General features: G+C 44.7%; 3 long non-coding RNA genes across 4 annotated transcripts; 2 read left to right on the plus strand and 1 right to left on the minus strand.

The window, feature by feature from the left end:
• Positions 1 to 31,045: 31,045 nt before the first annotated feature.
• On the plus strand, positions 31,046 to 31,635 carry LOC124707989. The gene is made up of 3 exons (XR_007005031.1): positions 31,046 to 31,173; positions 31,269 to 31,427; positions 31,566 to 31,635. It is a non-coding gene; the product is annotated as an uncharacterized LOC124707989 (long non-coding RNA).
• A 241-nt stretch (positions 31,636 to 31,876) lies between these two features.
• LOC124705573 lies at positions 31,877 to 33,691 on the plus strand. The gene is made up of 3 exons (XR_007004066.1): positions 31,877 to 31,978; positions 33,017 to 33,062; positions 33,408 to 33,691. It is a non-coding gene; the product is annotated as an uncharacterized LOC124705573 (long non-coding RNA).
• Positions 33,692 to 34,137: 446 nt separating this feature from the next.
• Positions 34,138 to 36,956, minus strand: LOC124646414. 2 transcript variants are annotated; one of them, XR_006986328.1, is made up of 4 exons: positions 36,760 to 36,956; positions 36,620 to 36,667; positions 35,715 to 36,427; positions 34,138 to 34,640 (listed from the first exon to the last, which is right to left on the minus strand). It is a non-coding gene; the product is annotated as an uncharacterized LOC124646414 (long non-coding RNA). The 2 variants fall into 2 exon arrangements; XR_006986327.1 differs by having other exon boundaries at positions 35,715 to 36,466.
• Between the last annotated feature and the right edge of the window lie 35,133 nt (positions 36,957 to 72,089).

A 72,089-nucleotide genomic window follows, 5' to 3' on the forward strand; every position in this document is an offset into this window, starting at 1 on the left:
TAACAAGATTAAGTAAAGCAGGTTTAATTTCAAAGAATTCCGCTGTAGTAGCAGGTGGAGCAATAGGTGTGCATAGGAAATCATTATTATTTGTGGTTGTGAAGTCACACAACTTAGTATTTTCAGGGGTGGCCATTTTAGCAGTAGTAAATAAAACAAACTAGATAAAGTAAATGCAAGTAACTAATTTTTTTGTGTTTTTGATATAGCAAACAAGACAGTAAATAAAGTAAAACTAGCAACTAATTTTTTTGTGTTTTGATATAATGCAGCAAACAAAGTAGTAAATAAAATAAAGCAAGACAAAAACAAAGTAAAGAGATTGAGAAGTGGAGACTCCCCTTGCGGCGTGTCTTGATCTCCCCGGCAACGGCGCCGACAAAAGAGCTTGATGGCGTGTAACTCACACGTTCGTTGGGAACCCCAAGAGGAAGGTATGATGCGCACAGCAGCAAGTTTTCCCTCAGAAAGAAACCAAGGTTTATCGAACCAGGAGGAGCCCAGAAGCATGTTGAAGGTTGATGGCGGCGGGATGTAGTGCGGCGCAACACCAGGGATTCCGGCGCCAATGTGGAACCTGCACAACACAATCCAAAGTACTTTGCCCCAACGAAACGAGTGAGGTTGTCAATCTCACCGGCTTGCTGTAACAAAGGATTAACCGTATTATGTGGAAGATGATTGTTTGCAGAGAAAACGGTAGAAACAAGTATTGCAGCAGATTTGTATTTCAGTATTAAAGAATGGACCGGGGTCCACGAGTTCACTAGAGGTGTCTCTCCCATAAGATAAAAGCATGTTGGGTGAACAAATTACAGTCGGACAATTGACAAATAGAGAGAGCATAACAATGCACATACATGTCATGATAAGTACGAGTGAGATTTAATTGGGCATTACGACAAAGTACATAGACCGCCATCCAAGCGCATCTATGCCTAAAAAGTCCACCTTCAGGTTATCATCCGAACCCCTTCCGGTATTAAGTTGCAAAGCAACGAGACAATTGCATTAAGTATGGTGCGTAATGTAATCAATAACTACATCCTCGGACATAGCATCAATGTTTTATCCCTAGTGGCAACAACACAACACAACCTTAGAACTTTACGTCACTTGTCCTGGTGTCAATGCGGGCATGAACCCACTATCGAGCATAAATACTCCCTCTTGGAGTTAAGAGCAAAAACTTGGCCAGAGCCTCTACTAATAACGGAGAGCATGCAAGATCATAAACAACACATATGTAATAACTTGATAATTAACATAACATGGTATTCTCTATCCATCGGATCCCGACAAACACAACATAGAGTATTACGGATAGATGATCTTGATCATGTTAGGCAGCTCACAAGATCCAACAATGAAGCACAATGAGGAGAAGACAACCATCTAGCTACTGCTATGGACCCATAGTCCAGGGGTGAACTACTCACTCATCACTCTGGAGGCGACCATGGTGGTGTAGAGTCCTCCGGGAGATGAATCCCCTCTCCGGCAGGGTGCCGGAGGAGATCTCCAGAATCCCCCGAGATCGGATTGGCGGCGGCGGCGTCTCTGGAAGGTTTTCCGTATCGTGGTTCTTCGCATCAGGGGTTTCGCGACGGAGGCTTTAAGTAGGCGGAAGGGCAACGTGGGGGGCCACACGGGGGCCCCACACTACAGGTCGGCACGGCCAAGGGCTGGGCCGCGCCGCCCTATAGTGGCGGCCCCTCGTGGCCCCACTGCGACTCCTCTTCGGTCTTCTGGAAGCTTCGTGGCAAAATAGGACCCTGGGTCTTGATTTCGTCCAATTCCGAGAATATTTCGTTACTAGGATTTCTGAAACCAAAAACAGCAGAAAACAGCAACTGGCTCTTCGGCATCTTGTTAATAGGTTAGTTCCAGAAAATGCATGAATATGACATAAAGTGTGCATAAAACATGTAGATATCATCAATAATGTGGCATGGAACATAAGAAATTATCGATACGTTGGAGACGTATCAGTGCATGATTCCCCAATAATCATGAAACATGCAAAATAGATGAAATAACATAAGTATCATCTCTAAATATGGAAAGATATCAATGAATAACAGTAAATTATGATATAAAATAGTGATGCAAAATGGACGTATCAACTCCCCCCAAGCTTAGACTTCGCTTGTCCCCAAGCGAAACTGAACTCGGTAAACAAGACCACATGTTTATGGAGTGAAGAGTCGATAAATAAAATACGGACAAGAAGCATCATATTAATTCACACAAGACATTCTAGTAGACAACTTCCTCATATAATTCAACTTGAAACAAGTAGAAGGTAATCACAAATAAAGGTGCATAAGAAATCATAATTGGTGATGGCAAACTTCGTTCTTGCTCAGAGAACAGTTAACAGATTATACTTATCTATTGAGCAGCGCTCTCATATTAAAGCTTATAATAAACTTGCATACTCAATCATAATAATCTCCTCATAATCATTGATAACTTTCAAAGCTATATTCATTCAGATAAAACTTGTACTTAAACAAGGAAGAATAAAAGGCATGATTAAGTAGATCACAATATAGATGGTTGGATCACAACAACTCAATTTCTTGCTTAAGATGGAGGGAAATAGGTTTACTGACTCAACATAAAGTAAAGGATAGGCCCTTCGCAGAGGGAAGCAGGGATTACATCATGTGCTAGAGCTTTTTTAATTTTGAAATCATATAGAGAGCATAAAAGTAAAGTTTTGAGAGGTGTTTGTTGTTGTCAACGAATGGTAGTGGGTACTCTAACCCCCTTGCGAAACAGACTTCCAAAGAGCGGCTCCCATGAAGGACGTCATCTCCACCAGCAAGGCAGATCATCCCTCTTCTCTTTTGTTTACACATGTACTTTAGCTTATTTAAGGATGACACTCCTCCCAACCTTTGCTTACACAAGCCATGGCTAACCGAATCCTCGGGTGCCTTCCAACAATCTCATACCATGAAGGAGTGTCTATTGCAAAATTAAGTTGCTTATTGATGAATCAGGGCAAAACATGTGAAGAGAGTTATTAATGAAAGTTGATTAATTTGGGGCTGGGAACCCCGTTGCCAGCTCTTTTGCAAAATTATAGGATAAGTGGATGAAGCCACTAGTCCATTAGTGGAAGCTGCCCAACAAGATTGAAAGATAAAACACCACATACTTCCCCATGAGCTATAAAACATTGACACAAATAAGAGGTAATGACTTTTGAATTGTTTAAAGGTAGCACATGAAGTATTTACTTGGAATGGCAGGAAAATACCACATAGTGGGTAGTTATGGTGGACACTGATGGCATAGGTTTGGTTTAAGGGTTTGGATGCACGAGAAGTATTCCCTCTCAGTACAGGTTTTTGGCTAGCAAGGTTGATTAGCAAGCATAAGAGTTGAGGGAAACAAACAAATATACATGTGATAGAAACAATCATGCATCTTACTTGTAAGCACAAACAATTTTAACTTCAGAATACTAAGCTAGGAACTAACAAGAAAGATAATAACATATCTACATGTATTTCCTCTTCTCTACTTAAAACTCAAAGTGTTGTTGCTATTGACCAAAGCTAAGTTTGCCAAAACAAAATAGATTTACTCAATGCTCCCAATGTGATACCAATACTAACAACAAGATCAATCACATAACAGAGATTGCAAACTAAAATAAGATGTGCAATATGTAAATGATAAGACTTCTCATTAATATTCGATAACGATAACTCACACCAAGGGATACATGGATAACCAACTAAAGAGAGATACTTCCATACCGCAACACATCTTATATGATAACTTCCCTACTCATGATATGACACTACTTGATAGTAAAAAGGTAAAAGATAGTGATGATGTGATACCGCGGCACTCCCCCAAGCTCGGAGCAAACCAAGGGGGTGCCAATACCGATGATGAATTACTCCTCCGGCGGTGGTAGTGGTGGCCCGTTCCTGCGATTCTTAAAGATCTCCTTCAGCTTCAGCATCTCAGTTTGGCAATTATGCACTAAGACTCGAAGAGATTCATTGTTATCCAAAGATGGCGGTTGTGGCCTCGTGATGGGAATTGAGTGATATTCCAGCATTCAGTGAAGTCGGTTGTTCTCCTCCTGAAGTATCTCCACTTCCCTTCTCAGAACACGGTATTGATCACAAAACTCATCGGTAACCCATAGTGCTTCCTCCACAGCAGGGAAAGAGCCGAGGCTAAGAGCATGCGGTAGAGGTCCCTGCAAGTTATGAGAAAAAGAACGTCCAGTGTTAACCGATCCCACCAAGATTGGCTTACTCCCCACAGTTTGCCGCTTTCTTTTTGTTGATGATATCCCCTTCACTTCCCCCTTGAATTCTTCTTGCAACTCGGGATCTTGAATATCTTCATCCGAAAGCTCCTTGCCCTTGTTGTTGGAGACCATGGTGCTTCTAGATCAAAGACAGATCCTGGCAGAAACAGCTCGAAACAAAACACGTCGAGAAAACGATATACGGACCTCCAGGGGTCCGGGGGATTATATAGCAGAAATTTTCACGACAAAAGGAAAGCACCAGGTCGAACCAGAGTCGGAGAGGGGCAGCGAGGAGCTGTCCTCATAGGGCGGCGCGGCCAGGCTGGGGCCCGCGCCGGCCTATGGGGGCACGCCCTCGTGTGTCTCCTCCACTCCGTTTCGATCTCGTAATTTTTCATATTTTCCAAAAGTAGCAAAAACATTGTTCGGAAAGTTAAACGCAGACTTTTTCTTACCAGTACTGTTACCTATTCAAAGTCGAACTCTGCAGGACTGTCAATTTGACCTTTGATGAAGGCCTCCGGAGTTACCACTCGAATAACATCGACATCTTCATTATAAGAATCACCGGAGATATAATGCTTGAGTCTTTGTCCATTTACCACTTGTGTGGCATTACCTTGCAGAGAGCTAATTTTAGTTGCTCCTGAAAGATACACCTCATCAATGACATATGGTCCTTCCCATTTTGAGAGTAATTTCCCTGCAAAAAATCTGAGACAAGACCGATACAATAGGACTTTATCCCCAACATTAAATTCTCTTTTGACAATTCTTCTATCATGCCATTTCTTAACTTTCTCTTTAAAGAGTTTAGCATTTTCATAAGCTTCACTTCTCCATTCATCTAGAGAACTCAATTGTAGCAATCTTTTCTTACCGGCAAGTTTAGGATCTTTATTTAGTTCTCTCACAGCCCAATAAGCTTTGTGCTCTAGTTCTAAAGGTAAATGACAAGCTTTCCCATAAACCATTTTATACGGTGACATAACCATGGGATTTTTATAAGCAGTTCTATAAGCCCATAGCGCTTCCTTCAATTTAATAGCCCAATTCTTTCTAGATTTATTAACCGTCTTTTGCAAGATAGATTTAATCTCTCTATTTGATAATTCTACTTGCCCACTAGTTTGAGGATGATAAGCGGAAGCAATTCTATGATTAATACCATATTTAGGAAGAGTTTTTCTAAAACCACCATGAATAAAATGAGAACCTCCATCAGTCATAAGATATCTAGGAACTCCAAATCTAGGAAAAATAATATCTAAAAGCATTCTTAAAGAGGTCTCACCGTCAGGACTTTTTGTGGGTATGGCTTCCACCCATTTAGTAACATAATCAACAACGACAAGAATATGAGTGTTACCTTCTGAAGAAGGGAAAGGACCCATGAAGTCAAATCCCCAACAATCGAATGGTTCAATAACAAGAGTATAATTCATAGGCATTTCATTGCGTCTGGAGATATTACCAACCCTTTGACATTCATCACAAGATAAAATAAACTTTCTTGCATCCTTGAAGAGAGTTGGCCAATAGAAACCTGATTGTAGAACCTTTTGTGCGGTTCTATCTCCGGCGTGACGTACTCCATAAACACTACCATGACACTTACTCAATATCTCTTGTTGTTCATATTCGGGAACACATCTTCGCAGAATACCATCCACTCCTTCTTTATATAAGTGTGGGTCATCCCAAAAATAATGCCTCAAGTCATAAAAGAATTTCCTCCTTTGCTTGAGCTGAAAAGGTTGGAGGCAAGTACTTGGAAACAATAAAGTTAGCATAATCAGCGTACCAAGGACTATCTCGCGAGCTCACCTTTATTACAGCCAATTGTTCATTTGGAAAACTATCATTAACAGGAACAGGATCATAAGCAATATTTTCCAATCTAGACAAATTATCAGCAACAAGATTATCAGCACCTTTTCTATCTATAATATGTAAATCAAATTCTTGCAAAAGAAGCACCCATCTAATAAGCCTTGGATTAGCATCTTTCTTTGCCATAAGGTATCTAATGGCAGCATGATCAGTATGAATTGTAACTTTTGAATCAACGATATAGGGTCTAAACTTGTCACAAGCAAAGACTACAGCTCTTAATTCTTTTTCAGTTGTAGCATAATTTCTTTGAGCAGCATCAAGAGTTTTGCTAGCATAATGAATAACATTCAATTTTTTATCTACTCGCTGTCCAAGAGCAGCGCCTACAGCAAAATCACTACCATCACACATAATTTCAAAAGGCAAATTCCAATCAGGAGGTTCAACTACAGGAGCAGTTGTTAAGGCTTTCTTTAGAGTTTCAAAAGCTTCCTTACAATCATCATCAAAAACAAAAGGTACATCTTTTTGAAGAAGATTAGTAAGAGGCTTTGAAATCTTGGAGAAATCTTTAATAAATCTCCTATAAAACCCAACATGACCAAGAACACTACGAATACCTTTAACATCCCTCGGATAGGGCATCTTCTCAATTGCTTCAACTTTAGCTCTATCAACTTCAATACCTCTCTCGGAAATTTTATGTCCCAATACAATTCCTTCATTAACCATAAAGTGGCATTTCTCCCAATTAAGAACAAGGTTAGTTTCTTCACATCTCTGCAAAACTTTATCAAGGTTTCGCAAGCAATTATCAAAAGAATTCCCATAGACAGAAAATCATCCATGAATACCTCTACAATATTCTCACAAAAGCCATGAAAAATAGCAGACATGCATCTTTGAAAAGTAGCAGGAGAATTACATAAAAAAAGGCATACGCCTATAAGCATAAGTTCCATAGGGACAAGTGAAAGTGGTTTTCTCTTGATCTTTAGTTTTAACGACAATTTGTGAAAACCCGGAATAACCATCAAGAAAGCAAAAATGAGTATTTTTAGACAACCTTTCTAACATTTGATCAATAAAAGGTAAAGGGTAATGATCTTTCTTAGTAACCTTATTAACTTTTCGATAATCAATGCACATTCTATACCCTACAACTACTCTTTGAGGGATGAGCTCATCATTATCATTTGGCACAACAGTCATTCCTCCTTTCTTAGGAACACAATGCACAGGACTAACCCATCTACTATCATCAATAGGATATATAATACCAGCTTCAAGAAGTTTTAATACCTCATTCCTTACCACATCCTTCATCTTAGGAATTAGACGATGCTGATGTTCAACAACAGGCTTTGCATCATCTTCCATATTGATAGCATGTTGGCAAATAGACGGAGAAATCCCCTTCAAGTCATCAAGAGTGTAGCCAATAGCTCCTCGGTGTTTCTTCAATATTTCCAATAACCTTTCTTCCTCAAAATCTGAAAGCTTAGAACTAATAATAACAGGATATATTTTCTTATCATCAATATGAGCATATTTAAGATTATCAGGCAACGGTTTTAAATCAAAAACAGGATCTTCCTTTGGCGATGGTGTTGTACCTAAATCTTCAACCGGCAAGTCATATTTAAGAATAGGTTGACGAAGGAAAATTTCATCAAGCTCATTCCTTTCTTCCCTAAATACTTCACTCTCACTATCCTCCAAATGTTGCTGCAAAGGATTATTAGGAGCAAGAGAAATAGATGCACACTGTTCAACTCTAAAATCATTATTAGGCAAATCAGCTTTATAAGGAATTTTGGCAAATTTAGAGAAATTAAACTCATAAGATTCACCAGCAAATTTAGTCACAATTTTTTCCTTCTTGCAATCTATAATAGCTCCACAAGTATTTAGAAAAGGTCTACCAAAAATAATAGGACAAAACTTACTTGCAGCGAGAACCAAGTACCGAGAAAGTCGGCGAGGATATTTAATCTTACCACATAGAACTTCCACATCTCGAACAATACCAATAGGAGAGATAGTTTCTCTATTAGCTAGCCGAATAACCACATCAATATCTTCAAGTTCACAAGAACCAATTTCATGCATGATCTCCGTATAAAGCTCATAAGGAATGGCGCTAATACTTGCACCAATGTCACATAAACCATAATAACAATGATCACCAATTCTAATAGAGAGCATAGGAACACTGGCTTTCCTAGACTTATTAGGATGCGAAACAATATTAGAAGCATCTTCACAGAAAATAATATGACCATCTTCTACATTTTCAGTCACAAGATCTTTAAATATTGCAATAGTAGGTTCAACCTTTATTTGTTCTTCAGGTTGTATAGGTTTCTTTGCACTTTTATTAACCGCACTAGTTATAACAGAATACTCCTTCATTTTAGCAGGGAAATGAGTTTTTTCAATATAAGCTTCAGGAAGAATATGATCAACAGTTTCAATTATAGCACATTTATTTATAGATGAATCAATTTTATCTTTATAAGGTTCATGATACTTATCAAAATTCTTCCTAGGCAATTCAAAGTGAGAGGCAAAAGCTTTATAAAAATTTGCAACGACTTGAGAATCAAGACCATAAGTAGCACTCATATTACGAAATTTATCGGTATCCATAAAAACTTCAATGCATTTATAATCATAGTTTATACCGACTCTCTATCTTTGTCGTTCTCCCATCCTTCGAGTATTCTCCTGGATCCGATCAAGAAGGTCCCTTTTAAACTCTTCTTTGTTGCGTGTAAATGATCCGGAACAAGAAGTATCCAGCAAAGTCTTATCTTGAAAAGACAGTCTTGCATAGAAATTATCAATAATAATATTACCAGGAAGCTCATGAATGGGGCATTTGAGCATTAAAGACTTCAATCTCCCCCATGCTCGAGCAATACTCTCTCCATCATGAGGCCAGAAATTATATATGCGGTTCCGATCTTTGTGAATTTCACTTGGAGGATAGAATTTAGAATAAAATAAAAGCACAATGTCCTCCCAATCAAGAGAATCCCTATTCTTCAGCAATTTATACCAGTGCGCTGCTTTACCAGACAGCGATATAGAGAATAGTTTCTTCCTAACTTCATCCATAGCAATACCTGCACATTTTAATAACCCACATAATTCATGTAAAAATAGTAAATGATCACCAGGATGGACAGTTCCATCCCCTTCATAGCGGTTATCCACAACACGTTCAATTATTTTCATAGGTATCTTGTATGGAACCTCTTTCTCACCTGGCGCCTCATCCACTACCTTTGCAGTAGTTGTAGATTTCCCAAAGAGGAATTCAAGAGAAGACCTCTCCATAATGAATTATAGCAGCAGGGAGAAATAAAAACAGCACGTACAGTAAAAGTTTCCCTTACCAATTCCACTTACCAATAGCGCTTCACTCCCCGGCAACGGCGCCAGAAAATAGTCTTGATGACCCACAAGTATAGGGGGTGTATCGTAGTATTTTCGATAAATAAGAGTGTCGAACCCAACGAGGAGCAGAAGGTGTTGACAAGCAGTTTCGATGAAGGATTCACTGTAAATGCTCACAGACAAGTATTCAGGGGGTTTTGATATAGCAGATGAATAAAGTACAACTAAGTAAAGTGGGAGAGAAATAATTGTAACGAGTGGCCCAATCCTTTTTAGCACAAAGGACAAGCCGGTTTGTTTACTTATAATGACCAAACGTTCTTGAGGACACACGGGAATTTAGTCTAGTGCTTTCGCTTCATATAGCTGATTAATCTTCATTGTTTTGATAAGTGTTGTGTGGGTGAACCTATGCTAATGCACCGCCCTTCCTAGGACTAATACATACTTGTGATTATACCCCTTGCAAGCATGCACAACTACAAGAAATTAATTAAGATAAATCTAACCACAGCCTTAAACTCTGAGATCCTCCTATCCCTCCTGCATCGATATACCAACGGGGGTATAGGTTTCTGTCACTCCGGCAACCCCGAAATTAGCAAACGAATACAAGATGTATTCCCCTAGGCCCATAAATGGTGAAGTATCATGTAGTCGACATTCACATGACACCACTAGAAGAATAACACCACAACTTAAATATCATAACATTGAATACTAACCAACATACTTCACTACTAACATTTAGACTTCACCCATGTCCTCAAGAACTAAACGAACTACTCACGAGACATCATATGGAACATGATCAGAGGTGATATGATGATGAATAACAATCTGAACATAAACCTTGGTTCAATGGTTTCACTCAATAGTATCAATAACAAGTAGAAATCAATACCGGGAGAGTTTCCCCTATCAAACAATCAAGATCCAACCCTAATTGTTACAGCGGCGACGAGGTGCAGCGGTGGAGATGGCGGTGATGATGATGAAGATGATGGTGACGATGATGGAGATGATGTCCAGCTCGATGACGGTGACGATGGCGTCGATTTCCCCCTCCGGGAGGGAATTTCCCCGGCGGATTTCAGCCTGCCGGAGAGCTCTTTTCTCTCTGGTGTTTTCCGCCCCGCAGAGGCGGCTGTGACTCCTCGCGATTATCCTCTGGAGCTTAGGTTTTCGGGACGAAGAAGTACGCGAAGGAGAGGAGGCCAGAGGGGGCTGTGGGCCCCCTCCCCACATGGCGGCGCGGCCAGGGCAGGGCCCGCGCCGGCCTATGAGGGGGCCCATGGCGGCCCTCCTCGGCTCCTCCTTTTGGCTCTCTCCGTCTTACGGAAAAATAGGATTTTCGGTATAATTTCCGTCAGTTGTTGATCTTCCGAAATATTGCATTCGACGGTGCTTTTCCAGCGAGAATCCGACTCCGGTGCGCGATTCCCCAATAATCATGAAACATGCAAAATAGATGAAATAACATAAGTATCATCTCTAAATATGAAAAGATATCAATGAATAATAGTAAATTATGATATAAAATAGTGATGCAAAATGGACGTATCAATGTCCCAAGGTGCACACTGCGAGGAGATCGTGGACCCCGCGCCACTACTGATTTCAGCTTCCTTTTCAGCTTCCTTAGCCTATGGGAGGAACATGCATGAACCATTTAGAAATTTGGATTCATCAATTAGAAGGCAACCATAAAGGAGCTAATTAAGCGGGTGCATTCCTTACCAGAAGAATCTCAAACTTCTTCACCTCCGGATTGGTGGTGAGCTCCTTTGTTTTCGGGTCAATACCTTACCGGGCCAGGAGAAAGTTCCTGGTTTGCTTGTTTTTGTATTGTGCGAAGAGGGCTTCGAGGTCGTTCCTCACACGCTCCTCATCCTGGGCGTCCCATTTCGGGGCGCCCTAAAACCGCCAGGACCAAGTTTGTGGGTGCCTAAGTTCAGTTTCTGCATGTCCTTCCCCCACTGACTAGAATCCGAGGTTGACTTGCTCTCACACTTGATCTTGAAATCAGTGTAGTCTTTCTCGGTGATCGAAGGATTTGCCTCCTTGATCTTTTCGTAAATCTCACCTTTATTAATCATTGCCTTCACTCGGTTCCTCCAACTAGCTAGGGCGGTGCTCATCTTCGTGAGGGCGGCATTGTGCACTTTATTCCGCCCGAGACGTTTATCTGAGTAGTACACCGGGAACGAGTATCATTCGTGCAGCTTCGCGAAGAGGAGGGAGCGCAAATCCGCTCGGTTAGATGCCTGAGGTTCTCGGTGTTGATCGAGACCGTGTTCCGGAGGATGCACCCGAGTTGTGACGAGTACCCTTTGACTAATTCAGGGGGCGCCATTGGAATCCCATTGGCGCCCACTTCGGTGAATTCCTCCTTCCGTTGCCTCTTCGGTTGGCCACCGTCCATTTGTTTCCTGCCGTCTGTGCGTTCGCCGCCATCCGTGGTGGCCTCCTTGGCATCACTATCAGTGGTGTCATCCTAGGCGGCACCATCGGTTCGGTACTCGGCATCGGCGCCATCATCCTCGTCATCGTCGCGGTGAGGTTGTGACTCCATCACCTCCATTTCCCCAGACAGCATCCAGAATGGCTTGATGCCGCTGCTGCCGGCCTCATCGTTGTCGGCCATGTTCGCACTAAGTAGGAAAAATGCATATAGTTAGCGAAAAATTTCAGGGAAAAATTGGGCATGACCTTTGCTAATTTATGGATATAGGAGTGCCCCATTTTCGCTGAAACGGAAATGAATCAACATTTCAACGATAATGAGCAACTCATTTGAAATCCCTACACAAGAAAAATGCCTAAAACCATGCATAGGACACCACATATACACAATATATAGCTCATTTCAGCAGCAAATGTTCCATATACATCAGGTTTCATAAACAAACCAGACCATATACATCAGGTTTCATAAAAACCCTCAGGTTCTACCCATATACATGTTTTCAAGAAAGATATTCCATTGTTGCTCAGGTTCTGCCCATATACATCAGGTTCTGCCCATATACATCAAGAACCTAGCAGCTGCACTACAGATGTACCATATTGTTTAATATCTGATACAGTATTCAGTCTATTGTTTTCAAGAAAGACATGCCATTGTTGCTACTCCAGGTAATCATCAGTTTGTTTTTAACTTCAATCCTTATGTCTAGTTTTAAGTATTTTAATTTTCTCTTATCTTCAGTATTTCTAGTTTCTTCTTTGTTGCAGCAGCTAGAGCATACAGACTACCAGCAGCAACAACTAGCAGCAGCAAGCTACTAGTAGCATGCAATAGCTGGTGTAGCAGCAACAAGCAACAGCTAGGAACCAGAACAACATCAGCAAGCAATCAACAACATGGTTGAACAACATCATCAAGCAAGCAAGCCAAAACTACTGCAAGGGCAACCATCTTTTAGTTGAATTAACTTTCATTTTAGTTGAATTAGGATTTAGTTGAATACTACTGCAAAAATATTAGTAGTGTGCATATTATAAATTCCTTGTAAGTGAAGGAACATCACCCAAATATTGCATTTTGCTACATGTTAATTAAACTGTAAGTGAAGGAACATCACCCAAATATTGCATTTGCAAAGTACTTGAGCAATTACAGGGGAGGGGGAGCAGAAGCAGCAAGCAACCTAGGGACCTAGCAGCAGCAAGCAGTTAACACCAAGAAGGAGGAGGAGGAGGAGGGGCATCAGCGGCACTGGCTACCTTGGAAGGATGCAGCGGCGGCGTCAGCGGTCGAGGGCGATGTGGCGTGCTTCTCCTGCTACTGCTCCACGACGCGCGCCTACCGTGGTGCTCCTCCGCGGCAAGGTCAGGGACGAGGTGCTGCTCCCCCGCGGTGAGGTCGAGGACAAGGTCGTAGACGAGGTGGGAGAGGCGGTCGCCAGCAGGAAATCGTGGGGGAGAGGCCACCGGTGGGAGGAGGGGGACCGAGGTCGATGGGATCTGGCCACCGGTGGGAGGATGGGGTCGAGGTCAGGGGAGGGGCTCGCGTGAGAAGGGGTGGCGTCGCTTAGAGGAGGGGTGGCGGCCGCCGGTGGGAGGTGGCGAGGGAGCGAGGCAGAGGAGTGACGAAGATCGAGGAGCGTGGGATCTGGTCGGGACGGGGAATAAGAGGAGATTTTGGCTATGTCCCCGACGCCTTAGCAATGGCGCACCTCTCGGGGTGCGCCACTGTGAGGCTTAGCAATGGCGCACCTCTAGGGATGCACCACTATAAGGCTTGGTTAGGGTCAAAAAGAAACCGCACCACTGTTTGACAATAACTGAATAGCACCGCATTGGCTCTGTCCCCTTGTTGATTTGCCAAACCCAGCCGCCCAGGTTTGAACCCTGGCGACCCCCTTTTTTCTCCTTTTTTTAACCATGTAATAAATAGCAGAATACACCAAAAGTATAATGCATAAATAATTGTAATTATGTATAATATTTTAAATATAGAAAATCTCCAAAAATATAAATTGTGAGCCTATTTTGATCGGTAGAATGTGTAGATTAACAATATGGCATCCATTCATACAAAAAATGATACATAATAGTATGCCCACACACACGCGGTCGACACATCGTGATTCAATCTTGGTTAATTATCTTTTCACAATCTTCTTGCCCTTCTTTCTCGCGGTTGAATAATTTAGCCCCGGAACTCCTTGGCTTCTTCTTTTGAATGGACGGCCTTTATTAGGTAGGGTGGTCCTGCTTCTTCTTGTTGTGTATGGTGCTTCATTGTCGTTGTCATCTTCCATCTTCGGGTCGCCGTACTGGTCGAAGTCTAGCTCGTTGGCAGCTCCATCCATTCCGATGATATGCTCCTTTTGCCTCACCTCACGACAACACAGCTGGGCTTTTGCGGGTCGGTAATGAAGAAGCATTGGTCCACTTGGGAAGCTAGTACCCATGGCTCATATTTCACGGTGACCTTTGCGCCCGCTGTCTTGGATTTGGCTTCGGGTATAACCATGGTGGTGAAATGCATGCCTTCTTTTACAACGCTCTTGGCCCACCTGACACGGAACATCGGCACATTCTCTCCGGCGTAGCTCAGCTCCCAGATCTCCTCGATCTTTCTGTAGTATCTCTTTTTGATGTCACTGGTGTAGGATTCCATCGTTACCCCGGAGTTCTGATAATCGCTCTTCATGTCCTTTTCCTCAGTGTAGAATGTGTAGCCGTTGATATCGTAAGCCTGAAATGTCATTAGGTTGTGTTCGGCACCCTGTGACAAGGCGAATATGAGTTTTTCTTCCGCAGAAGAACCCTCGTCTATAGGGTACGCCAGCATCTTGTTCTTGAACCACCGCGTGAAGTTTGAGTTGTGCTCTTTGATTATATCTCCGTCTGTCCTCTGTTGGCCCTAGTCATTGTACGTCTTTACGATAAAGGTTTTGTGCTCTACCACCCAAGGATCGACCACGTCTATGTGTTGTAGCGCGACTAGGTTTGCTATTTCAAAGTCGGCGATTCGACCCTTGAAGTCGACATGCATTTCGCGGCTACCCTCGCGGTGACCCCATCCAGCGAGCTTCCCGAGGTGCCTGTTTACGGGCAGACCAACCGGGTTCTCGATTTCTAGATAACTCGTGCAGAAGGAGATGCACTCTTCGGTCAGAAAGCCCTTGGATATGCTTCCATCTGGACGTGACCTGTTGCGAACGTACCCTTTGATGACACCATTCATCCTTTCGAACGGCATCATGCTGTGCAGGAACATCGGCCCAGTTGGATGATATCATCCACGATATGTACCAGCAGATGCACCATAACGTTGAAGAATGCGGGAGAGAAGTACATCTCAAGCTCGCATAGTATCACCACGATCTCTTCCTGTAGCCTTTTGAGTTGCCTCACGCCAACAGACTTCCGAGAGATGACGTCGAAAAAGTTGCATAGGCCAAAAAGCGTTTCACAGACGTGCGCATCCATGATCCCACGGATTGCAACCGGAAGTATCTGCGTCATCAGCACGTGACAGTCGTGAGACTTCATCCCGCTGAACCTCTGCTTCATTTTTTCTAGGCACCTGCTTATCTTCCCCGCGTAACCGTAAGGAAGTTTTACTCCTAGGAGACAGTCGAAAAACTGCTCGATCTCCTTCTGGCTTAGAGTGAAACACGCGGGGGCAATAATATTTGATCTTCTTGGCCCTTTTTCCCTTGCGCCGACTTTGCGTGTCCTCCGCCTCATCATTTTCACGTCATCGTCATCATCATCAGGGCGTCCCGCGTGAAGCTCCTCCGTGATCCCAATTGATAGCAAGTCATACGAAATAGAGAGAATAAAATGTGTAACCCACTGAGAGGTGGCTCGCATGCATGTGTGCATGTGCCCATTGCAAGATTTGGATTCCTAGTACAAATCATGTCAAAGCACAACTTAGTTTGGATTGCTAAACCTTCTCTCTCATCTTGGTATACCCACTTTATATTTAGCAATCCATTATATGCGAAGAAGGCTACTATTAGATATGCTCAATCTTATGTGAAGTTTTTGACTACTAGTACTTATAATGGTATTATATTTTTTTCGGTTGTTTAATTAGGGTCAACTTGGATGGAATATTGCTATAACTCCAATTTGGTTTTCCATGCATAACCGCCGAACCAAAAGAAAACGAAGAAGAAAGTCCATGAATTGTCCAACCGTCATTCATAAATACTCAAATATGTGCATGCTACGATGGTGGGGCCGACTAGTTAGGGTTTTTCACCCGAAACGATGCTTTGGAGGATTGAAATCTCTCCAAATTAAGCTTGCTTGCATGTGACACAAACATGTATGTATATAAGATTGGTGGAGTATGTTGAAAGGGCCAGGAAAAAACTACTCCCACTCCTTATAGGAAACTCCCATGCATTCCAAAACAACTAGAGAGGGAATCCTGGAATTACTTGGGATCCAAAACTTGGTTTTCCATGTTCTTACATTACTCCTTAAAGAAAACGCATACCGACTGGCCAGTATAGTCATCGCGGGACTTGACAACAAAAACATGAGGGTAAAATCCAAAATACCGGTTTTTGAAGGAATGGGCAAAAGGCCAAAACAAAAATCTTATATTAAGTAAGTAGTTCCAAAGAAATATATCATTTAGAGTTATGGGCATGCAAAGCTGGTGGGGTTGGAGGAGGTGCATATATATGCTCCCTCGTTTGCACTAATTAAGCTCTATAGATTGTGCGGGTTCCACAAAGCACGTACAGGGGAATTAACCACCGCGTGGGTGACACTGTGTATTTATACCGTACTGTCATAACACAATCCCTCGAAGGTGACACGTGGCCCTAACTTAATTAATTATCTATATAAGTATTGTGTCGAAGGCTTTTAGTGAGCTAGCTTGTATATAGGATGTTGTATATATAGGATGATTCAATGGTCAAATTGATATATTTTTTCCTTAATTTAGGTATGTAGTCCCTTATTTTGCATATATATAGGATAAATACTTCCTAACTCCTGGGTGTAGTTACACCCATGAATAATATACTACCATACATAAATACATCCACCTCCCAATTTTGACCATTTTTTAATACATGTGATGTCACTTGTAGGAAAAAGTTGTGTAGTACGGGGGTTCTTCTCATGCATTTTGGATCACCCTCAGAGGTGAGGTTATATTGCGACATAAGTAACCACACAACTTTTAGGCCCAAATTTGCTTCTACATACATATATATGTTCCTAAACTTAACCAAAAATGAACAAACAAAAAATGTTCATTGATGATCTAGTCATCATCTTAATTCGGTCTATATATATATATATATATATATATATATATATATATATATATATATCCAAAATAGTGGGCTACCATGGTGGCTAGCTATGCACCCCAATCCAATCGTTAGTTAGATCACTGTATAGAGCATTTATCTACCGTAGATACCATTTAACACCGTTAAACGAGTAAACGGACCAACTGACCCCGCATCCTATTTTTTCTACCCCCGACACCCTCCTCCAAAGAGAAAGTACACACTTATCCATCCAACCATCCCACACGCGGCTTCTCCAACACCGATGGGAGCCGTGCCGCCCAGCCCATCCCTCGCCCGCCGCCTCCCCGACGCCCGTCGCGCCGCACATAGCTCCACCTGTCGGCAGCCGATCCCCCGCGTGCCTCCGTCCTCGCGCCCCACGCGCCGTCGGCCGGGGCTCTGTAGCGTTGACTAGGGAATGGACTCCCGCCTGTGTGGCAAGGGGGCGCAGCCGCGCGAGCACACCACCGGCCGAAAGAAGAACTGGATGTGCTCGCGATGCCCACTGTAGGCGGATGAGAAGGTGGCTGCTGGGCCAGAGGCGGGAAGGAAGGAGGCGTAGTTGGAGACGGGGCTAAGGAGCCTCAGTTCGTGCGCGTGCCCCCGCACCTCCACGCGCTGGCCGGCCGGTCCGTATGCGCGATGGAAGGCGGCAACACCATGTTCCTCCAACATTTTTTTCTGATTCGCACTTTGCATTTTTTCTCACCTGCTCTATTAGATTGTGGGGTTGATCTGTAATTGGGCACGTGGATTTTAGGTTGGTTTTTCTTGTTACTTCCCTCCGCTGAACTCATTTAATTGAAGATTCCCATTTACAATCTGCCATCCAAACACATTAATCGGAGTAATTTGATTGTATATTCCAGATTTGTTCCCAGACTTTCTGTTTGAACATGTACTTTTGGTGAATGTCATATCAAATTGCAATTTGAGATTTGTTCATTAATATGTATTTTTGGGTGGATGTCAGATCAAAGTCCAGAAGAAGGATTTGCATATCTGGATGCTCGATCTGGAATTTCCTTTGGAAGCTATAGTGTAATATGATTGGCTGATTCCGGTAATTTTGGATCCTAATCTGCTAGTCTCTCTCACTGAAGTTAGTTATCCTCATTTGGAGGTAAATATTTTGCTAGCTGTACTAATAAATGGTAGAGAAAACTCTTGTACACTCAGGTGCTGCGCGGCGGTATCCTGGAGCGGCGCGGCGTGCAGGAGTCGGAGAAGAAGACCAGCTGGGCACCGATGTCATATCTAGATGCTCGATTCAGTGGTTGAATTGGGTGCTCGATTCAGTTTTCAAATGGTGTGCTCGATCTAGATGCCAAATGGTGTGCTGGACGGTTTGCATATTCGAATGCCGAGCCAATAGTTTGACCAACCGAAATACGACTGTAAAATGGTGTGGTGGATGATTTGCATTTTGAATGCCAAACCAACACTTCTACCAACCGAAATACATATGTAAAGAAATGCGTCAGGTGGCATGAAAGATTCCAAACCAACGCCCGTTACTGCCGTTAAATCTAGATGTGGTTCAAAGTGGCATACAGGGGCGGATCCAACGGCTGGCTATGGGTGCGTAGCTAGCACCCATGGTAGCAAATCCGCTATATATATATATATATATATATATATATATATATAAGCACCGACTTGTACTTCCCTGGACACAAGGTTGTACTTCCCGGATAACAGGGTTCAACTTTCTGTCGAACTTACCTGAACTTCCCATTTTCTTCAGAGCTACTGATTCTACTTCGTGTTTCCCAACCTTTTGTCGGAACTATGCAAATGATATACCGTTGGATAGATAATGAAAAACCGCAACTTTTTCATGTTCACACTTTTCACAGATTTTGCACAGTTTAAATTTAATTTTGAAAATACGAAAACGCTTCTATATGGCCAGAAAACGAACTTTTAGTTCGGTTTTTGAATCGCTTGTCGAAACTGTACAAATAATATACCGTTGGAAAGATAATGAAATTGCGCAACTTTTTCATGTTTTACGTTTTTTCAAAATCATCATAGTTTTTGAACAATTTCAAAAATACCGAAATTCGGACGTACTCAAAAAACGAGCGGAGAGTAATTTGGATGATTTGTTTCAACCGTATATCGGAATGATGCAAATAATATGGCTTTGGAAAGCTATGGACTAGGCGCAACTTTCTTATTCCAATCATTTTCTCTAATTCCTTACAGTTTAATATAATAACACGAATTACTGTCCGCCTGATTTATGTGACGGGCACCGAATGATTTTCCCCGCGATTTCCATGCGGTATATTTAAACAATGCAAATGATATATGGTTGGAAAGGTCTCAAAATGGCGCATCTTTTTCATATGTACCATTTTTGCCAACTCCAAACGATTTGAAAGTAATTTTAGAAGTTTTGAAATCATGTTTCCGGTATATTTTGTGGGATAACGATTTGAATTTGATAGATTAGATCCATTTATTTGTTGTAAAATGTTGTAGGTAATGAAATTAGAAATATACTCTACCATATAAAGCTTTTGGTGACAGTGATTAAAGTGGTTGGTGATCAAATCGATGAGATTTGAACAATAGATTTCCGCCCCGTAAAAACAGAGCATTGAACTTCCCTCGACACGAACTTGCACTTCTAGGGAAATGTGGTTGTACTTCTCGGCGCTGTTTCACGAAAGTGTTCAGTAAAATGACTATAAGTTTCTCATACGGTGTTCGTTTGAGATCCACGACCACACAAAATGCTCAACACAACCATGCTCTTCTGAACTTCCCGTGACATGTCCTTGTACTTCTTGGCCTTCGTGGTTGTACTTTCTCGGAATTTTTTGATACTAGTGTGTTTTACAAAAAAAAAAACTAGCATGTGTGCTTCGAAATGATAATTGTAGATTGTCCCTATATTCTATTTAAGAGATTCTGCACTTCTCGGATCTTAATATTTGAACTTCACAATGTTGCTATGTGAAATTATGTGGGGGTATTTTCTTCATGTAATTACCGCGTGTACTTCCTGTTATCTCCGCTTGTACTTCTCGGAATCACTGCTCATACTTCCTTGCAGATGACGGGATTATTTTATTTTTTCTACATTTGGACTTTGTCGGGTTTCTTGTACTTCCTATATTAAGTGGGTGTATTGCTCGATTCGAATGGTTATACTTCTCATTGTCAAGTATATGAACTTCCTTATGGGTGATGGGATTATTATTGGTTTTTTCTATGTCAACTTATGTGGGAATATTTTCTTTTGGACACTTTGTAGTTCCTGTAATTACAGCTTGTTCTTCCTGTAGTCTCTGCTTGTACTTTTCTGAATCACTGCTTGTACTTCGTCACGGATGACATTATTATTTTTTCTTTCTATAATTGGATTATGTCGATTTTCTTGTGCATCCTATATTAAGTGGTTGTACTGCGCGTGTAGAATTGTTGTACTTCTCGCCATCAAGTATTTGAACTTCCTCACAAGTGACTCAATTGTTTTATTTTTTCTAAATTTAAATTTTGTTTGTTTTCTTGTACTTCCTATAATAAGTTCATGTACTGCTCGTTTCGAATGGTTGTACATATCCACATCAAGTATTTGAACTTCCTCACGGGTCACTAGATTATTATTTTTTTCTACATTTGGATTTTGTCAGTTTTCTAGTACTTCCTACAATAAGTGCATGTACTTCTCATGTCGAATGGTTGTACTTCCCATCGTCATGTATTTGAACTTCCTCACGGATGACGAATTTTTTTGTTCTACATTTGGATTTTGTTGGTTTTCTTGTACTTCCTATATAAGTGGTTGTACTCCCCGTGTCGAATGGTTGTACTTATCATTGTCAAGTATTTGAACCTCACGGATGACGAGATTATTTTTGTTCCTTCCACATTTGGATTTCGTCGGTTTTCTTGTACTTCCTATACTAAGTGGTCGTACTGATCGTGTAAAATGATTGAACTTCTCATCGTCAAGTATTTGAACTTTCTCGCGGATAACTCGATTATTATATTTTTCTACATTTGTATTTTGTTGGATTTCTTGTCCTTCCTATATTAAGTGGATGTATTGTTAGTATTTAATGGTTGTACTTCTCATTGTTAAGTATTTGAACTTCCCTACGAATGACGAGATTATTTTGTTATTTCTACATGTGGATTTTGTTGGTTTTCCTATACTTCCTATAATAAGTGGATCTTGCCGATGAGGGAGACATGGAAGAGGGGTAGCGGCGCGTGGGCTAAGGTCGGTGGAGCACGGGTCGAGGGTCGATGTCGTGCGGGTCGAGGGTAGACGTCGAGCGGGTAAGGAGCTTGGACATCGGACAAGGAAAATGAGTCAGTGATGTGAGCTCCGTTGGGCGAGACAGCTGAACGGTCAAGGGGCGCTGGTGAATTTTTGCAAGGTGACGGAAGTCGCATGGGCTCTTTGCGCGTAGATGGGCAGGCCTGGATTATGAAGACACCCAACTCAACTGTTGGCGGACGACATCCGCTCGTACATCCGATACCGCACATCTATAGTTCCCCACATCATACATGGGTGCTCCGCTCTCTCATAATATTGTACTTCCCTGTAGACTTATTATTTCTGCTAAATGAAGCGATCTACATTTCCTGTATCGAAGATGTGTACTTCTCGGTATTACTAAATTGTATTTAAAGAATGTACACCATTGGGTGATCTTTTTCAATCCTAGTCTAACGGTTTGTTCATTACATGCTTAGAATCTGAACCAGTGTTCTGCATTTATAAGAACAAGTGTGTGAACTTCCCTAAAAATGACTTTATTACTTCCGTTTTTCTACATTTGATTTTTTATCGGATTTCCATGTACTTCATAAATTTAGCTAGCTGTACATCTCATTTGTTCGATAACTAAGCTTTCCGCAATTTTTGATATCATTACATGTACATCCAGGTACCTCTTTCTATTTTTATATGCATTTCTCAAATTTATTTCTCTGAATTTCTCAATACCAAGATGTGTACGGTCGGCTGTAATTAATTGTACTTCTGAACAGATTACATTTTTGTATCATTTTCTAGTTAATCACATCGGTGACATGTACTTTTTGAACCGCATTAGTGTGCCTAATGCACTGTAGCTTTTTAAAAATCTAAGCTAGCTTCATTACTTTCTTTAAATTTAAGCTAGCCTCAGTGTTGTATGAAGATCACACAAAAAAATTAACTGAACTGCAACAAGTGCGCTCCTGTACGTACCCTGACAGTGAAACAAAATGGGTCAAACTCCAGGTTTGAGCTAGCTAAAACGCAAGCTTTGAATAAAATTTTCACCGCACATTCCTATCCTTAGCCCCTGGATTTTATATTGCTTTAACCATTATTCTTTCCTTAGTCTATTCTTTGAGCTAACTGTAACAACACAACAACAGCAGTTTCGAATTCACACAGTGGGATGCTACTGCAGCAGCAGCTATAGCTAGCAGCCTAGCGCGCGGGAGGATGGTCGAGCGCGCTCCTCTAACACATGCACTGCCCGTGGTGAAACAACTATACTACCGACTAACAAGCAGTTGTAGTTGTACTTCCTTCAGAGAGAGGGTGAAAAGACAGAGAAACACGCTGTCGTGCCAACCTCTCCGCATCGGATGCCTACTATCTTTCTGCTCTCGACTCCTGGCTGTTGGCACAAAAAAATTCAGCAATACAAGGCAGCAATGCATGATCGCTGGAATTCAAAACCATCCACACTTTTGTTAACCACTCTTTCAGTAAGTTTTACTTCTGTCGAGAGAAACAGAGAGAAGAAGATGCAGAGCACGGAGTTGACGATGGGACTGGCGACATTTCGGCTAGTCGTCGTCCATCTCGAAGTCAAAAATAGCTGCAAAATTAAACAAAGCACACACACACACATGGGGAATTCCCGGCCATGTAGGTCAACCCAATATTGGTCGGAGCAACGAGGGGAGCCGTTGAGCTCGGGTCCGGTGGAGAATCTGTGGCGGATTTGCCCGGCGCTTTGCCCATTTAAGCAGTGTTTTCTGCCCATGGATAGAACAATTGTACTTGTGTGTAAACGGGGGTTGTACTTCTTGCAGCTAAACAACTACGCTGCCCTCTGTAGCCTGGAAACTATGAATGGAGCAGAAACAAACAGCTAGACAACTGCGCTGCCCTCTGCGCGCGTAGTCGTTGTAGCCGGATACTCAACGTGAAACATTAAACATGCACTCAACGTTAAAAGATACAGGTGAAAAGGTAAAGTACCATGGGAATTTAATTGCCTACCGAGCATGAAAGTGTAATTTCTCAATACAAACAGGTGCACTACTAATCGAGAGAGAGAGAGATATATGACCACATGAGAGAGTGGAGCAGCAGCAGCTACGCATAAGAAAGAGAACTAAGCACTCACAAAGTGGAGTATTTATGAGAAAGAATATAGCAGCATAGCTCTCGTGAGGTGAGGCAGCAGGAAGCGATGGCCGGCGGAGAGCTCGCGACCTATCCGTCCTTATCTGCAATACATCAAGCCAAACACAACATGATCCTCATCTCTGACCTCTTTGCACCCCCGTCGCCCAATAATGTCCATGCCGGCGGGCTCAACGCTGCCACGGGCGAGGAAGTACAAGTGCAACGGGGCACAAAGTACAGAATGTGGATGTGCGGCAGGCATGGCCAGTAGATCCGTGGTGCTCGAGGATGTGAGAAAGGCAGAGGCGCGTCGCAAATTTCATCTGTACTTCGATAATAAAAAACATGTACTGCTTGTAATGCAGTATTCGTACTTTGCTGTGTCAGAGAAATATACAACAACAGTAGCAATATGCACATGATCATTTTCATTCAATCAGAAATCAAAAAGAAAAAATGCTGCAATTTTAAAGATGCACATCAACATATCGATTTCATCAGAAACCAGAAGACAACATGGCTGAAAAAAATCAAGACCCTGCTGTGGTCCATGGAGGTAACCCAACCTCACAGCAGAGCACTACCGTTGTCCATGGAGGACACGGAGGTCCTTGAACTGGTAACCGCCCCGGCTGGAGAACGACGATAGCACAAATCGATTCCTGCCACCTGCTGTGTGGGTCGGGGGGGCGTGGGGGTCGAGTGGATCTCATGAGGCGGCGGGAAGAACCGGCCAGCGATGGGAAACTCCGGTAAGGGCACCGGCCGACGAGGGACGCGGGGTATGGGCCCCGGCCAGCGGCGAGAGCGCGTGGTAGGAGCCCCGGCCGGCGGCGCGAGCTGTGGTAGGAGACCCGGTGGATGGCGGGACCGCGGGGACGGAGAGCCGGCCGGCGGCGGGAGATCCGGGTGGGCGCACCGGCCGGCGGCGGGAAGGCCGGGTGGGCGCACCGGCAAGCAGCGGGAGCACAGGGTGGAGGCACCAGCCGGCGGCGGCTCGGGAATGGTTGGGATGCTGGTTAATTTGGGTGTATGCGGGCATGATGGGGAGCTGTTGGTTCGGAAAGCTTTTTTTTGCTCACGTCACGTCTATATAGGGTTGGATGGTGCTCAGAATATTATTTTAAGCACTGGTTTCAGAATAGTGTGACCCTATATGTATATATATATATATATATATATATAGCACAATACCCGTGCGTTGCTACGGCTAACCTAAAAAATGCAAACCGCATTGTTCCTATACTTTGAATTAAAGCATGTTCATGTGAAATTGTTAGACCCCCAATTAAATCATAACTGCTTTGTTGAGCTCTATCACTTTCAGATCTTACTTGACTTATGTCTTCTCAAATGGTTGTAGCGACCCAGAAAAAACCCCATAATAAAATTGCTTGTTCTTTTTCTTTTGTGCAAAAATCATGGCATCATGCATATTTTCAACGCTAAAATTATTTTAGTAAAACACTATTTGGTTGTCTAAAATCTTCAGTCCCTTTATTTCAACTTAAACTCCTCCTTATCTCTGCTCAGTCTTCTTTGCTAAAACTATTTAAAAATAGTTTTTGAAACAAACAGCAAAATAAATAAAAAGAAAACTGTTTTAATAAAAGAAAAAAGGGAGAGGAGATTTCCAACCGGCCAGGCCAGCAGAGGCCCAGCCGGGTGCCTCCCACGCGGCCCAAGCCCACCTAACCCCAAAACCCTAGCCGGCCATGCACCTCCCCCTGGCGTTTTACACTCCACCCCCCGCCGCCAACCTTCTTCCACTGAAACCCTCGCTCTTTTCGTTTTGCACTCCGGTCCTCCCACCTCACAGCCACTCTGCTCCCTCCCTCAGACCCGCGCGACACGAGCCCCTCGGCCCGAGCCTTCCTCGCTCCACTCTCGGCACGAGCGCGGCGCCGCTCGCCCCGCCTCCTCCTCCCCGAGCTCCGGCCATGGCGCCGCCACTGCCGACGCCCGCGCCACCGGCGGCTGCTCCCCGCCTACGCCACGCAACGTCCCCGGCGCCCCTCCCCCTTCTTGGCGTCGACCACGAACCCTCCTCCGTATCTCTCTGTTGGGTTGGGGCCGCTGGCTGCTCGACACGCTCATGGTGTTCTTCGACGGCATCGTAGCGCTCGGCAAGCTCTGCGCTCATACCCATGGCCTCAGCCTCGAAACGCCTGGTGCGGGAAGCTAGCGCCTAGCGCGCGACGCGCTCGCTTAGGTCCTCGACGGCATCGTCGCGCCACGGCTTCAGCCTCGACCCGCCGGTGCGAGATGCTAGCGCCTAGAGCGGTGCGGAGAGGACGGAGTGGCCGCAGCCTTATTCATAGCCATTGACCGAGAGTCCGAGACAAACTCCACCACGCACACTTTTTTTCCGCGCGCGAATTTTAATCGATGGAACGTACGACGTACCAGACCGATTGCAATTTAATAGTTAAGATATATATATATATATATATATATATATATATATATAGAGGGTCGCACTATTTTGCAACCGGTGCTCAAAATACTATTTTGAGCACCACCCAGACCTATATAGACGCGAGCATTGGGCCCAGAAAATAAACAGCCCAAACCTCCTTTCCACACGCACCTACCACACCCTATCGTCTCCTTCCGCACGAGCTCCCAATGCTCCCCGTCTCCGCCGGTCAGCCGCACGCCGCCGGCCAGCGATCCTGCACAGCCGGCCTCATCCCGTGTGCCGCCTCCCTGTACCCACGCGCCGCCGCCAACTACCTGCTGGCCGCCGCTCCGGACCCGCACGCCGCCGCGTCGCCGCAGCTTGATCCGCGCAAGGCCGTCCCCTACCAGCGCGCCGCCGTCCACGCCTGCCGGTTAACGCCGCCGGATTTCTCCATGCGCCCACGCGGTCCTTCCCTGCGCCATCGTCCCCGTACCTGCGTTCTGCGTTTCGTGCTGCGGCGTCCTCACCCGGAAATACAAGAGACATAGACGGAGAGTACGGTGCCTCAGGCGTATTCGTGATGCCACTTCCTGTTCGGCATGGACCCCCGCAGGTCGGCGAGAACTGCTGCATGCGAGCGCCACTCAAGAGTCAAGATGCCGGCCTCGCCGTGATGGAGACGATCGATACAGCAGACAGAATTCCTTGAGGGCAGGTTCAGTTTCTGGATGCAGTGGGGTCGTGTAGGCCCGTCAGTCCACTACCTCCCCTATCTCACAGAATTCTTTTTCGTTTTTTGCTTTAAACTGGAGCTGCAGCAGCACTCAATACTTCGCAAACTCTAATTCTGATATATAACTATGTGTACTGTTGTGGACTAGAAGGTTGTGCTGCTGGAACTCAAAGAATGTACTGTCGTATTTTAATAGAATAACAATTGGAGAAGCAGGCTTATTGACCTTTCCTTAACATACTTCTTATCTCTCGGAAAGTGCAGTACGTAACTACTGGAATCATATGCCCAGGTTAGTCCGGAATTTGTTTTTTACCTATCGTCTTGCCGTTGACCAAGTTCTCCAATGAATGATGAGAAGTACTAATATTGTACGGAGTATAAAGCAGCACAACCTTTTTTATTGGCGAAGTACAAGCATTCTTATCTATCCGGGATGAACTCTTATGGTTCGAATACTATGAACCTAATTTATTCCAAGAAACTGATTCAACTTGGCACTTTGCCTGCTCGACCGCTCACTCTGTTTGTGGACATGCAGTACCCATGGATTTCTTCTGCTCTTTTTCCTGAAATTACTCGGCAATATATGTTAATTTAAATTCCAGGTGATGAATTCTAGAAAACATTTTCAGTAGATTGACAAAAAAAAATCTGAGATGCAACAGTACATAAGTTAAAAACAGGAAGTACGGAAGTTCGTACTTGAAATTTCATGTAGATGCTATCACGTGACGCAGCGACGTAGACACTCTCTGCTACTTTCGCATGTACTTGTGATTGAGTGTGATACTTGTAGCGTCATTGAGAATTTTGAATAATGTATTTGTCGATTGCATGCATATGTTTGTTTGCCCAAAATCTGGTTCTTCTAGTGTCTGAAAGGTCGAGGATGGCATGCTCGTTCCCTTGCTTCAACCCTGCATGTATTGTAGCCGAGGATAGCATGTTGTGGCCTGGATCCCCGGTGGTGCTGCTTGCGTGCTGACGCCGGTGAGCCGTTGCGGATCCCTCCCACCGGCTCTTCCTATCATCGACCTATTGCCCTCGTCGCAACAGGCTGGCTGCACCTTCTTCGTCTCCCAATTCCTTGAGGTTATGCTCCGGCCCGCCCATGTCCGGCAGCCCCACTAATGTTGTCTGCTCCTGCAACCAGCCACGGGCTCACCCACAAACGACCCTGGTGGCCCCTCCTTCGTCGCTTAGAGCCGGCGACCGTCCCGTGGCCCTGCGTCTGCCCCTTTCTCCCTCCTCGGAGGCTCTACCCCACCGATAGCTCCCGCCGGTGAGATTGCAGGCGCGCCGCCCCTCGTGGCCACCCACTCCTCCGCCCGGCACCCTCCCCGGTTCCCCTTCACGAGGAAGTGCAAGAAAACTGAGAAAATCCAAATGTACAAAAAAAAAATCTTGCCATCCACAAGGAAGTTAAAATACTTGTCGACGAGAAGTACAACCTTTCGATGCAAGCAATACACCCACTTAATATAGGAAGTAAAAGAAAACCCACAAAATCCAAATGTAGAAAAAACAAAAATAATCCCGTCATCTGCGAGGAAGTTCAATTACTTGATGTTGAGAAGTAGAACCATTCAACACGAGAAGTACAACAACTTAATACAAGAAGTACAAGATATCCGACAAAATTTAAATGTAAAAAAAACAAAATAATCCTATCATCTGCGGGAAAGTACAACCAACGATTCCAAGAAGTACAAGCGGTAACTAGAGGAAGTACAAGCGGTAACTACGGGAAGTACAAAGTGTTCAAATAAAATTTTATCGGTTTTTTTGAACAGTTTTGTGAAACTACAGTGAGAAGTACAACCGTATTGCCTGAGAAGTACTCGCTCATGTCGAGGAAAGTTCAACACTCAATTTTTGCGAACGACCAAAAACCAAATATAGAAAAAAAAATCCCGTCATCCGTGAGGAAGTTCAAATACTCGACGATGAGAAGTTCAACCCTTCGACACGAGCAGTACATACAATTAGGAAGTACAAGAAAACCGACAAAAATCCAAATGAAGAAAAAACAAAATAATCCCATCATGCGTGAGAAATTTTAAATACTTGACGATGAGACGTACAACTATTCGACACAAGTAGTACAAGTGCTTACTATAGGAAGTACAAGAAAGCTGACAAAATCCAAATGTAGTAAAAATGAAATAATCCCATCACCCCCAAGGAAGTTCAAATAGTTGATGCTGAGAAGTACAACCATTCGACACGATCAGTACAAGCACCTATTACAGGAAGTACAAGAAAACCGACAAAATCCAAATGTAAAAATAACAAAATAGTCCCTTCATCCGTGAGGAAGTACAAGGTGTTATTCCGAGAAGTACAAGCGGACACTGTATGAAGTACAAGCGGTAATTACAGGAACTGCAAATTGTTCAAAGAAAATACTCACACATAAGTTCACATAGAAAACATTTGGAAGTTCAAACATTAAGATCCGGGAAGTGAAAAATATCTTAAATAGAGGCTAGGGAAAATCTAAAATTATCATTCCGAAACACACATGTTTAATTATTGTAAAACACATTAGTATCGAAACAATTCCAGGAAGTACAACCACGAAGGCTAGGAAGTACAAGGACGTGTCGCGGGAAGTTCAGTTGTGCGTGGTTGTGCTGAGCATTTTATGTGACCATGGACCTCAAACGGACACCGTATGAGAAATTTATAGTCATTTTACTGAACACTTTCGTGAAACAGCGCCAAGAAGTACAACCGCAATTCCCTAGAAGTGCAAGTTCGTGTCGAGAGAAGTTCAATCCTCTGTTTTTACGGGGCGGAAATCTATTGTGCAAATATCATCGATTTGATTACCAACCACTTCAATCATTGTCACCAAAAGCTTTATATAGTAGATTATATGTCTAATTTCATTACCGACAACATTTTACAACAAATAAATGGATCTAATCTATCAAATTCAAATCGTTATCCCACAAAATATACCGGAAACATGATTTCAAAACTTCTAAAATTACTTTCAAATCGTTCGGAGTTGGAAAAAATGGTAGATACAAAAAAGATGTGCCATTTTGAGACCTTTCCAACCGTATATAATTTCATTGTTTAACTATAACACATGGAAATCGCGGGGAAAATCATTCGGTGCCCGTCACATAAAACGGGCGGACAGTAATTCGAGTAATTCTCTTAAACCGTAAGGAATTAGAGAAAACAATTGGAATAAGAAAGTTGCGCCTAGTCCATAGCTTTCCAACGCCATATCATTTGCATCATTCCGACAAACGGTTGGAACAAATCATCGAAATTACTGTCCGCCCATTTTTTAGTACGTCCGGATTTCGGTATTTTCACAATGATTCAAAAACTGTGAGGATTTTGAAAAAACACAAACATGAAAAAGTTGTGCAATTTCATTACCTATCCAACGGTATATTATTTGAACAGTTTCGATAAGCGATTCGAAAATCAAACTAAAAGTTCGTTTTCTGGCCATATAGAAGCGTATTCGTATTTTTAAAATTAAATTTAAACCGTGCATAATCTGCGAAAATTGTTAACATGAAAAAGTTGCGGTTTTTCATTATCTATCCAACGGTATATCATTTGCATAGTTCTGATAAATGGTTGGGAAACACGAAGTAGAATCAGTAGCTCTGAAGAAAATGGGAAGTTCAGGTATGTTCGACAGAAAGATCAACCATGTTCTCCGGGAAGTACAACCTTGTGTCCAGGGAAGTTCAAGTCAGTGCTCAGAATATTATTCTGCAACTGGTTGCAGAATAGTGCTGGTATATATATATATATATATATATATATATATAGAGAAACTCTATTCAACCCCTGGGTGCAGAATAATAATTCTGCTCCCCGGTCGATTTTTCGGGCCCGGTTGCACCGAACCTGTTGGTCTCTCTCGCACCCACCCTATTATATGTGTCATAATCATAACCTGTTTACGCTGACAGTTTTCTTGTGAATTAAGGGCGTGGGGAGCTAGCCCACTACCGAGCCACCTCTTTTTTTTCCTCCAGGTTTTCTATTCGAGCGTGTCCGGCGGTGAGCAGTTTCTCAAAAAGGAATTGAAGCTTGGCGGCGGCGAATCGGGTGTCGTCCGGCGGCGGGCGGACTTGGTGACCCGGCGAGCGACGGGTGGGCTCCGCTGACCGTGTCCTCGGCATCAGCGGCGTGATTGACGGGTGAAATCCGCGGCGGCATGGGCAGCCGGCCGAATCAGCGCCGGCGTGGTCTGGTGGCCGAATCGTCGAAAATGGCGGCGTGATCTGCTTCTCTTGTATCATGCCGCGCACGGCAACTGGTGACTTCGGCGACCTCAGCCCATCCCCTTGCTAGGTACCTGAAGTTTTGCTCGTTTTGCTCGTTTCAATCTGTGTGCACGAATTTTATACGGCCTCCATAAGATCTGATAATGTGCGCCTTTTTCCTAGAGTCAAGACTGAACAAAATGGTGCATAGAGGTGGTTCTGGTCGGCGTGGTATAAGATTACATCTCAGGGACAAATCAAAAGGAGCTATCTCCAGATCAGACCTACGGCTGCCTCCTGCTACCATTTTTCCCGGCCTTCCCATAAACAGAGCTAATAGAGGTGGTGATCTGGTTCAGCGCCACTTGTTTTTTTGTCTGTTCTGGTCCATCGAGTGTTCATTATTAGATTAAGCAACACGAGATTGGATATATGATGATAAACTTACACATTATTACATCTATTGCTACTGGTATGCAGCTGAGGATTGTGGCCAGCAGCGAGCTGCTGCAGCTAGAGAACGACAGGTGGTATCAGACTATAGTAGCACTGTCTGTTCTGGTCCATCGAGTGTTCATTATTAGATTAAGCAACACGAGATTGGATATATGATGATAAACTTACACATTATTACATCTATTGCTACTGGTATGCAGCTGAGGATTGTGGCCAGCAGCGAGCTGCTGCAGCTAGAGAACGACAGGTGGTATCGGACTATAGTAGCACTGTCGTGGACTCTGCACCGTGGGGAGTGGCATGTTGTCTCGGTGTTTGGCAATGCGTCGTGTGGTGGCTGACTGACGGCAGCGCTGTGATGGCATCGGTGTCATGGTGAGCAAGGGCTGCCTCGGCACTGCTACCGGAGAAGTACACCGGCGGGCTTTGATGTCAAGGTGTGTTGTGGCGATTGACATTTTATTTCTTCTGTCACCAGCAATATCGCATACATTGGACGTGTCACTAGTGTCTAGGATTCTGAAATTTATGGCACAGTTGCCTTTGGGCCTGCTATTGCCTCCAATTTAAGGAAAACTATATATGCTAGAAACTTTGCACACATATACCACTGCTATGTTATGAAGGTTCCAACTTATTCAAAAGCTCCACCTTTTCATGTGCATATACCCCTTAGTTTTATACATGCAAATGATATTTTATGTCTTCAATTTGATCATCACGATTTTTATTCCTAATATATTCATGTTTGGGTGTATCGCCAACTTTGCCGTGTGGCCATTTGACCTGAATTATGAACTTATATGCCAAGATAACAAGATTATGAAACTATGATGGATTTGACTGTATCTAGTTATTATTTGTCATATCTGATATATTTATTTTGTACAACAATGCTAAATACAATTGTTTCATGCTTCCAGAAATTCTGTCGCTGGTTCGCTATTTTGGTTGTGAGTTTGTGTATGGTACTTTGACACTCAGTCTACCTTCCTAATATTCAGAATACCATATGCTAATTTGTAAGAGTGCTGTGCAGCAGCCGTACATAGGTGGCGATGGCATTAAGACCAGTGCAGTATTGATAGCAATTTGTATGTATTTATTTGTGAATTCTTCACTTGCTTGCCGTTTTATCCTATTCAGATATTCCATTGTCCCGTTCATACATCTAATAATACTAGCTCTGTAATTTCTTGCTAGCTACCAGTTTTGAGTTAGATTTATTTCAGTTTAGGGAGGCAGATGGTTATAGATGAATGGAAAACCTACACAATACTGACTTCTATAGACATTTGTTTATCTACTCTCATTTGATATTGATTCATCTACATTGTTAATGTTGTCTACATGCTTTGCAATTTATTGCACACCCATTATGCTATTTGGTCATTTACCTTTCGCCATTTTGGCAGTAGGCCAATAGCTACAAGTGAGACACTACTTCTAAAACTTTGCTTGATAATTATGTCTAGTGGGGCGGTCGGCGAGCAGCGCATGGCTTCGGCGCAACACAAAATGGTATACTGAGAGCACATATGCTTCCCTGATGTTATTTCCGTTGCTTTATTTGGAAGTTGGTATATGAAAATAACCAGAAATAAAGGGGTACATCTAAACGGATACCAATAAAGAAAGTGGTATATGTGATGGACTGTGCCCTCGTCGTGTTTTCTGTTGGCTTCAACAATTTTAACGTCGGGGTCGGTTTTGGCTATATTGGCATGTCCAAGGTCATCATCAAGCAACTTGTTTTCCCAATTGCTACTAATTACTTCCTGATTCATATTTCAAGTTTTGAGTTGGTCTTTTGCTTATTGGTTGGGTAAGTGATCTGACCCTAGGATGACATTATTGAATTGCCAGGCTGAGGATTGGAAGATGCAGTGCAATGGTCGATATTAGAGCTCCCGTCCCCACCAAAGGCCTCAGGCACCCAATGTCATTGGCTCCTATCGGTGACTCCAGCAGCAGCGCCTTTGTACTGGGCATCAGCTCCCTGGAAAGTCCTTCCGGCACTGCTTCCCTGCGGACTAGTGATTGTCAGAAGATAAGATACGGCATGAGCTACCGTGCAAGACATAGACATTATTGTATTGGTCAGGTGTGGTCTTTCCCAGGGTAGATAAGCTATGGGAGTAATCAGCACCGGAAACATACTGTAATTACTGGCTCTAAAAGCCCTCTTTTCAAAAGCTAGAATTTCGTTGTACATGAGTCGGAATTCTTACATTTGACACAACCGATTCAATTCAGTTAATACTGAATCCTTTGGTCAACAATAGAACAACATGTGTTTGCCGAAATATGATTATGGCTTTTTGGGAAAAAATAATTAAATCAGCTTGCTAACAGTGTGATGTAAAAACAAGGCCAGCTTGATTTTTGGTTCTTAAAAAATATTGTGCAGTATTTGGAATTCGCAAGCTCCGCTAATTAGCTACTCCTGTGTATTTGCATGTGCATATACTTAACCACTAAGCTATCTAGATCTAGCTAGCAGCCTTAAATCTCAAAGGACACTTCAGCTCTACAAACAAAAACTTATAATCTGCTTGCTAAAGAAAGTTCTGTCACAATTGGCATACATACGAAATCTGGGAAGTAGGACTTCCAATTACACCGGTTATTTCTTCCAAAGTTATTATGTTGTCACACAAATCAACATCAGATCATATAAATTATGGTATACACTGGGAAATAAAAAAAATGTGAATTACAAAATGTCACGTAGGTGACATGGATCATTCTTTCAGTACAACAATTCCGGACATGATCTGTTTAATGACGCCAATAGTAGGAAGCATTCATAAGCAATTTCATTACATGGACAGGACACGAGACTAAAAATATCCACCTATATACAGAAGTGCAGTTTGTTTTAGGGAGTGAATGCACAAGGGGAAACTTGAAAGCAGAAGGTAGTTTCGAACTTCAATGATTATTTCTCTGCTGCTCTTCGGAGGCTGGGTTCCATGGAAAACAGCAGCGCAAGGAACAACCTTGTTCTGGGATTTCCTCGACCTGGACAATTTCTTTGAGGGACTCGAAACCATTGGCCTACTAATGTTAGTTGTGGTCTTCAATTCCTGTCACGAACTTCAGACCACATGCACAAAAGCAAGAGAATAAGAGTTGCTAAATCAAATAAAATAAGATGTGCCTACGACATGAAAATAACATAAAATTATGAGGATGGTATTATTATATTTCCTTTTCTGTTCAATATATGTAGCCAAGTCACCTAGTGTTGTTTCTCAAACATAATCATGCTACATAGAATATGTTATGCTAGTGAAAATATACAGTGAACATGAACTGACAGTGAAGCAATTGCATCAGTTCTAGGTAATCAGAAAACATTTACAAAGAAAACAGCTACATGACTCTCCATCTTTTGTAAATAGTTGTTGTAGCTTGTTTTGGTTAAGGTGGAGCATGTCCAGACAAGCTTGTGACTAACAAGGATGCAGTGTAAGATTTTAAACTACTCGAAATTGCTAGTACTAAGTCAGAGCTTCCAGCAAGCATTCAAGTCTGGCAAAAAGGGGTATGAAGCATCACAAATCGGATTTTCGGGAAATATGACTATTTTTCAGAGAGTATGTTGTATAAATGTGACAGTACCACATCTACCGTGTTCGGGTTTCAACAGAGGTTCTTTGTTCAGATCAGTAAATTGTTAATAGAGACGCAATGTCCGGAATGGACTTTTTTTTTCTCAGCTTCGTTCCATGTTGCCTAACTAAATCATGCAAGTCTTATAGGAAAACACATTTTATTGACCTGATATATGTGTATTACTTGGATAGATAACCTAAGAAAATGATAATTGTAAAAGTGTTTTTTATTGGGCTCACTTTTGATTCATTTTTACAAACTCATTTTGTCGCGTGCAGAAAGCAAAGAATGTTAACATGACCTATTGTGCTTTCGAGTTCCACTGGACTTGCTATTTGTTCTCTCAAGATCCAACTTCGCTCATCCATGTGCAAAAAAGAAAACACATCCAGCTCTCTTCGCTCTTGTATAATTTTCAGAGGTGTTTAATCTACAGTTGGTTATACTCATTGTAATAGGAATAATCTATCAGTCTAGAGTGTAACCTCTGAAATATGACATTTGCAAAATGTTCAAGATGGGAATAACAGAATAGTGGTTGTTAGTTTTAACCTGAATCAGTGCATCTGCCCACAACCTCCACCCATTACGCCGATGCCGAGGCCACCCTCAGCCACCACCCGCCACGTGGCCTGACCAGGCTTTTGACGCCGCCACCAAGCCGCCATTGCCCCGAGATGACCTGAAATCTAGATAGATCTAATTGTACATATTTCAATCTCGTATTGCTTAGTATAATAGTTAACATTTGATGGGTCCAGAACAGGAAAAATGGAGGAGGACAGGATCTGCGACGAGGTGAGATTGGGATACCATGCCACGAGCGGCATTCTGCTGCGGCACATGTCTGCCCCAACACTACGTGGGATCCGTCCCGACCCATCCCACGGCTGCGCGCTCTTGCTTTGTCCAAACGGAATCATAAATTCCTATCAAACACAGCACTTGAATGTGTATACACAATGATGGGATTAATAAGCACATGATTGTGCATCCTATCAGGTTAATTTGAATTGTAACGCAAGGCACACAAGAAAATCACTGAAATTAAATTAGTGAATGTGATTTCCGTCATTTATGTTTCATCATGGAGTGAATCAATTGCTGTGAATTTTAAACTGTTAGAACCAAATAAAAACATAGCCCCAAACGAATCGACTCCGTGAGAAGTGAAATTCAATGTGTGCAACTCACTTTCATACGTGCTATGCACTAACACGTAAAATTACCTGGTGCATTCCAGAACAGGAAAAATGGAGCTGGACCTGAGGAATCATAGACACACACACAACATGGAGCTGGACCTGAGGAATCATAGACACACACAACATGATTAGTAGCTCCGTTTATGAGAAGACAAAGAAAGAATGGTAGCAGGATTAGAGGAAGAGTGGAAGACGCAGGTCTAATCTGGAGACATAATTTCTTTTTGATTTGTCCATGACATCAAATTTTACCTAGCGGAACAGATCGCCACATCTATGCAATTTTGTGTTCAGTCTTGGCTGACATAGGAAAAAGGCGCACATATTAGATCTTGCGGAGGCCATAATGGAATTCGTGCACGCAGGTTGAAAACAAGCTAAGCTTCATGTACCTTGCAAAGGGGATCCGACAGCACGCACCGAATTTGAGGATGAGGCCGTTCGTCCCCTTCCACTCCAATCAGAGTCGGTTCTGTAGAAGCCAATCACACCACGCCGCCGCTTCGGACGGCCGACCACGAGCCTGCTGTTCACCCGCCGATAACGACGCTATCAAGGACACGGTCAGCAGCTCGCTTGGCCACGAGCCCGCTCACCTCTCGCCGCCGGACATGCATCCGCTCACCGCCGACGCACTCGAGAAAAAATCAGGTTCGGCTAGGTAAGTGGGCTAGCTCCCAAACCCACGTCCTTTTTTTTGAGGACTGAAACCCACGTCCTTGATTAGATAAGAAACTGTCAATGGAAACAAATTATAGCAGGTGTAAGGTGCTAGGACCCGCGAGCCACACGAAACAGGTAGAGTGGAACTGCGACGCGAGATGGATTATGGGCTGGTTTGGATCTCCGAAGTACTGCCGTAAAATTATGTCACGCATATAAAACGGATGGGTTCGCGCACTGGTGGAGCGTTCGGCGCGCGCGTAGGCCGGCTCGGGAGCAGAATAATATTCTGCACCCAGGGAGTCAAATAGCGCGTCTCTATATATATATATATATATATATATATATATATATATATGTGTGTGTGTGTGTGTGTGTGTGTGTGTGTGTGTGTGTGTTCATTAATTGTTCGTAATACCGTCATTTGTCCCTCGAAAAGGAATGACCCCCCCCGCCCCCCCGAGTCTCTGCAGATGCATGCAAAAGAAAGTTCAAGGATGAGGTAGCTCTTGTAGTGCATATATATAATGCATCTAGGAAGTCTTAGATGGTGGCCTCAAAACCTGGATTGAGAGATTCTGATAGTTAGAGAGAGATTTCTTTTATCTCTCTCTCTCTTATTTGGGTTTGTGCCCTTTCTGGCTACCCTTATGTTGCTAATCTCTATAGCAACAACATTTTGCACTTTACAAACTTTAAAATTTAATAAATATGCACATTGGGGAAACCCACTAATCAGCCTCAAAAAACCTGATCAATTTTAGGAGTCACTTAATTATATCTATAGAAAACTCCCCTTAATTTGTGGTAAACATAGGGGCTTTAATTGGATCGATCTTGGTTTTCCATGTTTATACGACCTAATAATTAACCAAAAACAAATTATCACTATATGTTTGTTGTGTATTACGAACATTCGATGGCGAGATCGTGATCATTATCTATTTAGCGCGTAGTAACCCTAACACTTCTCCAACACCTATTGGCGGCACATAGCACTATGAGGGCTGATAAGCCGGGCGGAAAAGGCATAAGCGCCAGACATGAGATGGCTTTTGCGTCGGGGGGAAAGGAAGAAAGAAACCGTAATACTAGCAAGGACGATTGCACCAAGCAAAAATGGCGGAGGCGAAGAACATGTGTTTTAGGGCAAGGAGATTTCTTCTACTTGTTGACTAAGGACAAACGATCCCACGTAGATTAAATCGGTCATTTTGTCCATGATGGAAAGAATACTACAAAACCAGTCAACTATCATTAAACCGCTGCCAAGGACCAAAATTAGACTTAATAAACAGTTTGAGGACAGATTTACACAAAAAATCGGCAAATTTGGGATAGACCGGACAAAATAGTTGCAGGTTTGTATCAGCCCCGCCACCTGCGAGGCTGCAGCCGTGGAGCACCATTCATTCCAGATTGGACGTACCATATTGCCTCAGATTTGAATGAAAAAAACTAAAACTACTCAGAAAAATTGTAAATTTTCAAGTAAATGGAAAATCCATGGACGAGTAGTTTTGTGAAAGTTTCATCACATTTGAATCAATGGTTTATAAATGAATAGCTCTTTATGATTTTTAGCTTAAAAATTCATTTATTCTTAAATTATTGATCCAAATGGCACGCAAATTTCACATAATATACAAAGATACATTTTTTATTTTCTGTAATTTTTTCATTTTTTCTGGGCAGTTTTTATTTTTTTAGCTCAGATATGAGGCAATCTCGAAAGTCCAATCGAGAACGAAGGGTGGAGAACGTATGTTTCATTCCCCCACCCATGCTACCCCACCCCACCCACGGGTTTTAAATGTCGCTTGCTTTTCCTCCCAGACTCCATCGATTTCCCCTAGGTTCATCGTACAAGGTCGCTCCCTTTTCCTCCCAGACTCCATCCCTCTTTTTTATTCTTGTTTATTTGCTAGTTTCACTTGTACTAAACTGTCATTTCACGTACTTTGATCTGTACAGTTGCGGGCTGGTATCAGGCCTGCCACCGGTGACCGTCGTCAGCGAGCTTCCCAGTAAACGGTGCCAGAAGCAAAGCAATGTGGTTTCGCATTCAACCAAGAGCCGGCGATGGATGACACCATGAAAATAAACGCTACGAATTTGGAGATCATCGCGTATAACCTCGCTGGAATGGCGCAGGTCATGTGCTCCCACGATGGCTGTGGGACCATCGTCAGCTACCACGAGTCCCTCAGCCACCAAATTGCGTGCCCGCACGGCCGGTGCACCTGCATGGAGCCGGGCTGCGAGTTCGCCGCTCCACCGTCAGCGCTCGTCGTCCACCTCGCAGAGGCCCACCCGATTCAGGTGCACATGATAGAGTATGTGTTGACTGCCAAAACCCACCGGCGGGTAGCGGCCTTGTCAACACTGTAGAGCCGGGGGGAGCCTAGAGCTGCGGCTGACTGAGACCCCTCCGAGCGACGGCCCGCAATGCTCTTCTGGTCACACGCGGCGTTGCGAAGTGCAAGGGCGTGCCACCTGACCTATACCTGGTCAGGAAGGTGATGAGGATGCCTCGCTTAGTTTCCTGCAGGGCATACATGTAAACGTTAAATACGAGCCTCGATCGGCTCTCAGGTTATCCTGTGAATCGGCTCAAAGAGCCGATCCACCCATGATCCGTACGGGGTGCACGAATACTTGGTGGTCCTGCTTGATCAAGATGAAGCTAATGAGATCTACGACGATTTAGGGTTTTCACCGCATAATCGGATCATCCTACTCCAGGTTGGGCCTTGCGGCCACGTACGGTGCTCGTAAGCCGATCCTAAACAAGGCCAGAAAACCAACATGAAGTTGATTCTAGGAACATCCCGTTTAGGACTTGCGAACGCCACCCTACGTGCCACCGGATCCTCCCCCCCATTGTAAGGCCTAACTATTGCAGATATTAAACTAATCCTTGTAGAACAAGGAGCTATCGTAACGGATCAGATCTACTAAATAATGATCAAGCGGGGTGCCGCCCCCACACCTAAGATAGGTGTGAGGGCGGCTAGATATGCAAGGGTTGCACTACGTAAGCATGCTTAAACGAAGAACAATGCTAACCCTAACATATCTAATGATAACTACGTTGCTCGCCATCAAAAGCGCTTCAGTACGAGCAACGCATGAACAACGTGGGGCTTGTGCTGCCTAGATCGCAAGATGCGATCTAGGCAGCATGTCGCTTACCCGATAGAAACCCTCGAGACGAAGGAGTTGGCGATGCGCCGAGATTGGTTTGTTTTTGGGGTTGAACGTGAGTTGTTGTTTATTCCATAAACCCTAGGTACATATTTATAGTCCAGGGGACTTTCTAATGTGGGCATGCACTAAACCGTGCACGACTAAGATTCTATCTCTAAACTAAAATAGATCTAATATGTTACAGATACACGGGCAATTAAGCCCAACAGGCCGATTCATATAATTCTCCACGTATATTTCCTTAAGCCCATCTTGACTGCGGCCCACCTCTGACTCGGTCAAATCTTGGTGATAACACATGCCCCCCTGGTTTTGGAATTGGTAATTCCAAAATCACTCTGCTTTCCGTCGTCGGGTCATGTCGTGGCAGAACCGTCACAGTATCCCTCATGATGATGCCTTGCCTTCTCAACTTCTCCGCGTGACCTGGCAGTTTTTTCTTTTAAGCACCACTTCATCGAAAACTGCTGTGGCATTGAATTTCCACTATATCCCCCTTCGATTTAACCGCTCTGAACAATTCTCCTTTGTATCTCCTCCGCATTAGCACTCCAAAAACCCTCCCAGCCACCATGTCTTCCTCCTCCTCTGCTCCATCGGATCTTGCTAGCCAATCCTCCACGTCCCGTGAGCCGACGCCGGAGTACGACGCGGCGGCGGTCCACGCAGCCAACACCCGCCGCGCCATTGCGGCGGGGGAGGAATCAGACCACGACTTCTCCATCTGGTCCGAGGACGACCAGTCCTTGACGGACGGGGAGAGCGACCTCCGCTTCCTCGCCGTTGGGGAAACGGAAGAGGGGAGTGACGACGACAGCTTCTCCTGCGACTTCACCTCTTCCGGGGAGGAGGAGGAGCAGGAAGAGGAGGAGGAGGACGACGACGAGGGCTCCTCCGACGAGCCGCCGGCCAAGCGGTTCTGCCCTTGGCCGGGCAATCTGAGCGACTTCGACGGCGACGAGGACGACGCTGACGAAGAAGATGAAGACAACGAGGGCCCGGTCGGCGGCCATTGGAGCGACGACGAGCCCTCCGGGAGCAGCGCCGATAGTGGCGACGACGGCGACGACGAGGGCAGTGATGGCCCATAGATAGGACCTCTAGAATAGGGCCAGTAGTAGTAGATGGGGCGAGTGGATCCCCTAGTATTCCCCTTTTGAGAGCAATTAGCTCCTTATGTAAGAAATCTCCTCTTAATCAATGAAGAACTTTTCCCCAATCTTGATTTTGCCGATTCCTTTTAATTGAGCCGATTCTCTCTTCTACTGACCTTGCCGATTCGTCCCCTTTGCCAATGCGTAGTGAGCCGATAACAACGCATCGGTCCTTCGATAGAGCACCTACTAGGCCTGTTGCCCCCCGAGTCTCAACCAAGGCAAAACAGAGACGAGGATACACAAAAGAGCTGCATAGACCTAGGCTTGATCGTGTGTGGGGAAGTTCCTTATGCAGCGCCAGCCGATTCGACCCAAATCGGCTTCTCTAAGCCTTCAAGGTGAGCTGCCCCCCGAGCTTTCCCTTTGGCGGACCTGATGCAACCCACCGCCTTTGGCGGACCTGATGCAACCCACCTTTGACCTGATCCATACGCCATTGACATTGTCCTTGAAGAAATCTCCCTTGAGTCGATGGCCATGCATCGGCTGTTATATCCTTAAGTCGATGCCTGCTGCATCGGCTATGTTCGAAAATTTTCGAATTTTCACTTTCGTTTTTTTTTACGGCCGACCTGTGCATCGGCCCCCATATTCCACTACTCATCACCGAAGATGAGATGTTTCCGTTGCATATCCTCGTATTTTATCTACCTGGATGCCCCCCCGAGCCGATTCTGTCAAGAAAATTGATGGTATCGGCTCTGTTGGATAACATGTTGAACCCAGGCAGAATGGTAGGTGAGGATAATTTTGGCCGATTGCTGGAATCGGCCTCCACGTTGCTTGCTCGTTGAAGGTTTTGTAAGTTCCCTTCGTAAATTTTTGGGGCCGATCACAAGGATCAGCCTCTCCTGGTTTGCTCATTGGTTTGATCTTGCTACTTGGTCAGGCTGGATAAAACCAACCCAACCTCTGACTTGATGCGCTTGCTGTCGTCCACCTTGAGTGCTCCGTAGAGTCGTGGAGCGCTAAGCTCGTCGGCAAGACGAGTACCATGTTTGTGCCAGCCGATGTCTCATCATCGGCTTTCCTCGTTTGGGGCGCCACTCCATTTTCCGTGGACGACCCTCTTCATCCAGGGTTCGCTGAACCTTTGCAGCCAGATCAGGCCGTGCCTTCCTTAGCGTATGCAGGTACAACCTTTCGGCTTCCTCCGAGCCGCGCAATCGCCGAACCTCGCGCTTTTGGGAACGGCTGAGACCGTCGGGGCACCACCTTGGCCGGTGGTACCTATCTTCTTCCACTTCTCCCTCGTCCTCTGAATCCTCAAGATCTGCCCAACGAGGTGACTCAGCGCGTTTGCTTTGTGGCGGGAGAGGCCCTAGGCGCTCGAACACAGACACGTTGGCTGCCTCCTTCTTTTTCTGATTGCATTCTGGGCAATTGCCGATTGTGGGCAATCGGCTCATTCCTGAATCCCAGCAGTGTCTGAAGAAGGGGCAGTCCCAATGCCTGGCGTTGTCATCTTGCTCCCTTGATGCTTCCGTGGCACAGCGCTCGTGCTCCTCCTCATCGCGATCCTGCCGACGATATCTTCTGGCTTCTCTAGCCAGACGATCTCCTCTATCATCGTAATCGGACCGTCGGCGTTGGTCATACTGACTCACATATTTGTTGAGGAGGTGATCAGAGAGGGGTCGCTGATATCTTATATTCTTCACCTCTCCCTCTGTGACATAGCGCTTGCCATCATGACGGAGCCGATCGCGTGGAGCGGCCTCCTCCGTATCCTTGCTATGAGAGCAGCTGCCCTCATCTCCATCTTTGCCGAGTGGTTTCCGGGTCCTACCATGTTGATGCTGAACGAGGGACCTAGGCCGGCAACCTTCGGAGTAGGTGATTTCCACCATGTTAACGGCGGGGAAGGGTTGGGTGTCGACCTTCATGGCGTACTGGTTGAAAATTAGCCGCCCCTTCTCTATCGCCGCTTGGATGTGCCGACGCCACACCCGGCGGTCGTTGGTGGCATGGGAAAGCGAGTTGTGGAATTTGCAGTACGGCTTTCCGTTTAGCTCTTTCGCCGTGGGGAACTTGAGACCTTCGAGGAACCGTCAAGCTGTTTCTCCTTGAGCAGGAGGTCGAAGATTTGTTCAGTCTTGGTCACGTCAAAATCAAATCCCCTGGGCGGCCCTGGTGGCTTTACCCATTTGCAGGCCACGGGGGTTCCCCCCTGAGTCCACTCAGCCACTGCTATCTCTTGGCCTCCCGCAGGCACTTCATCTTCCTCTGTATCGACCATAACTACTGCACGCTTGAACTTGTCTTGGTACAGGTCGGGGTGGCGCTGTTCATATGCTGATAGTTTCTGAACCATGTGCGCCAGCGAGGGATAATCTGCTTGGGAGGCCATGTCCTTGAGCTGCGTTGCAAGGCCTGCTACTACCAACTCGACTGCTTCCTTTTCAGTTATGCGAACCGAATAACATCGGTTCCTAAGATTCCTGAAGCGCTGGATGTACCCTGTCACCGTTTCCCCGCGCTTCTGACGTAGTTGTGCTAGATCGGCAATGCCAGACTCGGAAGCTTCTGAATGGTATTGCATATGGAACTCGCTTCTTCCAATTGCTTCCAAGACTGGATGGAGTTTGCTGGCAAAGAGGTGTACCATCCAAAGCCGATCCCGTGAGGGACTCGTGAAAAGAGCCTCACGCGCAGCTGATCCGACACCGAAGCCGGTCCTAGTTGAGCCAAATATCGGGCGACGTGCTCGATGGAGCTGGAGCCATCCGATCCACTGAATTTGGAGAAGTCGGGAGCCGATATTTAGGTGGCAGCGGGATCATCTCGTAATCGTCGGGGTACGGCTTGGAATAGCCGATCGCCCTTCTTTTCGGCATCATGCCGAACTGGTCTCTCAGTATGGTATCGATCCGATCCGCCGTGCCGGCCGTAGGAGTTGCACTCCGAAGATTCGCCGGGGTGGCGTACTTGGCCTGCCATGTTTGCTTTTCCAGCTCTGAGCCCTCTGCAGGAGTTGGGCTCGGGAGTTTCGTCGGTGTGGCGTATTTAGTTAGCCACGTCTGCTCTGTCGCCGACTTTCCTCCTGTCTTCGCCGGAGTCCCCGATGTTGTGGCCTGGTTTGTGAGTGCCCAGTCACCGCAATCCGGCACATACATGCACGCGTATCCATGAGGGATCTCCTTAGGCGCCTCCATTAAGAACTGGTAGTCACTGGGGTCGCCACCACCTGCGTAGACGAGGAATGCCGGTGTAGTCGGCACTTCAGCGAGTGCTGCCAACGCAAATGGCAGCGGTGGACGGACTGGAATGGCAACTCTCCTTGATGAGTCCCGAGAGCTGGTCCCGACGGCGAGTACCGGTGGCTCATGATCTCCCGGATCACGCGCGAGCGACACGCTCCAAGCACGTTGACCAAGTTCTCGCAGTGGCGGTGTAGCGAGTGAGCCACCGGGTAGTTGATCTCCTGCCGCAGACCCCCGGTGCGTTCCTCCGACGAGGTAGAGAGGTCTATCCCATCGAGTGCACCTTCTGGTGAGAACCCCTTCCATCTGATGCCACCGGAACGGGTTCTCTGAAAAGAGCCGATGAGGTCGGCTTCGAGGGTAGCCTTGATCTCGTTGTATTGCTTCTTGAGGTCGTCGGGCAGATCCTCGTAGGTGACTGGCGTGCCGTCCGCCATCTCAGAGGTAGATGGCGATGTGGTTGATGTAGACGATTGTCCCACCGGGCGTGCCAGAATGTGTTGACTGCCAAAACCCACCGGCGGGTAGCGGCCTTGTCAACACTGTAGAGCCGGGGAGAGCCTAGAGCTGCGGCTGGCTGAGACCCCTCCGAGCGACGGCCCGCAATGCTCTTCTGGTCACACGCGGCGTTGCGAAGTGCAAGGGCGTGCCACCTGACCTATACCCGGTCAGGAAGGTGATGAGGATGCCTCGCTTAGTTTCCTGCAGGGCATACATGTAAACGTTAAATACGAGCCTCGATCGGCTCTCGAGTTATCCCGTGAATCGGCTCAAAGAGCCGATCCACCCATGATCCGTACGGGGTGCACGAATACTTGGTGGTCCCGCTTGATCAAGATGAAGCTAATGAGATCTACGACGATTTAGGGTTTTCACCGCATAATCGGATCATCCTACTCCAGGTTGGGCCTTGCGGCCACGTACGGTGCTCGTAAGCCGATCCTAAACAAGGCCGTAAAACCAACATGAAGTTGATTCTAGGAACATCCCGTTTAGGACTTGCGAACGCCACCCTACGTGCCACTGGATCCTCCCCCCCATTGTAAGGCCTAACTATTGCAGATATTAAACTAATCCTTGTAGAACAAGGAGCTATCGTAACGGATCAGATCTACTAAATAATGATCAAGCGGGGTGCCGCCCCCACACCTAAGATAGGTGTGAGGGCGGCTAGATATGCAAGGGTTGCACTACGTAAGCATGCTTAAACGAAGAACAATGCTAACCCTAACATATCTAATGATAACTACGTTGCTCGCCATCAAAAGCGCTTCAGTACGAGCAACGCATGAACAACGTGGGGCTTGTGCTGCCTAGATCGCAAGATGCGATCTAGGCAGCATGTCGCTTACCCGATAGAAACCCTCGAGACGAAGGAGTTGGCGATGCGCCGAGATTGGTTTGTTTTTGGGGTTGAACGTGAGTTGTTGTTTATTCCATAAACCCTAGGTACATATTTATAGTCCAGGGGACTTTCTAATGTGGGCATGCACTAAACCGTGCACGACTAAGATTCTATCTCTAAACTAAAATAGATCTAATATGTTACAGATACACGGGCAATTAAGCCCAACAGGCCGATTCATATAATTCTCCACGTATATTTCCTTAAGCCCATCTTGACTGCGGCCCACCTCTGACTCGGTCAAATCTTGGTGATAACAGGTATGACATGTCGAGAGAGTTCCGTGTGACCATGACGCGCCCGGGTTCGTTGTTCGGGCGTATCGTCATCCAAGGGGAGGACGGCTCAGTGTTTGTCCTGAACATCGGCGTGCACGGCTCGGCCACTGTCGTGTCTTTGGTGCGCGTCAGTGTGGCCACCTCCGTGTGGCCAATGTACATGGTGAAGATGTGGGCGCGTGGCCCGCTGCCGTCCTCGAAAGCGGACTGCAAGCGGGATGTCATGAGGGTGGCTGCCTATGCTTCTAGCAGCGCGTCGCCGGGCGTCGCCCCGGTTGAGGAGCTTAGGTAGTTCCTCGTGGTTCCGGGGCCATACCTCATCGGTGATGGATCTTCCAAGAAGCTGCGTCTCTACATTCACATATGCAAGCACATGTAGGTGTAGTTACTCTGATTAGTTGAAAAAACGGTCAGTTTGCTACAAATTACTCTACTAGTCTACTGCTATTTTTTTACGGAGTCTTGTTTATAATGTTGTTGTCTGGATGTTTCAGATATGTTCCAAATTGTTTGTAGTACTCCTTTCTATCCATATTATTTGCAACTAAAATGGATGTATCTATAATTAAAATATGTCTAGATACATCTATACTAATGTCAAGTAATATGAATCGGAGTAAGTAGTAATGCAACCTGGAAGTGATCGCTCCCACTCTACTCCCTCCATAATCCATACGGGTTTACAAGGGTATTACACATTTAAAAAACTTCAACTACTAATTCGGTCAACAAAATATGATGTATATATCACAAAAAATATTCTATTGAAAACTTCTTTTGAATATGGATCCAATGGTATAATTTTGTGGCATGTATCTTATATTTTGTTGACCAAATTTGTAGTCAAATGGGGATAGCGAGGAGAAGGAGACGAGGTGGACCGAAGGACTCGTATATTGCGGACCCACCTGTCTAAATTGTCCAAAAATTTGAGGATCCCAAATTGCCGCGCGTGGGAATTTTCAATAACCGAAATGTCCCCTAGTTTTTCGGATATAAGGCAAATGAGAAATGTCCTTTCTACCCCGTTGGTTTTATTAACTGTTATGCCTGAACACAGCGAGTGCCCAAGGGTATTCAAGGAACTGCATACAAAATGTCGGCATAACAAGCACTTTATCATCCTATTCACCCTACACATCCATTTTCCCCAATTTGACGTACCCTAGATCTTCCTCTGGTCACATCCACCACCACCTTAGTTCATCATCCTATTCACCGGACACATCGCCCCGGTGCTCCGGCCACCTCGTCAGCGGCATCATGGATGTAAGTAGTAGGATCCTATAGTTAAGTTCAGTTGTTTAGATCTTTAGCACGGTTGCTTCGAAAGTGTCTTAATGTATATGTAGCTTTGTTGGTAGAGCCCCCACATTTCTGCATTACGACGACATGAACTTTGATTTGGGCCATGTGTTCTCTCTGGGAAGAGATCGTTTGGCTGATGACGTCTGAGGCCAAGTCAATTATCCTTGGTCAATAAGGTTGAAGCCTGAAGGTCCTTTGTAGCTCATTATTTCCGATGAGTATGAACACGCTGCTCCAAGTAATATTGGCGTTCATGGGGATAGGTGTAACCAGAGTATGATTTGATCGGTTCTACCTGTCCCCATGATTCCCTTTGCAATTCCACTACTTATTGTATCAGACTCTTGCGAAGCTGCTTACTTTAGTGCCTTCTGCTCATACTACTGGTTGTGGTGCTTGCCTATGAGGCATCAATCCCTATAGATTGCACTTTGTCCTGTGATTAGGCTACCAGCGAGTGTTGAAAAGACAAATACTATTAATTGAGTTGATTGGTATCTAATTCTAACACTTTTTATGCTGCTTAAAACTATTGGTCCCTCTATCTCTTCATTGTATTGATGATGATGTGCTTGCAGTTGAGGCTTTCCTCAATGTTTTTATGAGGTTCTATATATATTTTGCAAAATAAGTTCTTGACACATTTCTTATTGCTAGATCTATTCACATATTTATAGTTGTTTGCAAATGAAAATTAATTCCCTCGTGCTCTTTTGATTGATACATGTTGTTATTCTTACTAGGGAACTAATAAGACACCTCCAGATGTGACCACGCTCCAGCCAAGCCCAGAAAGATCAATGTCAGTCCTGGCGCCCTCTGTTAGACATATATATATATATATCAGGCCGAGTGGAGGCTTATCATTTGGATCAGTTGATGGACATGCAACAAGTAATAGAAGAATTGTGGGTGAAATTGCCCCAAAGTTTGCCAGCGAATTGCCTCTGCGTCCAAATTTAAAGAGATACAAGAAAGACATCGGGCTCCTCTCAGAATACTGCACCAGAGTTGCGGTGAGTTCTTATTACCTCCATTTGCCTCCATCTATGTCTATATAAAGCTTTTAATTTTCAGAGATTGTCATTCTTATGCATGTTATTGCATGTCATTAGGCAAGTGTTTATGTAGACAAAATTCCTCCGCTAGTACAAGTAGCCTCTAGAATGTCACTTCAAAGAGCCCTTCTACTACGTCGATACCAACTCAGAAGACAATGGTTTAATGAACATCTGCTCAGTGAAAATTGATGGTGCTTATCGTTACGCCGACTTCACATTGTTGGAGAACCCCAAGAGGAAGGTATGATGAGCACAGTAGCAAGTTTTCCCTCAGTTAGAAACCAAGGTTTAATGGACCAGTAGGAAAAAGGCGTGACTTCTGAAGGTGTTGCTAGCTAACTAGTGGTAGGGCGCACTATCGGCGTCAGCAACAACGTGGAACCTGCACACAACACAACCAAAGTACTTTGCCCCAACTTACAGTGAGGTTGTAAATCTCACCGGTTTGCTGAACACAAAGGATTAGACGTATCGAGTGGAAGGAGATGTTTGCGTAAAAGTAAATAGAACAAGATTGTAGTAGAATTTATCAGTAAAGGAAACATGACCGGGGTCCAAAGTTCACTAGAGGTGTCTCTCCATAAAGATAAATAGCATGTTGGGTGAACAAATTACAGGTGGGCAATTGACAGAATATCGACCATACATGACAAGATGATTACTATGAGATTTGATTGGGCATTACAACATAATACATAGACTGTAATCCAACCGCGTCTATGAATAATAATCCACCTTCCGGTTATCGTCCGAACCCCTTTCAGTATTAAGTTGCAAGCAATAGATTATCGCATTAAGCAATGTATGTAAAGTAAACAATGGAATTACCCTCGGATAAAACATTTTTGGTTTCTCCCTAGTAGCAACAACACATCTACAATCTTATAAGTCATTGTCACTCTCCGAGAAAACTAGAGACATGAACCTACTATCGAGCATAAATACCCCCTCTTGGAGTCACAAGTGTCCACTTGGCCAGAGTTTTTACTAGCAATGGAGAGCATGCAAGATCACAAATAACATATGACATGAATATATAATCAATCTCAACATAGTATACAATATTCATTGGATCGCAGTAAACAAAACATATAGGATTACATAAAGATGATCTTGATCATGTAGGGAACCTCACAAGATCTATACATCAAGCACAAAGTGGAGAAGACAAACATCTAGCTACTGCTATGGACTCATAGTCCAGGGATGAACTACTCACGCATCACTTCGGAGGTGGGCATAGCGATGTAGATGCCTCCGGCAATGATTATCCCCTTAGGCTGGGTTCCAGGAATAGCTTCAGAACCCCCCGATATGGGTTTTGCGATGGCGGCCGCGACGGAACTTTTTGTGGATGGAGGCTCGGGTATCCAGGGTTTTCCCGAGAAGATGTATAAATAGGCGGAGGATTTAGGTCGGTGGGGTGCCTAGGGGGCCCACACCACCCCTAGGCACGGGCCACACCCAGGCCGCGCCATGGGGTGGTCTGGCCACCCTGTGGCACCTCTTCGACCCCCCTCTGGACTTCGTTTTTTTCGGTAAAATATTGACTTCGGATTTTGTTTCGTCCAATTCCGAGAATATTTCCTGTACAACTTTTCTGAAATACAAAAACAGCAGAAAACATGGAACTAGCACTGTGGCATCTTGTTAATAGGTTAGTGCCGAAAATCATGTAAAAGTGCAACAAAGTGTAAGAAAAACATATATGAATTGGTGTAAAACAAGCATGGAGCATCAAAAATTATAGATACGTTTGAGACGTATCAAAAATCCCATCAGGTCAATCAACAGTGTTGACTGGAACGCACTTGTGCAGCACTGGAAGGCATCTCATGGTCAGCTACAATCAGGCCTTCCAGCCAGTGGAACCGTTATTCCTGAAGGTGCTACTACCCTGCCGAAGGAAAGCCCTATCCGCTCTATGAGAAATGCTGACTGGAACAAACTCTTGGAGCACTGGAGTTTATCCCCAAATGATGGCCAGCTACTTTATGGCCCTGAAGCTGCTGGTAACTTTAATCCTGAAAGTGTTACTGCCATGCCAAAATTAAGCCCCGTCACCTCGATTAGCAATGCTGATTGGAACAGACTTGTGCGGCAATGGAAGGTATCCCATGGCCATGTACTCTCTAATCTTCCATCTGGTGGAACCTTCAATCCTTAAGGGTGTACCGCCATGTCAAAATATTGTCTCCTCCTATGTCAAGACAATTTTCCGATGTTACATGTTCTTCCAGCTGGTGGATCCTTCACTTGTGAAGGTGTGGTAAGTCTACGATTTCAACAGGGCCGAGAATGTGATGAAGCGTTGATACGTCCCAAACGTATCTATAATTTCTTATGTTCCATGCTAGTTTTATGACAATACCTACATGTTTTGTTCACACTTTATATCGTTTTGATGCATTTTCCGGAACTAACCTATTAACGAGATGCCGAAGTGCCGCTTGCTGTTTTCTCGCTGTTTTTGGTTTCGAAATCCTAGAAAGGAAATATTCTCGGAATCAGACGAAATCAACGCCCAACATCCTATTTTTCCCGGAAGGTTCCAGAGCATCGAAGAAGTACCGGAGCGGAGCCAGGGGGCCCCACACGCCAGGGCGGCGCGGCCAAGGGGTGGGGCGCGCCCCCCTAGTGTGTGGGCCCACCAGGCCCCCTCCGAGGCTGCCCTTCCGCTTACTTAAGGTCTCCGTCGCGAAAACCCTATCACGTTCGACGAAACCAGAGAAAACCTTCCAGAGCCACCGCCATCGCGAAACTCCAATTCGGGGGACAGAAGTCTCTGTTCCGGCACCCTGCCGGGACGGGGAATTGTCCCCGGAGTCATCTCCACCGCCGTCTCCACCGCCATCGCTATCTCCATGATGAGGAGGGAGTAATTCACCCCCGGGGCTGAGGGCTCCGTTGTAGCTATGTGGTTCATCTCTCTCTTTATGTGATCTAGTTGAATATCATCTATGTGCTACTCTAGTGATGTTATTAAAGTACTCGATTCCTCCTCCACGGTGTAACGGTGACAGTGTGTGCATCATGTAGTACTTGGCGTAGGTTATGATTGTAATCTCTTGTAGATTATGAAGTTAACTATTGCTATGATAGTATTGATGTGATCTATGCCTCCTTCATAGTGTGATGGTGACAGTGTGCATGCTATGTTAGTTCTCGGTGTAATTGTGTTGATCTATCTTGCACTCTAAGGTTATTTAAACATGAATATCGAATATTGTGGAGCTTGTTAACTCCGGCATTGAGGGTTCGTGTAATCCTACACAATTAGTGGTGTTCATCATCCAACAACAGAGTGTAGAGTGGTTCTATTATGTGATCATTGTTGAGAGTGTCCACTAGTGAAAGCAGGATCCCTAGGCCTTGCTTCCAAGCATCGAATCACCGTTTGTTTACTGTTTTGTTGCATGTTTAGTCGCTGCCATATTTTATTCAGATTGCTATTACCACTCATACTCATCCATATTACTTGCATCTCACTATCTCTTCGCCGAACTAGTGCACCTATACATCTGACAAGTGTATTAGATGTGTTGGGGACACAAGAGACTTCTTGCATTGTGATCGCAGGGTTGCTTGAGAGGGATATCTTTGACCTCTTCCTCCCTGAGTTCGATAAACCTTGGGTGATCCACTTAAGGGAAACTTGATGTTGTTCTACAAACCTCTGCTCTTGGAGGCCCAACACTGTCTACAAGAATAGAAGCACCCGTAGACATCAAGCACTTTTCTGGCGCCGTTGCCGGGGAGGAAAGGTAAAAAGCACTCACACACCGGATCCCGACAACGAAGCACTTTTCTGGCGCCGTTGCCGGGAGGAAAGGTAAAAGGCACTCATACTCCGGTCCCAGTGTAACTAAGTACTTTTCTCGTTGCCGTTGTGTGTGTGCTCGAAGCTATTTTCTTTAGATCCCGCAATTGCATCTTTTTGTTTCTTGTTTTTATTTTTCACTAGTTAGGCATAATGGAAAACAACAATGAGCTTTTTAATCTATTTCCTGAGTTAAGATATGAATTGTTTGATGCGAAAATTAAAAAACCTATGGAACCTTATCTACATGATAGTAGCAATGTTATTAGTATGAATGCAATTACTGCTAATGCTATGGAGAAATCTAAGCTTGGGGAAGCTAGTTTATATAAAAATAATCTTTTTTGCTCCTCAGCTTTGGAAGAAATATTTTGCTCTGATAATGCTTTATCTCCCATATGCGATAACTCTAATAATGCTTATGATATTGTAAATCCACCTGCTGAAAGTATTCCGTATAAAATACCTATGAAAATTCTTGAACGTGTTATGGATAACCGCTATGAAGGGGATGGAACTGTCCATCCTGGAGATCATTTACTGTTTTTACATGAATTATGCGGGTTATTCAAGTGTGCAGGTATCTCTATGGATGAAGTGAGGAAGAAGCTATTCTCTGTTTCGCTGTCTGGTAAAGCGGCGCATTGGTATAAATTGTTGAAGAATAGTCATTCTCTTGGTTGGGAGGAAATTGTATCTCTCTTTTATTCTAAAATTTATCCTCCTCATGAAGTGCATATTGATAGGAATTACATTTATAACTTTTATCCTCGTGATGGAGAGAGTATTTCTCAAGCATGGGGGAGATTGAAGTCACTAATGCTCAAATGTCCCATTCATGAGCTCCCCGCAATGTTATTATTAATAATTTTTATGCAAGGCTTTCAGGACATCACAAGGACTATCTGGATGCCTGTTCGGAGGGATCTTTCACAAACAAAGAGGTTGAAGCTAGGTGGGATCTTCTTGACCGGATTGAGGAGAACGCTGAAGGATGGGAGAACAACAAAGGTAAAGAGTCAGGTATAAATTATGATTATGAATGCATTGAAGCTTTTATGGATACTGATAAATTTCGAAATATGAGCACTACTTATGGTCTTGACTCTCAAGTTGCTGCAAATCTTTATAAAGCCCTTGCTTCTCATTTTGAATTGCCTAAGAAGAATTTCGATAAGTATCATGAACCTTTTAAAGAGGCTTGCATGAAGAATGAAATTGTTGTTAATGATTGCAATAAGCATGCTCAAACTCGTAAGAATGCTATTTCCTATAAGCATGTTAATTTTTGTGGAATGCATGGACCTTGTGGAATTAATCAAATCAAAGATGAATATTGCATCCATCATATTAATGAAAAAACTAGAAAGTGGTTTAGGGCTCTAGATGATCTTGGTAAAAAAGTTTGTGCCCTCTATCCTTTTATTTGTGAACTTTTCCATGGAGTGGGACATTTTAATTTTCAATGCTCCTCCAATGATAATTTGAACCCCATGAGTGCTGCAAATTTGTATTGTGATGATGAAATTACTCCTAATCAGCATGATGAACTTGCTTTATTTTTGTGGTGTGAAGAGCTATCAAGAAAAATCTCTTTGTTACAGATGAGTGATCTTGATATTGATGATGTCCTGCATGGGTGTTTTTCTTATTGCATTGATAATAGACATACAAATACTTACATACAAAATATTTTAGAAGATGACACCTTGCCAAAATATGATAGGACCGCTGTGTGTTTTGAACTAATTAATGAAAAAGAGGAATCCTCCCAAGTTTCTTCTATTGTTTCTGAAAGTAAATCAGGTTATGCGGACAAGCCACCCTTCAAGCCTCTTCCTCCTAAAGAAGGGAACGAGGAGAAGGAAGAGAAGAAGAAGAAGAAGGGAACGAAGAAGAAGAAGAAGAAGAAGAAGGAGAATAAAGAGAAAGAGGTAACGGCATATCCCCGCGTGAATGAGATAACGATAGGTAACCGTAAGTATGTTGCTCCTAATGATTATTATGATAATGAATCTGAGTACAATGATCTTCCTATGCCCTTTACCTACATTAGTGATCATGATTTGAAAGAGCACACTATTTTTGATATTGCAAATCTCTGGGAAACTAATTCTGAAAATGATGATGATAATAATTGTCATAGTATCAGTGCTATCCATGCTTCCTCCCATAATGATATAGAAAACTCTAAGCTTGGGGAAGAGGTGTTTGAAAATCCTTTTGCTACTGATCATTATGTGTTTGATACATCTCCTTCTTGCAACAATGATGGTATGGTCACGGATGAACCTACTGTGAAAGATAACTATTCTATTTCTTATGACGACATTATGCCTCCGACCTTTGATGATTATAAATAATGCTATGATATAAGTTATAACTATCCTTATGAAACTTGTCATAGTTATGATTGGATTGCCAAAAACAATTCCCTTAATATGCAACTTGTTTACCATGTTCAAATTCTTGATAATAATCCTCCTCCAATTACTATTAATGAGAATAATTCTTCTTATGCCAAAATTAATGATACTTCTATGCATATGAACCATGATAAGAATGTTTTAAGTGATGGGTATATTGTGGATTTCATCAATGATGTTACTGGAAGTTATTATGAGAGAGGGAAACATGGTTATAGGCATCTTAATAATATTAAGTTTCCCCTCTTTATGTTGAGAATCTTGAAGCTACTCGTGTTTTATCCTCTTATGCTTGTCACTTTGTTCTTCATGAATTCATTTGTGTACAAGATTCCTTTGCATAGGAAGTGGGTTAGACTTAAATGTGTTTTGAATTTGCTTCTTGATGCTCTCTTTTGCCTCAACTCTTATTTCTTGGGAGTGCATCATTGAAATTATTGAGCCCATCTTAATGGCTATAAAGAAAGAACTTCTTGGGAGATAACCCATGTGTTTATTTTGCTACAGTAACTTTGTTTTATATTTGAGTCTTGGAAGTTGTTACTACTGTAGCAACCTCTCCTTATCTTAGTTTTGTTGCATTGTTGTGCCAAGTAAAGTCTTTGATAGTAAGGTTCATACTAGATTTGGATTACTGCGCAGAAACAGATTTTTGCTCTCACGAATCTGGGCCTAATGCTCTGTAGGTAACTCAGAAAATTATGCCAATTTACGTGAGTGATCCTCAGATATGTACGCAACTTTCATTCAATTTGGGAATTTTCATCTGAGCAATTCTGGTGCCTCTTTAAAATCCGTCTTTACGGACTGTTCTGTTTTGACAGATTCTGCCTTTTATTTCGCATTGCCTCTTTTGCTATGTTGGATGGATTTCTTTGTTCCATTAACTTCCGAGTAGCTTTGTGCAATGTCCAGAAGTGTTAAGAATGATTTTGTCACCTCTGAACATGTGAATTTTTGATTATGCACTAACCCTCTAATGAGTTTGTTTCGAGTTTGGTGTGGAGGAAGTTTTCAAGGGTCAAGAGAGGAGGATGATACAATATGATCAAGAAGAGTGAAAAGTCTAAGCTTGGGGATGCCCCCGTGGTTCATCCCTGCATATTTCAAGAAGACTCAAGCATCTAAGCTTGGGGATGCCCAAGGCATCCCCTTCTTCATCGACAAATTATCAGGTTTCTTCTCTTGAAACTATATTTTTATTCGGTCACATCTTATGTACTTTACTTGGAGCGTCTGTGTGCTTTTATTTTCGTTTTTTTATTTTCATTCTCTGAATAAATTCATGCTTGTGTGGGAGAGAGACACGCTCCGCTGGTTCATATGAACACATGTGTTCTTAGTTTTTAATGTTCATGGCAAAGGTTGAAACTGCTTCGTTAATTGTTATATGGTTGGAAACGGGAAATGCTACATGTAGTAATTGGTATGATGTCTTGAATAACTTGATACTTGGCAATTGTTGTGCTCATGATTAAGCTCTTGCATCATATACTTTGCACCTATTAGTGAAGAAATACATAGAGCTTGTTAAAATTTGGTTTGCATGAGTGGTCTCTCTAGAGTCTAGATATTTTCTGGTAAGGTGTTTGAATAACAAGGAAGACAATGTATAGTCTTATAATGCTTGCAATATGTTCTTATGTGAGTTTTGATGTACCAGTTCATGCTTGTGTTTGTTTCAAATAACCTTACTAGCCTAAGCCTTGTATTGAGAGGGAATACTTCTCGTGCATCCAAATCTTTGAGCCATACACTATGCCATTTGTGTCCACCATATCTACCTATTACATGGTATTTCTCCGCCATTCCAAAGTAAATTGCTTGAGTGCTACCTTTAAATTTCTATTCTTTACCTTTACAATATATAGCTCATGGGACAAATAGCGTAAAAACTATTGTGGTATTGAATATGTACTTATGCACTTTATCTCTTATTAAGTTGCTTGTTGTGCGATAACCATGTTTCTGGGGACGCCATCAACACTTTGTTGAATATCGTGTGAGTTGCTATGCATGTCCGTCTTGTCTGAAGTAAGGGAGATTTACCACTAGTTGAATGGTTAGAGCATGCATACTTGTTAGAGAAGAACATTGGGCTGCTAACTAAAGCCATGAAGCATGGTGGAAGTTTCAGTTTTGGACAAATATCCTCAATCTCATATGAGAACATTAATTGTTGCTAATTGCTTATGCATTAAAGAGGAGTCCATTATCTGTTGTCTATGTTGTCCCGGTATGGATGTCTAAGTTGAGAATAATCAAAAGCGAGAAATCCAATGCGAGCTTTCTCCTTAGACCTTTGTACAGGCGGCATAGAGGTACCCCTTTGTGACACTTGGTTAAAACATATGTATTGCGATGATAATCCAGGTAATCCGAGCTAATTAGGAAAAGGTGCGGGCACTATTAGTATACTATGCATGAGGCTTGCAACTTGTAGGATATAATTTACATAATGCATATGCTTTATTACTACCGTTGACAAAATTGTTTCTTGTTTTCAAAACCAAAGCTCTAGCACAAATATAGCAATCAATGCTTCCCTCTGCGAAGGGCCATTCTTCTACTTTATTGTTGAGTCAGTTTACCTACTTCTTTCTATCTAGCTTAAAAGCAAACACTTGTGTCAACTGTGCATTGATTCTTACATGTTTACCTATTGCACTTGTTATATTGCTTTGTGTTGACAATTATCCATGAGATATACATGTTACAAGTTGAAAGCAATTGCTGAAACTTAATCATCCTTTGTGTTGCTTCAATGCCTTTTACTAAGAATCTATTGCTTTATGAGTAACTCTTATGCAAGTCTTATTGATGCTTGTCTTGAAAGTACTATTCATGAAAAGTCTTTGCTATATGATTCAATTGTTTAGTCATTATCTTTACCATTGCTTTGAATCGCTGCATTCATTACATATGCTTTACAATTGTATTGATCAAGATTATGATAGCATGTCACTTAAGAAATTATCTTTATTATCGTTTACCTACTCGAGGGCGAGTAGGAACTAAGCTTGGGGATGCTTGATACGTCCCAAACGTATCTATAATTTCTTATGTTCCATGCTAGTTTTATGACAATACCTACATGTTTTGTTCACACTTTATATCGTTTTGATGCATTTTCCGGAAATAACCTATTAACGAGATGCCGAAGTGCCAGTTGCTGTTTTCTGCTGTTTTTGGTTTCAAAAATCCTAGAAAGGAAATATTCTTGGAATCGGGCGAAATCAACGCCCAACATCCTATTTTTCCCGGAAGGTTCCAGAGCATCGAAGAAGTACCGGAGAGGAGCCAGGGGGGCCCACCAGGCCCCCTCCGAGGCTGCCCTTCCGCCTACTTAAGGTCTCCGTCGCGAAAACCCTATCACGTTCGACGAAACCAGAGAAAACCTTCCAGAGCCGCCGCCATCGCGAAACTCCAATTCGGGGGACAGAAGTCTCTGTTCCGGCACCCTGCCGGGACGGGGAATTGCCCCCGGAGTCATCTCCACCGCCGTCTCCACCGCCATCTTCACCGCCATCGCTGTCTCCATGATGAGGAGGAAGTAATTCACCCCCGGGGCTGAGGGCTCCGTTGTAGCTATGTGGTTCATCTCTCTCTTTATGTGATCTAGTTGAATATCATCTATGTGCTACTCTAGTGATGTTATTAAAGTACTCTATTCCTCCTCCACGGTGTAACGGTGACAGTGTGTGCATCGTGTAGTACTTGGCGTAGGTTATGATTGTAATCTCTTGTAGATTATGAAGTTAACTATTGCTATGATAGTATTGATGTGATCTATGCCTCCTTCATAGTGTGATGGTGACAGTGTGCATGCTATGTTAGTTCTCGGTGTAATTGTGTTGATCTATCTTGCACTCTAAGGTTATTTAAACATGAATATCGAATATTGTGGAGCTTGTTAACTCCGGCATTGAGGGTTCGTGTAATCCTACACAATTAGTGGTGTTCATCATCCAACAACAGAGTGTAGAGTGGTTCTATTATGTGATCATTGTTGACAGTGTCCACTAGTGAAAGCAGGATCCCTAGGCCTTGCTTCCAAGCATCGAATCACCGTTTGTTTACTGTTTTGTTGCATGTTTACTCGCTGCCATATTTTATTCAGATTGCTATTACCACTCATACTCATCCATATTACTTGCATCTCACTATCTCTTCGCCGAACTAGTGCACCTATACATCTGACAAGTGTATTAGGTGTGTTGGGGACACAAGAGACTTCTTGCATTGTGATCGTAGGGTTGCTTGAGAGGGATATCTTTGACCTCTTCCTCCCTGAGTTCGATAAACCTTGGGTGATCCACTTAAGGGAAACTTGCTGCTGTTCTACAAACCTCTGCTCTTGGAGGCCCAACACTGTCTACAAGAATAGAAGCACCCGTAGACATCAAGCTTGTATAGTGCTCACGACAAGCTACCCTCTGTCTTAAGTAGTTAACATGTGATTTAATGGTGTGAAGGTAATTGGTAGTCTTTTTGTGGTGAGCTGATCTTAGTAAAGTTTTCGTACATGTGAATTGATCTTATAGGTGAATTGATCTTACTGGTAATTATGTTCTGCATGATGTATCTCGCTGTGTGTTTTCAATTATGTTCTGCATGATCTTACTGGTAAACATGTGATTTAAAGGAATACCACCAGGCTTGAAAAGCGGTGATAGAAGTAGTTTTGTGTCTTTGTGGATTTTTTTCGAAAAGGGGAATATCTAGTCTCTGCATCATTTGCAAAGATGCATGGTTCGATTTGGACGGCTGCCATGCACACCATTTGCACTATGTAAGCCGGCAAGGATTTTATTTTTTGATAGAGAGGTGCGGAGAAATACATTCTCCAAACTCCAACATGATATTTAAAATCTAATATTGTATTGTATACTTGTAGATGGCAACCAAAAAAATACTCTATCCATACAGGTTTAAATAGTAATACACACGCGCATAAAATTTGAACATTAATTTGGTCAACAAAATATGAGATATACAGAGCTTTTTTTCTTAATTCCTTTCCCAACTTGGGTTGAAAAAAGCTCAGTTGCATGCATTCCAACTTGCAACTCTTATGCACCGATCACGATACAATCGGACGGCGGAGGATTTACCGAGAAATAACTCATTAAATCTGAATCCATATACGTTCGCTAATTTCGGTCGACATTGCCCACGCGATAGTGTCGAAATTAATTACTGACCGAGTTCTGAGGCTCACTCTCCATGCCAGTGTGTCGTCCAGAGATGTTGGAACTTGGAGGATGACCACGAGGCTGCCGTCGTTGACCTGCCCGCCGGCCCAAGGTATGGTGTTTATTTTTGGGAGGGCGGAGGAGGTATAAACTAGCTATCCGACGTCGGGAGGTGACGTGGGCATTACCCTTCGGGTAACCAATGTTGCCCTATCCTGTATTTCCTAGTTGGAGGCCCATGAAGGCACTCGACGGCAAGGTGGGCCACTAGGACGGTGCAACGGAAGATTCCTTGAAGTACAAGACGCGGAAGGAGCCGAACAAGGAAAGTCTAGAGATAGATCTACTGTAAACCTAGTCGTACTCGATTAGACCTCTTGAGACCTGGCCTCCTATATAAAGGCCAGGAGAGGGGCTGTCGAGGGACACAATCAATCTTAGCGATCTTAGCCAACAGAAGCTTAAAGCTAGGTCACCTTAGTGCTTAGCCATCTCGACGAGATCTCAGCCGAACTATTCGGCACCCCATTGTAACCCATTATCATCATAATCAAGAACAGACAGGCAGGACGTAAGGGTTTTACCTCATCGAGAGCCCCGAACCTGGGTAAATCGCTCTCCCCGCTTGTTTGTGAACCGATGTCTCGTGTCAGCTTGCAGGATTCCATCAACCCCTAAGCCCCTATCGGAGGGCATTGCCGAGGAGCACCCTCGACAATTGGCGCCGTCTGTGGGAACCCTGTCGGCACAAGGCAGGTCATCGGCAGTACCAGTCACGTCCGCGGTGTTCTTACTCGAATCACCGACACCGGCAGAACCAAGAGATTCGATCCGCTGTGGGTCCTTCGAGTTCGTGCCGCGCCTCGAAACACTTCACCCGATCCCTGCGAGATCATCTCGCGACATGGATGCTACTTTCGGTGGTGTCCTCTTCATCATCGACTCTGGAGGTTTTGTTCGCCTCCCTAGGGACGGCGCATCCGATCCGAAGGCCGCGGCCTCGGAAGGCGTTCTTCCAACAGTAGCCCTAAAAGTTCGACCCAGGAGCATACAAGAGAGCAACCGAGGAAGTTTCGACGTCATGGTAGGACAGAGGAAAAAACGAAAGGGCTCGCACCGCGAGGAGGAAGGGAGAACAGCAGCTCACCTTCGCCAATTCGAAAAAGGATGCCACGACACGTCATCAATCAGGGGCCGCACCTGTTCTCCGTATCTTTCGGCTACGGAGCAACTCGAGGCACCGTGTTACCTCCACGCCTACATTGATCCGAAGGATGGTCGAGAGAAATCCAGCCACCTACTAAGGAACTGCCGACACTTCCTGGAGATCCGACAGTTCTGTGATGATCTTAGAGCCGAAGCCATATCAAGAGTTCACGTGATGGAGAAGAGGGCAAGATCTTACGGCCATCCGCCAGAACCGTATGTACCAGAACCGTACGAACCAATGGAAAGAGACGAGTATGTACCAGTCGAAGCATTCCCAGAGCCACGCGGACAGGTCAACATGATCCATAAAACCAGCTTTTTAAAGAGGGAAATCAAGAAATTCTCGCGAGAAGAAGTATGCAGAAGTGGCTATGGTTGACACACCCGAATTCATCGACTGGTCGGAGCAAAGCATCTCCTTCGACAGGACAGACCACCCGAAAGCCGTCCCTAGACCAGGTCATGCAGCCCTTGTCCTTGAGGCGCAGATTGGAGGGTACAACATGAGCAAAGTATTCATGGACGGAGGAAGTGGCTTGAACCTACTATTCGCCAACACAATGAGAGCAATGGGTTTAACAGTCGACATGCTAAGAGAGTCCGACACAGGGTTCCATGGCATCATACCGACTCGACCCGCTTATTCTCTTGGTAAAACATCATTGGATGTAGTCTTTGGTACGCCCAACAACTTCAGAAAGGAGAAGATTGAGTTCGAAGTAGTCGACTGGGAGTCTCAATATCACGCCATCCTTGGCAGGCCCGCGTTTGCCAAATTCATGGCCATACCTCATTATGCGTACCAAAAATTGAAAATGCCAGGCAACAACGCGACTCCGATAACCGTTCATGGGAGCTTTGCTCGATCAGACACCTGCGATAGGGAGTTCCAGAAGATCGCCTCAAAGTTCGGTGCCAAGGAAGAACTCAATGCAATCGACGCTGCCACGGATCATACGCAACCACCAGCCGACAATCGAAACATAAGATCCGATGAATTCGATGCTACAAAGGAAGCCAAGAGCTGCAGGTGCATCCCACTGACCCGAAGAAAACGGTCAATACGTCGGCTGACCTTACGGTCGCATAGGAAGGCGCGCTCATCGAGTTCCTCCGTGAGCGCTGGGAGATATTCGCATGGGAACCATCCGACATGCCAGGTATCCCCAGGGAACTCGCTGAGCACGCCCTTAATGTTGATCCGACAGCCAAACCAGTGCAGCAGTCAATGCGCCGATTTTCCGAACCTAAGAGGAGAGCAATTGGCGAGGAAGTCAATCGACTCCGTAAAGCAGGATTCATCCGAGAGCTCAAGGAATCTGAATGGGTGGCCAACCCTGTTTTGGTGCCCAAAAAGGACACCACCGCTCTGCGTATGTGTATCGACTACACCAGCCTCAACAAACACTGTCCAAAGGACCACTTCCCGCTGCCTCGTATTGATCAGAAAGTCGACTCTACAGCCGGATGTGATCGCCTCTCCTTCCTTGATGCGTACTCCGGATACAATCAGATCAAGCTGAAGAAAGAAGACCAGGAGCTAACCGCGTTCATCACCCCACACGGCGTTTTCTGTTGCAACGTCATGACCTTCGGGTTGAAAAACGCGGGAGCAACTTATCAACGTTGCATGCAGGCCTGCCTTGAAGATCAGATCGGGAGGAACATTGAAGTCTACATCGACGATATTGTGGTGAAGACGAAGCATGCTGCCACCCTCGTCGATGATTTGCGAGAAACCTTCGACAACTTAGACAAGTATAAAATCAAGTTGAATCCCAAAAAATGCTTCTTCGGGGTGCCAGGGGGGCAAGTACTCGGGTACTTCATTTCAGCCAGAGGGATTGAAGCCAACCCCTTGAAGATCAAAGCCATTCTCGATATGGAGCCGCCAAAAAATCTGCACCAAGTGCAGCAATTGGCAGGACGATTAGCATCGCTCAGCAGGTTCATCGCCAAGCTAGGAGAAAAAGCTTTGCCCTTCTACAATTTGATGAAAAAATCAGAAAAGTTCGACTGGACAAAGGAGGCGCAGGAATCCTTCGACAATCTAAAGAAAATCCTGTCGACATCTCCAGTCCTTGTAACCCCCCATGAGAAGGAAACACTGCTTATGTATATAGCTGCAACAGCCCAAGTCTTTAGCAGCATCTTGGTTGTCGAACGAGAAGATGCTGGGAGAGTTCATGGCGTACAGAGGCCCGTTTACTATCTCAGTGAAGTGCTCACACCCGCGAGACAGAGGTACCCCCATCATCAGAAGCTAGCATACGAAGTATGGAGGTCAGCCCGCAAGTTACGGCACTACTTCACAGAGCACCCAATTATCGTCGTGAGCGAAGCGCCACTGAAAAGCATAATGACTAATCCGGAGGCCACAGGCCGCGTGTCCCAATGGGCCATCGAGATAGCACCACACGACATAACTTACGTCAATCGAACAACCATAAAATCCCAAATCCTCCCAGATTTCGTGGCAGATTGGATCCAGTCACAGACGCCAGCAGCACCCGACATGTCGGGATCATGGGTAATGTACTTCGACGGGTCGAAACGGAGTACAGGTGTAGGAGCAGGAGTGGTGTTGATATCACCGCAGGGAGATAAGATGAAGTATATATTACGTATGAACTTCTCTCTACCGATGAATAATGAAGCAGAATACGAAGCGCTGCTGCACGGAATGAAGATGGCAAAGGCATGCGGGGCAACTCGTCTAGAAATCTACGGAGACTCGAACTTAGTGGTGCAGCAGTCGATGAACCTGTGCGACGCGGTCAGCGACAACATGATCGCCTATCGGCAGCTGTATCAAAATATGGAAGCTAAATTCGAAGGATGTGAGCTCAAACATATCGGCAGAGCCAGCAACGAGGAAGCCGACACTCTGGCAAATATCGGGTCCATGTGCTCCCCTATTCCAGATGGAGTGTTTTACGAAGTGATCGCTCAACGATCGATAAAAGAGAAGGCGTCGGCACCTCCAAAACCGTCGGCTGACAAATTGGAGACGAGCTTGCAGCGAGCTGTCGAAGAATCTCCAACTCCTCCCGCTAAACAAGTCCTCCTCCTCGAGCCACTATGGACCAAGCCGTTCCTAGCGTATCTAACGAAGCAAGAATTACCAGAAGATTCAGTGGAAGCAAGACGAATCGTCACACGATCAAAAGCCTTCACCATAGTAAACGGCGAACTTTACAAACGCAGCATTTCTGGTATTTTCCAAAGATGTATCGCCATTGACGATGGAAGAGCACTGTTGCGCGAGATACATGAAGGAACCTGCGGACATCACACAGGAAGCAGGGCCCTCGCGGCGAAGGCCTTCAGGGCAGGATTTTACTGGCCAACAGCGGCATCGGATGCTCGGGACCTGGTCATGAAGTGCGACCCCTGCCAACGGTTTTCACCAAAACCGCACGCCCTGCGACAGATTTGATGACGATACCGCTAGCGTGGCCCTTTGCTCAATGGGGACTCGACCAAGTTGGACCATTGCCGAGGTCGTCACCTGGAGGACACACGTACTTACTGGTCGTAGTCGACAAGTTCACCAAGTGGATCGAGGCGATGCACTGTACGAAATCAAAAAGCTAAAACAGCGAGTTCAATTCTTCAAAGGAATAACTCGTCGATTTGGTATGCCCCACAGTATCGTCACAGACAACAGAACCAACTTTGACTCCAAAGAGTTTCGGAAATTTTGCGACGACGGAGGAATCAAACTAAAGTTTGCATCAGTGGCCCATCCAAAGACCAATGGCCAGGTGGAAAGGATCAACGGTCTCATAGGGGATGGCCTCAAGAAACGCCTCACAGGTGCGGCTGGAGCCTGGGTCGAAGAGTTACCGTCCGTACTCTGGAGATTGCGTACTACACCTAACAGGTCGACTCAGTACACCCCGTTCTTCTTGGTGCACGGAGCCGAGGCTGTCCTGCCAGCCGACGTTCAGTTCGAAGCACCTCGAGTGACAGCATACACGGAATCATCTTCCAATATCGCGCTACAGGATGCTGTGGACCTCCTCGATGAAGCACGAGATATTGCCTTGGCAAGAACGACGGTATACCAACACGCGTTGAGAAATTATCACAGCCGACGAATACACAGTCGAAGCTTTAATGTCGGGGATATGGTACTTCGGCAGAAGCAAGAGAGACCCTTGAAACTTGAATCCCCATGGGAAGGACCATACATCGTCACGGAAGTAATACCAGGAGGAGCCTATCGGCTCAAAAACCCAGTTTCAGGGAAAGACGTTGAGAATCCATGGAACATCGCACATTTGCGACGGTTCTATACATAGGATACGATTGTTTTTAATTACTCGACAACCCTTAAGGTTGCTTTTGCACTTTGAATAAAAGTTCTAATCAGGTTTTCTACCTTTTTTCCTTGCTCCAGGCCTCATCACCCAAACATACCGTATGGGGCCCTACCATTGGCTCTTACTCTCATCGGGAGCGCTGGCCTAAAAAATACGCTCACACAGTGTCATTAATTAAATACTCCCATCGGGAGCTAAGATTAATGATGCACACAAACAACCAATCCAAGCCTCGAAAAATACACGAGTGCTGCAGTCGATGGTTACATTATCACAAAATAAGGCTCAAACCGGTGCACCGCGTGACGAAGCCAAGCGTCTAATTCCCTCGACTAAGTTGATGGGTCTCGCTCTTACAAAATTTACATATAGGCTTCGCAATAACATTGCATAATTCAACGAAGTCGTCGAGAGAGCAGGTTGAACTGATCACTCAGCCGCTCTCGACAATAAAATATCAATCAAACTAACATAGCGTACAACGTACGCAGTAAATTAATACAAAACAATCTTATGCAGGTATAAGGTTATTACATTCATGATCAGGCTCCCCGGTCCCAGTGGGCCTTTAGATCCTTCTCAACGCATGACTCCATCCGAGAAATAATGGTGTAAGCAGGACCTCTAGCAACATCGTAATATTGTCCTAAACTCCTCTCAGTGTTTGCTACGGCTCCCAAGTCTAAAGATGGATGGCACGCCAATATCGAAGCAAAGGCAAGCTCAGCACCAGCCAGGAGTTCTTTCCGCACCAACTGTCGAATCCTTTTGGGAGACTTGAATCGGGTGAACAAGGCAGATAAGGTTTCGGGTGCTTGGTCTAGAGGGAACAAGGTGTTCCAAATCATCGTGAGATGAGCGTGAAACTTATCAAAGTAATAATGCGCCTTCCCCACCCGGTACTTAAACTTCGCCATGACAACAGCCTTCGGACGATGCAGCCATAAATCATGCTTCGGGTGCGCAACGTCAATCATCGCCTCGACCTCTTCATGGATCTTCTTGTTCTCCTCAGTTGCATCTGAAGCTACGACTGGAAAAGGAACGAATGTCAGTTAAAAGAACATTCAAGCTATGTCAGAAATCAGAAGATGGGCTAATACTTACAGCCCAAACTTTCGGTAGCAACATGAAGACCATCGAGAGCGTACTGTTCGATAGCAGTCGCTATCTCTCCCTTTTTCTTCACCAAGGCTGCCATCGCGCGAAGAGAAGTGATGTCTTTATTTAGACAAGACACTTGGTCACGTAAGCGGCGAACAAGGCCTGATTCATCGTTACTCGAAGGGTTCGGAAAAAGCTCGGCACGGGAAGAAGATGAAGGAATCTGCACCACAGTCCCTAGTTCAGACAAGCATTAACATAAAAACTCCCATCGGGAGCGCTTGGCATATATGATACATTCAAAAGGATGTTCGAATTGGCAACGGAGCCGAATTAAAACTAGACTACGTCAAGTTACGGATGATCTTATTTACAACAAGTCAAACAACAGCTCAAGGGTTCGCCGATGATGAACCAGGGGCAGACTCAGGAATAGGCTTGGCTTGTGCTTCATCCACTAGCTTCAGAAGTTGGTTGGCACAAGTTATTGCCGATCTTTTGAAAGGCTCAAGGTCAACTAAATGGTTGTCATCGTCGACAGGCAATGCCTTAGATAACTTCTCCAATTCTGACCCCATCCCATGGCCCATGAGAAACTGGAAAGTAAGAACCGCCCCAACTAAGCGGCTACGGCGTTTCAATACCTCCACAGGCTCGGAAGGATCAACAAGGAAAGCATCCGCCATCTCGTCGAGAGTCTTGTCCTGCTACATCTTCGGGAAGATCATCGAGTATAGCCTCGACAACGCTCCTTTTGTCTTTTGCAGAAGTCCAAGGACTTGGACATTAGACTCAGCGGCAAGCGATAAGGCATCGGCTGTAGAGTCCTCCCGAAGCTGATGACGTCGAGTGACAGATATGTCGGCGGCCTCTAAAAGAAAGACAGATCAATAATCAATGAAGAAACACCAAGAAAGAAACGGTGTACCATGGATTTACCTAATAAATCCTTGATGGATTCGCGGAGGACGCCTTCCTTCTTGTCGACTGCAGCCGCCGCCGCACGCCTGGCATCTTGTTCATCCTCCATTTGCTGCTTTAGCTTCTTCACCTCCTCCTTCAGCAAGGCGTTCTCATTCTTGGCGTTGGTAGCAAGCCTGTTGGCTTCAAGCACCTGGTCAGCCGAAGATCTGATAGTCTTGCGAAGTTGGGAGTTTTCAGCCCCAAGTCGGGTGAATTGTTCAGCGAAATCCGCTACAGCATCGACTTTAGCGTAAATCGGCTGCAGCAAGAAAAATCAAGAGGACTCAGTCGACAGAAACTCGACAAAGCAGGGCAGATTAAATACTTACATGATCACGACCAGCCGACAGAGAGGGAGCATCGCCAGGAGGAATGACTTTCGATACTGGAATCTTCTCTACACCTGTTCGCGAGGGAGGTGTCGACTTGGCGGGAGAGGGATTCGGTTCCTTAGCCGATGCCGCTCTCCCAGAGGTTAACTTGGCCCTCTTCGCGAGAGGAACTTCGTCATCATCATCAGAGCTACTTAAGTGCAGTGCACGGTTAGCGTACAAAATGATAGGAAATAAATCAGGAAAAGAGTATAAATGCTCACAGGTCCAGATCATCTTCGCCTGCGAAGAAACTTGTTGAACTCCTCTTAGCAGGGGGAGGCGAAGCAGTTCCATCGGCATCATTATCTCCTCCGCTAGGACTTGATTCAGCCGTTGTAATGAAATCGTCGTGTATCTGCTTACGGCGCCTGCTCCTGAGGAAGGCATCATCCTCGGCAGCTTCTTCCTCTTGGACATCGCTGTCCTCGAGGGCATGCTGAGCGTCCTCTGTCCCCTCAGAATCATCATCGTCATCCTCTAGTACCACACCGCTTTCGGGTGTAGGAGGATAGCATTGAGCAACGGCGGGGGCCTGTCAAAGAAAAGAAATTTGTGGGACACAACGGAAAAAGGAGTAACAACTGCATGCAAAGAGCGGCAGAGATTACCTCGGTCGGGAGATGGTCAAAATCATAAGGAGGACGAGCCGATGTCAAGATGATGTTATCCTTCATACTAAGGCACGTCAAGCGGCGAACATCGTCCCGAAGCTCATCTGCCGACAGGTCGGCAGAGCTGATCGTCGACTTGTCGGTCTTGCCGGTGTAAAGCCATAGCTGGTGGGGTCGAGTCTTCAGCGGCTGCACTCGATGTTGTAGGAACACTGAAACTACTTCAGTGCCACACATCGTCAAGCCTCCTGTGTTCTTCAGGACGACGACCCGCTCAAATAGTCTGTCGGCTGTCGCCCTCTCTTCGGGAGAAAGGGCGTTTCGCCAGGACTTTTTCTGGTGAGCCACCAAGAAATCATCGAAGTGAGGGAGATTCGAGCGCCGCCCGAGCACTATGGGATCACGCAGGTAAAACCACTTGTTGCGCCAGCCCTGGACGGACTCCTTCATTGGATAGTCGAAGTAGTCGACCTCCTTCCTAACAACAAAGCCAACGCCACCGACGACGGGGGGGCCATTGCTGTCATTGTGGCGCTTCACGTAGAAGATCTTCCTCCAAAGACCCCAGTGAGGGTCAATGCCGAGGAAGCCTCGCAAAGAGTGATGAAGATAGAGAGATGGAGGATGGAGTTTGGGGTCAGCTGCCAGAGCTGGATCCTGTAAAAGAAAAGAAGGGAGCGAAGGAACTCGTGGGCCGGAAGAGAAAGACCACGGAACAAAAAGGCAACGAACATGACAGTGAAACCCTTTGGGGGCTTTGGGCGAGAAACCGCACCTGGAAGACGAATATCATCCTCAGATGCGGAGATGAAGCCAAGGGCGCGCAGCTTGTTGATGTCGCGGTTGGAAATGGCGGGGCCGCGTCCGAAGTGCTGGCACCCTTCTTCTTGCCCATGGCGACTGAAGCTCTTGAGGGAAGAACAGAGGAAGCACGAAAGGACGGGCGAAGAAGATGAGCAGTAGGGGGCGTGAAAAGAAAAAGTGAGAAGGCCCCCTATTTATGTCGTAAAAATTGAGGCGAGATCGTGGCCATAACTCCACAAACATCGCGGGAGGTGGAGCAGATCTGGCTGTACACGTGGCGCTTAATGAAGGAATGGAACCGGCGGCCCATTATTCCCACGTTTGCGTGAAAATCGAGGAGGTGCCTCGGTCGCTGCGCATGCACTGGTCAAATCCTAGAAACTGCCCGCGCAGAACTAGGGTGGGCCCGTTAGATCAAGTCTCGTCAACCAGGCCACAGCAGTGGCACGTCATCAATGACATCATGGATGTAGTCAAAAGCAGTCGAAGGAATGAAAAGGTATCGGATGGTCAACTTGAGTCTATGCACGGATTGTAAGCATCCGCACCTAGACTCGGGGGCTACTCCCATCGGGAGCGCGGACGCGCACCCGACGAGAAGAAGATCCGAAGGAAGAAGGCCTTGAAGGAAGAGATAATTGTTCGACTAGAGTCCGCACCTGGTTGTAAGCACCCGTGCCCAGACTCGGGGGCTACTCCCATCGGGAGCGCTGGATGCACACCCGATAGAAACTTTTTCGCACTCCAGGATCATGCCCGGGGACTTGATTCTGTGTAGGGTAACGTTGTTTTGCCATCGGCAGTTAACCAGCAAAAGTTGGGCATGTTACTCATTATCCCTTGCATGAGGAAAATATATCGGATGACCCATGAAGACTCGCGGAAAAACTTCGGCAGAGCAAAATGTTCGAGTGGTACAACTTGAGTCTACGCACGGATTGCAAGCATCCGTACCTAGACTCGGGGGCTACTCCCATCGGGAGCGCTGACGCGCACCCGACGGAAGAAGATGATGCGGATTCAAGAAGAACAAGAACAGTCAAGGAGAAGAACATTGGTGGAGGCATGCTTTAGTCTCTACCCCAACTACCTTCGGCTAGACACTCGGGGGCTACTGACGTGGGCATTACCCTTCGGGTAACCAATGTTGCCCTATCCTGTATTTCCTAGTTGGAGGCCCATGAAGGCACTCGACGGCAAGGTGGACCACTAGGACGGTGCAACGGAAGATTCCTTGAAGTACAAGACGCGGAAGGAGCCGAACAAGGAAAGTCTAGAGATAGATCTACTGTAAACCTAGTCGTACTCGATTAGACCTCTTGAGACCTGGCCTCCTATATAAAGGCCAGGAGAGGGGCTGTCGAGGGACACAATCAATCTTAGCGATCTTAGCCAATAGAAGCTTAAAGCTAGGTCACCTTAGCGCTTAGCCATCTCGACGAGATCTCAGCCGAACTATTCGGCACCCCATTGTAACCCATTATCATCATAATCAAGAACGGACGAGGCAGGATGTAAGTGTTTTACCTCATCGAGGGCCCCGAACCTGGGTAAATCGCTCTCCCCGCTTGTCTGTGAACCGATGTCTCGTGTCAGCTTGCAGGATTCCATCAACCCTAAGCCCCTATCGGAGGGCATTGCCGAGGAGCACCCTCGACAGGAGGATTGCACCGTTGATGTCTACGGGTGCTTCTATTCTTGTAGACAGTGTTGGGCCTCCAAGAGCAGAGGTTTGTAGAACAGAAGCAAATTTCCCTTAAGTGGATCACCCAAGGTTTATCGAACTCAGGGAGGAAGAGGTCAAAGATATCCCTCTCAAGCAACCCTGCAATCACGATACAAGAAGTCTCTTGTGTCCCCAACACACCTAATACACTTGTCGGATGTATAGGTGCACTAGTTCGGCGAAGAGATAGTGAAATACAAGTAATATGGATGTATATGAGTGGTAATAGCAATCTGAATAAAATATGGCAGCGAGTAAACATGCAACGTAACGAGTAAATAAACGGAGTTTCGATGCTTAGAAACAAGGCCTAGGGATCATACTTTCACTAGTGGACACTCTCAACATTGATCACATAATAAAACCACTCTACACTCTCTTGTTGGATGATGAACACCACTAATTGCGTAGGGCCACAAGAGCACCTCAATGCCGGAGTTAACAAGCTCCACAACATTCGATGTTCATATTTAAATAACCTTAGAGTGCATGATAGATCATTGCAATTACACCAAGTACTAACATAGCATGCACACTGTCACCATCTCACTATGAAGGAGGAATAGATCACATCAATACTATCATAGCAATAGTTAACTTCATAATCTACAAGAGATTACAATCATAACCTACGCCAAGTACTACACGATGCACACACCTGTCACCATTACACCGTGGAGGAGGAATAGACTACTTTAATAACATCACTAGAGTAACACATAGATGAATAGTGATACAAAACTCATATGAATCTCAATCATGTAAGGCAGCTCATGAGATCATTGTATTGAAGTACATAGGAGAGAGATTAACCACATAGCTACCGGTACAGCCCTGAGCCTCGATGGAGAACTACTCCCTCCTCATGGGAGACATC

This window comes from Lolium rigidum, chromosome 4, assembly GCF_022539505.1.
Source record: "Lolium rigidum isolate FL_2022 chromosome 4, APGP_CSIRO_Lrig_0.1, whole genome shotgun sequence".
Classification (NCBI taxonomy): domain Eukaryota; kingdom Viridiplantae; phylum Streptophyta; class Magnoliopsida; order Poales; family Poaceae; genus Lolium; species Lolium rigidum.